This window comes from Tamandua tetradactyla, chromosome 15, assembly GCF_023851605.1.
Source record: "Tamandua tetradactyla isolate mTamTet1 chromosome 15, mTamTet1.pri, whole genome shotgun sequence".
NCBI classification, from domain to species: Eukaryota; Metazoa; Chordata; class Mammalia; order Pilosa; family Myrmecophagidae; genus Tamandua; species Tamandua tetradactyla.
Genome location: NC_135341.1, coordinates 42,331,625 through 42,403,713, shown reverse-complemented (window position 1 = coordinate 42,403,713; position 72,089 = coordinate 42,331,625). Strand labels below are relative to the sequence as shown.

The following is a 72,089-nucleotide window of genomic DNA, read 5'->3' as shown; positions in this document are numbered from 1 at the left end:
AAAAGAATTTAGTGAACGAAAAAAAACCCACAAACATATTTCATACACATGCAAAAAGGCAAACACAATGACAAAATATGTAGACTCAGGAAAGCATATAAAAAAGAGTAAAATCTATTAGTAGTATATATAAAGAAATCATTTTACTATCCTTGGTGGAGGGGCCTTACTTTTTCTTACCTTTTGAGGATGTTGACTAAACCAGAATGCCCAGATGTTCACTTCTTTTGTGTGTGTGTATGCTGTATGGTGGGGGTCATGCTTCATTCTTTTCCCATATGACTATCCCTTTATTGCAGCACCATTTGTTGAAAAAATTTCTGGGGGGTGAGGGAGAGTGCACAGGCCAGGAAACAAACTCTACTCTCCCTTTGAGAAAAAGTTTTTGGCCTACTACTGGGCCTTAGTAAAGACTGAAGGCTTAACCATGGGCCACCAAGTTACCATGAGACCTGAGTTGTCTATCATGAGTTGGGTCTTGTCTGACCCACCAATCCAAAAAGTTGGCATATGCAGCAGCACTCCATCATAAAATAGAAATGGCATTGTTCTAGATTGCTAGCTGCTGGAATGCAACACACCAGAAACGGATTGGCTTTTAATAAAAGGGTATTTATTTTGTTAATTCTTCAGAGGAGAGGCAGACAACTTTGAGGTTCTTTCTTACATGGGAGGGCACAGGATGGTCTCTGCTGGCCTTCTCTCCAGGCCTCTGGGTACCAACAACTTTCCCCAGGGTGACTTCTTTCTGCATCTCAGCCTGGGCTGAGCTACGAGTGCTGAGATGAGGTATGCTGAGCTGCTTTGGCTGTGCTATGTTGCACTCTCTCATTTAAGCACCAGCCAATTAAGTCAAACGTCATTCATTGCAGTAGGCCTGCCTCCTAGCTGACTGCAGATGTAATTAGCAACAGATGAGGTTCACGCACCACTGGCTCATGTCCACAGCAACATAACTATGTGCCTTCACCTCGCCAAGCTGACAACTGAATCTAACTGCCACAGGTATATACAAAATAGGGCCAGAGCAGGTCCTGAAGGCACAAGTAAGTTACATGAGGAAGTGGCCCAAATGCCTATGGTCTCTACTCCTGCCATATTGCCTTCTCTTTCCCAGACCAGAGCTATGGCCTCTTGGGGAGTTCCTTACAGTGAATTGACCGAGGAAGAGAAAACTTGGGCCTGGTTTACAGATGGTTTGGCATGATATGCAGGTACCACCTGAAATTGGACAACTGCAGCACTACAATCCCTTTCTGGGGTGTCCCTGAATGACAGTGGTGAGGGGAAATGCTCCCAGTGGGCAGAACTTCAAGCAGTGAACCTGGTTGCTCATTTTGCTTGGAAGGAGAACTGGCCAGAGGTGCGTTTGCATACTGACTCATGGGCTGTTGGTGATGTTTTGGCTGGATGGTCAGGGGCTTGGAAAGACCATAATTGGAAAATTGGTGACAAAGAGGTTTGGGAAAGAGGTATGTGGATAGAGCTTTCTGAGTGGGCTAAAACATGAAGATATTTGTGTCCCATGTGAATGCACACCAGAGGGTGACTTTAGCAGAGGAAGGTTTTAATAATCAAGTGAATAAGATGACTGGTTCTGTGGAGATGGATACCAGTCAGTCTCTTTCCCCAGCAACTCCTGTCATTGCCCAATGGGCTCATAAAGAAAGTGGCCATGGTGATAGGGATGGAGGTTATGCATGGGCTCAGCAACATGGACTTCCACTCACCAAGGCTGACCTGGCTACAGCCACTGCTGAGTGCCCAATCTGCCAGCAGCAAAGACCCACACTCAGCCCCTGATATGGCACCATTCCCCCAAGGTGACCTGCCAGCTACATGGTGGCAGGTTGATTACATTGGACCACTTCCTTCATGGAAGGGGAAGTGATTTGTTCTAACTGGAATAGACACATACTCTGGATATGGGTTTGCTTCCCCTGCACACAATGCTTCTGCCAAAACTACCATCCATGGACTTACAGAATGAGCACTTAATTCACTCACACACCTCAGAACAGCCAAGATGATAGAAATAATGAAAAAATACTGGTGGGTACATTTTTATATATCACTCACCTGGCCCATGCTTTTTGTCAAACATGTCAACAATACAACCCAGGAAATCCATTAAAGTTTCCTATGGGATTTTCCTTTACCTCCTGGGCCAATGCTATTCTGGTAAATGGACTTTATCTGGCTTCCCCTTCTCATGGATAAAAATATTTACTAGTAATGGCTTGTTTGTTCTTTCACTGGGTAGACAAGCTACTCCACTTCTAGACAAGTGACTGCCTCTTTCATAGCAAAGACACTGTTTTAAAACATAACAAAATATACAGCTTGGGGCACTCCACCAACCTTCTCAGTGCTTAAGACACTGATTTTGCAGGACAAATAATTAAAGAAATATACAAAGTCTTCCCTATATACTGGTGACTGATTGCCCATATCATCCCAATCTTTTACGTGGGGGATAGGACCAATGGGAAAAATCAAACAATTAGCTAAACAATTAGTGACTGTCTTGAATTACTCTGGCTTAAAAAACTTCCACTATTCCTGCTCAACCTCTACTCAACCCTCTTTGGAAAGATAAACTCACATCCTATGAAATTGTTACTGGAAGATGTTTACTACTTCCTCACATATCATTTACAAACCCTAATATCATCCAACAGGCCCTAATTAAATTTTGCAAGGCATTAATAAACTACTCTTAGCGCTTATGGTCACAGGTTGGTAGGGTTTGGAGGAGAACACTACGTGATTCCAACTAACCCCCAAAATCTGGAGCCTGGAGAGTTTGTATATTGGAAAAGACATCAATTAAAAATATCTTTGGCAATTACATCCTGACCAAAAGGGGGAAAAGAAGTGTAATTAATAAAGTATCAGTGGCAGAGAGAGTTCAAATAGAATCGAGAGGATACTCTTGAGGTTGCTCTTATGCAAACTTCATGTAGACCTTGCCACCTATCATAACCTGCCAACCCCCAACCGGGACCATTACAGCCAATCCTAAAAAACACTTAGGGCAATTTAGAAAATTCCACAAGGGTTCCAGGCACTAGAGTAACTTTCAGAAACCTACAATCTGGTCCAGATAAGTCCTGAAACCTAGTCCAGCCTCTCCAGAACATCAGATAGTTCCATTTTCCTACTTCATATTAGTGACAGACCCTTCCAATATCAAAAATTTAGAATATAGAAGATAGGATTTAACAATTGAATATAAATGCTGAATCATTAAATTGATGTCTCTTTTAGTCTTCAGTATTTTAGAACTGCTAGAAGTAAAAACCTAAAATTGTGAAATTGTAATCCATGTCAAAGTCTGAGATATGTTCTACAACTAATTGTGGTGCTGTGCTTGGAAATTTATAGCTTTTTTGTATATATGTTATTGTTTACCAAAAAAGAAGGAAAAAAGTCAACTGTGATGATAAAAAAAGTATTTAAGCCCTCTAGCCTCCTATATTCTGCAGCAGCTAGAAGGATAAATCTGAGACGAGTGTATGGTAGCCCATGACAAACTCTGGGATCTATCCTGTAACTACCTGTTGACGAGTACTCTGAAAACTACTGCTTTTTTATTTCTTTGCTTTGTATGTATGTTATACTACACAATAAAAAAAAGTTAAAATAAAGTCTTTGGAACCTCAATGGAAAGGACCTTATTAGGTCCTGCTCACCATCCAATGTGATGCTATACTTGCTGGTATGGGTCCTTGGATACATCTATCTCAACTTACACAAGTCCCACCAAACCACTGGAAAAGTAAAGCCACTGGTGACCTCAAACTCACCCAAAAAAGAGTTTCAGGTCATCCAGAAGTAGATGACAACAGATGTGGACAACTTTCCCCAAAAGCTACAGATCAAGAAATTGTTCTTTTGTTTGTTTGTTTTTTCTTTTTTCTCCATTCCTTCCCTTCTTGATCCTTTACCATTTACCATCCTTTATCCCTAGCCATACAAAGGACTGCCAACCTGAGCAATGTGTCAAACTAATTTAGACTCCACAGAGGATCCAGTTATTGACTGTGCCCATAGACATTCAGACCCAGATAAAGATAAAGGCATATTTCGCATAGACCAAGTATGGTACAGAAAGGACAGACACTGAATAGAAAAACATCAGAAATGGTCTCCCCTTTGAACTTATCTTACTTTTGAAGAAAATGCCCATAATGTAAATTTCCCAGGTTATAATGAATTTCTCTCACTGCATAAACAATGATAATGGCACCAGACCTTATCTAGGTAGTATCCTAGCCAACCTCTGCAATCCCACCCTTTGGTACTGAGACAGACTAGAACAGGGACCTAAGAGGACAGACGATACCATGAAGAAGCCCTTGAGCAAGGACAATTAATCAAGGTCATGAGGTCCTGTCCACACAGACACCCTGCCTGGGGGCTACATGATGGAGAAATCATAAAATGGCTGCCATGGCTGATGCAAGGCAACACAAAATGGCTGACCTTAAATCTGCCCTCCGCCCTAGCAACAACGGTGACCAATCCCAGAAATCTGCCCTCCACCCTAGCAACAACGGTGACCAATCCCAGCCTGACACGTGTCCCTGCATGCTCCCAGCCTATATAAGCCTGTGCACTTCCTCAGTAAAGCAGACGCCTTCCACTCTCCCCTGAAGGTTGTCTCCTGAGTCATGTGCTGTGTGCTCTGTGTCTGTGTGACTGACTCAGTACGGCCACTTACCCCCAGCCATCAGCTAACCAGCCATCAGCTACCCAACAGCTACACACCTATGTAAAACACCTGGCAGCAGCCAACCCACTCAAATGCACAATCTACCAAAAGGAGGATAGGAGGAGTCCTGTACAAGGAAGGGAGAGGGGAAGTAAGTAAAGCTAAGCAGTAAAATCAGATTGCCCCAACATTGGGGGCCTCTTGTCTCTATCTTCTTGCAGGAGTGCCTGCATGCTCTTTCTCTGCGTGTGTACTTAACACTTTTTTGCCTGCTTGCTCAATCTATGTTGTGCCCTTGAATTCTTTCTTGGGGTACAGCCAAGAATCTAGGAACTCAAATCTGGCAACATATTTTGACAAACCAGCTGGGAGACATTTCTCTCCAACTGGCTGGACTGGTAAGTCATGGCTATTGACTAGGAGGCTTGGCCGTGTGCTTTCACTTTTCTTCTTGCATGGCTTCCTCATGCAACTCTGTGTCTTCCTGAAAGGGTGGAATCATTTCCACTGTTCCCTCTAGGAATCTAGGGACTCTGATCTGCCACTCCCAGGACATAATCTCAGTCTACTCTGAGTTCTCTGGCTCCTTCCTCATAGATGGCAGGAGCTTGTCTCCACCCTGTGCAGATCCAAGGAGATTCAGAGTGGTGGGTGATTCTGTTCTTGAGACCTGACTGGGGACTCTTCCCAGTGTTATACAGGAGTCAAACAGGAGTCAAATCAAGTCCCCCCATTTCTCTCTCTCTCTGTTCTAGTTTGCTAGCTGCCAGAATGCTTTTTAAAGGGGGAATTTAATAAGTTGCTAGTTTACAGTTCTAAGGTTGAGAAAACATCCCAATTAAAACAAGTCTAAAGAAATGTTCAATCAAAGGCATCCAGGGAAAGACACCTTGGTTCAAAATGGTTAAGTTTAGGGTCTCTCTCTCAAGTGAGAAGGCACATGGCGAACACAGTCAGGGTTTCTCTCTTTCATTTGGAAAGGCACATGGTGAACATGGTGTCATTTGCTAGCTTCCTTTCATGAGGCTTCCTGGGAAATGTTTTCCTTCTTCATTTCCAAAGGTCGCTGGCTGGTGGGCTCTCTGCTTCTCGTGGCTATGTCCTTCTGCTCTCTCAGAATCTCCTGGCTTTCTTCCTTGTCATTCTCTTTTATAGGATTCCAGTAAACTAATGAAGACCCACCCAAATGGGCGGAGACACATCTCCACCTAATCCAGTTTAACAACCACTCTTGATTGACTTACATCTCCAGGGAGATGATCTAATTACAGTTTCAAACATATAGTACTGAATAGGGATTAGAAGAAATGGCTGCCTTTACAAAATGGGATTAGAATTAAAACATCGCTTTTCTAGGGTACACACACCCTTTCAAACTGGCACACTCTCTTTTTCTCTCTCTCTTCCTTTCTCTCTCTCTCTCTCTCTCTCTCTCTCTCTCTCTCTCTCTCTCTCTCTCTCTCTCTCTCTCTCTCTCTCTCTCTCTCTCTCTCTCTCTCTCTCTCTCTCTTTTTCTCACTTTCCTCAGCTCTCTGAGACTTACCACAATCTCTCTTTTTCATCCCCTCTGAGAACCACCTCTTGATCACTTTCACTGTTCCCTCTACCTTCTTGCTTGACTTCTGTATCTCTAGGAATCTGGGGACTCTGATTAAGCTTCCCCAGGATATAATCTCAGTCTACTCTGAGTTTCTTGGCTCCCTCCTCAGTGGTGGCAGTAGCCTGTCTCCACACCATGCAGATCCAAGGAGACTCAGAGCAGTAGGTGATGTTGCCCTTGAGACCTGACTGGGTACTTCTCCCCATGTCGTGCAGGAGTCCGATGGAAATCAAATCAAGTCCCCCATTTCTCTTTCTCTATCCTCGGTTCTCCAAGACTTCCCCACACTCTCTCCTTTCCTACCGTCTGGGGACCACCTCTTGTTCCTTGCTTGCCTAATAGCACTTCATTGCCCCACAGACCCTTCCTCCTGCTGGATCTGAACCTCTTTTCACCTCTTCAACAGAGTTCCTCTCACTTGCCTCCATGACAGTCTCCTTTCTCATGTCTGGCTTTCAATGCCTTCTGAGACATTCCATCTTTTGTAACATAGGATTCTGGGTTAAGGAGTCTTATACCAAATAAGGTGTTGTCTTTGACATTCTAAGGGAATTAACCTCTGGCTTATGTCCAGGGGAAGTGGTTACTTTCCAATGGGAGGGTCTCCCCTCTAGGCCTTGACCGTTTAGTCTCTTTTGAGACCCACTGCAGCTGAATATAAAGCTACCCTTCTTCTAGACCATGCTCACTATTTAATCCTCAGAAACAGGAAACTAGAGGACAAAGGTACTCCTGGGAGCATTGCCCTAGACTTCTCTCAGGAGTGTAGGTCTAGACTGAGGAGGAATGCCCTGGGGATACCCAGTGACAGCAACTTTACTCCCCAAGCTCCCAAGACATTGGGCTGGCAGAAAGGAAGGACTCCTCAAGAGCAGTGTCCTAGAATTCTTCCAGGCAAAGCCTGGGAACCATCCTCACCCCCCACCCACCCACCACCAACCTCCCAATCACCCCCACCCCCACCCACCACACACACACCAACACACACACCACACCACACCACACCACACACACACACACACAAACCAGAAACATAAGTCTAGACATCTCTCAGGAAAGGTGTCCCGGGGATGCCCAGTGACTTTACTCCCCATGTTCCCAAGACATTGGGCTGTCATAGGGGGAGTTGCACAGCAGCTCTGACACAACAGCTGTGCCAAGCAGTTACACTGGCACAAGTAAGGCTCCTCTATTTCCTTTTCCAGAAAAACATGGGAAATGCCAATAGTCAATATAAGCTAAAAGATGGGGAAGCATAGCCCTCCAATAGGGCTCTCGTTACCAAACCATCCTCCAGTTAGATTTGTTCTGTAAAAGACAGGGAAAGTGGTCCGAAATTCCCTATGTCCAGATTTTTATAACTCTCTATCAAGACAAGGACCTGAGAAAGACTTGTTACTGGTGTTAGGTCTGTGTCCTAATTTCCTTTAGAAGAGAAAATCTTTTTGATGATCCTCTTTTGTTCTAGTTTGTTAGCTGCTAAATGCAATATACCAGAAACAGAATGGCTTTTAAAAAGGAGAGTTTAACAAGTTGCTAGTTTACAGTTCTAAGGCCAAGATAATGTTCCAATTAAAACAAGTCTATAGAAATGTCCAATCTAAGGCATCCAGGTAAAGATACCTTGGTTCAAGAAGGCTGATGAAGTTTAGAGTTTCCCTCTAAAGTGGAAGGGTGCATGGTGAACACAGAGTTTCTCTCTCATCTGAAAAGGCACATGATGAACACTGTCAGGGTTCCTCTCTCATCTGGAAAGGCACGAGGTAAACACAGCATCATCTGCTAGATTTCTCCCCTGGCTTTCTGTTTCATGAAGCACCCTGAGAAACGTTTTCCTTTTTTATTTCCAAAGGTCGCTGGCTGGTAGACTCTGTTTCTCGTGGCTTGTCATTCTGCTCTCTCAGAATCTCTTGCTTTCTCCCTGTTTCCTCTTTTATAGAATTCCAGTAAACTAATCAAGACTCACCTGGAATGTCTCCACCTAATTCAGTTTAACAACTACTCTTGATTGAGTCATATCTCCAGGGAAATAATCTAGTTAAAGTTTCAAACATACAGTATTGAATAGGGATTAGAAAAAACGGCTGCCTTTACAAAATGGGATTAGGATTAAAACATGGCTTTTCTAGGGTACATACATCCTTTCAAACCAGCACACCTTTTAAGTCAATAGCGATCATACAGTTACCTGCTTGTTAAAAGGCATGAAAAACGTAGCACCAAGTCAGTTAATAATAATAAACTAAGGGAGACTTCCGGAGAAGATGGTGGCTTAGTAAAACGCGCGGGTCTTAGTTCTGCCTCCAGAAAAGCAACTAAAGAAACAGAAACAATACGAAACAGCTCCCGGAGTCACGACAGAGACCAAAAAGACAGCGTACCCCATTCTGGAACGGCTGAACGGGCAGGGAGAATCCGCTGCAGTGAGATACCCGAGGGGCGCACGTTTTCCCGGCCGGGGCGGCTGGCGACTGGGGTCCCCTCCACGCATGTGGCTCCCCGGTCTGACTGGGAACATTGGATAGCGGGGCCCTCCCGTCACGCTTGGCGTCTCGGGCCAGCTGGGCAATTTGGACCGGCACTCCCCCAAGCCACGGCCAGCGACCCCCGCCTCCATGCATGGTTTCCCGGGCCGACTGCCCCGCAGACAAACGACCGCCACGAGCGCCACCTACTGGGCAGGAAAAGAAAAACAGAGCCCAGAGATTCCACAGAAAAACCTTTCAACCAGCTGGGTCCCACACCCAGGGAAATCTGATCAAATGCCCAGACACCAGCAGAAAATAATGGATGACGCTCGGAAAATTGAAGATATGGCCCAGTCAAAGGAACAAACCAAAAGTTCAAATGAGATACAGGAGCTGAGACAACTAATGCTGAATATACGAACAGAAATGGAAAAACTCTTCAAAAACCAAATCAATAAATTGAGGGAGGACATGAAGAAGACATGGGCTGAACAAAAAGAAGAAATAGAAAATCTGAAAAAACAAATCACAGAACTTGTGGGAGTGAAGGACAAAGAAGAAAAAATGGAAAAAAACAATGGATACCTACAATGGTAGATCTAAAGAGACAGAAGCTACAATTAGTGAACTGGAGGATGGAACATCTGAATTCCAAAAAGAAACAGAAACTATAGGGAAAAGAATGGAAAAACTTGAGCAGGGAATCAGGGAACTGAATGACAATATGAAGCGCACAAATATACGTGTTGTGGGTGTCCCAGAAGGAGAAGAGAAGGGAAAAGGAGGAGAAAAACTAATGGAAGAAATTATCACTGAAAATTTCCCAACTCTTATGAAAGACCTAAAATTACAGATCCAAGAAGTGCAGCGCACCCCAAAGAGAATAGACCCAAATAGGCGTTCTCCAAGACACTTACTAGTTAGAATGTCAGAGGTCAAAGAGAAAGAGAGGATCTTGAAAGCAGCAAGAGAAAAACAATCTGTCACATACAAGGGAAACCCAATAAGACTATGTGTAGATTTCTCAGCAGAAACCATGGAAGCTAGAAGACAGTGGGATGATATATTTAAATTACTAAAAGAGAAAAACTGCCAACCAAGACTCCTATATCCAGCAAAATTGTCCTTCAAAAATGAAGGAGAAATTAAAACATTTATAGACAAAAAGTCACTGAGAGAATTTGTGACCAAGAGACCAGCTCTGCAAGAAATACTAAAGGGAGCACTAGAGTCAGATACGAAAAGACAGAAGAGAGAGGTATGGAGTAAAGTGTAGAAAGAAGGAAAATCAGATATGATATATATAATACAAAAGCCAAAATGGTAGAGGAAAATATTATCCAAACAGTAATAACACTAAAAGTTAATGGACTGAATTTCCCAATCAAAAGACATAGAATGGCATAATGGATTACGACCCAGCAATACCACTGCTAGGTATCTACTCAAAGGACTTAAGGGCAAAGACACAGATGGACATTTGCACACCAGTGTTTATAGCAGCATTATCTACAATTGCAAAGAGATGGAAACAGCCAAAATGTCCATCAACAGACGAGTGGCTAAACAAACTGTGGCGTATACCTACAATGGAATATTATGCAGCTTTAAGACAGACTAAATTTATGAAGCATGTAATAACATGGATGGACCTAGAGAACATTATGCTGAGTGAGTCTAGCCCAAAACTAAAGGACAAATACTGTATGGTCCCACTGATGTGAACCGACATTCGAGAATCAGCTTGGAATATATCATTGGTAACAGAGACCAGCAGGAGTTAGAAACAGGGTAAGATAATGGGTAATTGGAGCTGAAGGGATACAGACTGTGCAACAGGACTAGATACAAAAACTCAAAAATGGACAGCACAATAATACCTAAGTGTAATGTAACTAGGTTGGAACACTGAATGAAGCTGCACCTAAAATATGGTTTTTTGTTTGTTTGTTTGTATCTTTTGTTTTTGTTTTTTTCCTTTTTATATATATATATTTTATTAGTATTATTATTTTAATTCTCTTCTCTATATTAACATTCTATATCTTTTTCTGCTGTTTTGCTAGTTCTTTTCCTAAATCGATGCAAATGTACTAAGAAATGATGATCATACATCTATGTGATGATACTAAGAATTACTGAGTGCATGTGTAGAATGGAATGATTTCTAAATGTTGTGTTAATTTCTTTTCTTTTTTTGATTAATAAAAAAATTAAAAAATAATAATAATAATAATAATAAACTAAGGGAGATCACTTAGGAGAAAAAAAGAAAATCTGACCCTGTTCCAAGGGAGGTCAGTGGAAGCCGTAAAGAGGTATCTTAATGTAAGCCCAGATTCACAGGAAAGTTTATCTTGTTGGGCACTCATTTCATCAGTCTTCCCCTGATATTGGGAGAAAGTTGTAAAAGCTTACATGGGCCCACAAACATCTGCTAAATTCACCTGTTAGGAATTGCCTTTTCTGTTTTTATCAGGACAAAGCTGAGAAGGAAGAGAAGAAAAAGAGATCTAAGCAGAAAAATAGAGAACAGGCTCAATTTATTGCAGCTGCTGTTAAATGCCCCGTCCCCAGCATAAAGATACCCTCTCCCCCTACACAGGACATGACTCCCAGGGGTGTAAATATCCCTGGTAAAGTGGACAGAAATCCTGGGATGAGCCAGGACCCAGCATCAAGGGATAGAGAAAGCCTTCTTGACCAAAAGGGGGAAGAGAGAAATGAGACAAAATAAAGTTTCAGTGGCTGAGAGATTTTAAACAGAGTTGAGAGATTATCCTGGAGGTTATTCTTATGCATTATATAGATAGCCCTTTTTAGTGTATGGTATATTAGAGTGGCTAGAGGGAAGTACCTGAAACTGCTGAGCTGTGTTCCCATAACCTTGATTCTTGAAGATGACTGTATAATGATATAGCTTTTACAATGTGACTGTGTGATTGTGAAAAACCTTGTGTCTGATGCTCCTTTTATCTAGGGTATGGACAGATGAGTAAAAAATATGGATAAAAATAAACAAATAATAGTGAGGACAAAGGTTAAAATGAATTGGGTAGATGGAAATACTAGTGCTCAATGAGAGGAAGGGGTAAGGAGTATAGTATGTATGAGTTCTTTCTTTTTTCTTTTTCTTTTTTTTTTTTCCTGGAGTGATGCAAATGTTCTAAAATTGATCCTGGTGATGAATACACAACCATGTGATGACACTGTGAGCCACTGATTGTACACTATGTATGGAATGTTTGTGTGTGAAGCATGATCAATAAAAAAAAAATTAAAAAGTGCCCTGTCCCCTCGAGGTCACCTGAATCATGGCTCCAAGCCTTAAGGGCCTTGCTTCAACTGTGGGTCAGAGTCACTGGCAAAGAGAGTGCCAGAAACCCTTGACCTTGGGGCCCAAAAGGGCTTTGCCACAAGTGCCACCAGCACTGGCAATGGACCAGGAACTGCACCAAATTGCTATCGGACCAAGGTAGTAGATTTTCAGCTCAAAGTACTCAGTGACTAATTCCTGATACACCAGGGTTTTAAAGAGAGAGTTTATTGCCAGGCGTGAAGTAGATCAGATGGCCTATCAGCCTAAAAATCTGTCTCCCTGAACTGCAGTAATTCTGATAGCTTTATAGTATCAGAAGATGGGCAGGTTTTAGGATAATGATGGCTTCAGATGATGTAATTAGAGGCGATCTAGTTATTGAGCATGTGCAGATTGATTACATGTTTAGTCATAGAACATATGTAAGAAAATGGTGGTCTTAATATGATGATGGGTGTGATTTATTACTATTATGAGGTATAGGTCACTTATAGGTTAAAGTCTAAGCTACCATGCATATCAGGTGAGCCCATTCTGGTTAAATCCGTTTTTGGTTATTAAGATAGCTTTGGAATTGGGGTGGGTTAGTTCTGGGCTTACCCAACGCCCTTCATTAAAAAACATTAGGGACTGTCTTTAGTCATCACAAGACTCCAAAGTCAAAAAACCAGAAAAATGGGTACAAGTGAAGTTCAGCCACAAGGCTTTTACAATCACAAGGGCACAAGATAAAGGCTACACAATCATTATCAGAGATCAAGACAGCTGGATTACAGCTCAAAGATTGTAGGTGTTTCCTCTGTCTACACCAGTATACCAGAAAGTAAAGAGGACTATTGTTCTAGTTTGCTAGCTTCCGGAATGCAATATACCAGAAATGGAATGGCTTTTAAAAAGGGAAATTTAATAAGTTGCTAGTTTACAGTTCGAAGGCCGAGAAAATGTTCCAATTAAAACAAGTCTATAGAAATGTCCAATTTAAGGCATCCAGGGAAAAATACCTTGGTTCAAGGAGGCTAATGAAGTTTAGAGTTTCTCTTTCAAGTGGAAGGGCACATGGCGAACACAGTCAGAGTTTCTCTCTCATCTGGAAAGGCACATGGTGAACACGGTCAGGGTTCCTCTCTCATCTGGACGGGCAAATGGCAAACACGGCATCAGCTGCTAGCTTTTTCGCCTGGCTTCCTGTTTCATGAGGCTCCCCGGGAGGCATTTTCCTTCTTCATCTCCAAAGTCTGTTAGCTGGTGGGCTCTGCTTCTTGTGGCTATGTCATTCTGCTTTGCTCTCTGTGAATCTCTTTCATTCTTCAAAATGTTTCTTCTTTTATAGAACTTCAGAAACTTATCAAAACCCATCCAAATGGGTGGAGACATGTCGTCACCTAATCCAGTTTAACAACCACTCTTGATTAAATCACATCTCCAGGGAGATGATCTGATTACAATTTCAAACATACAGTTTTGAATAGGGATTATTCTGACTTTACAAAATGGGGTTTTGATTAAAACATGGCTTTTCTAGGGGACATACATCATTCCAAACCAGCACAACTATTAATATAATGATTCAGTAACCATAATCATCCCTTAAATCCTAACTTCTTGATTACACAGTCTCCTAAAGGGGGAGGGGAGTGGGAAAGCCCCTAGAGCCCTGTCCTCAGCAAGTAAGGAGAACTGAAGGTGCCTGAGGCTGCATATAGCTCTGCTGGCTTCACATGTGGCCATCACTTAGAGAAGCCTTGGGTGACACTCAACATGGCATATAAGATTATTATTTTTTTAATTAATACTAAAGTTACTTACTCTGTCCTGAACTGCCACTCTGGACCTACCTGCACTCTGACTTGCCTAGTTATAGAAATTGGCAGTAAAGCCAAGACTAGGATCTTCACTACCCTTCTCCTTTGTAGGCTTGAGGACATTTTAGCGTCCATTCAATTTCACATTGTCCCTAAATGCCCCACCTACCTTCTAAGGAGGGACCTTCTTCACTCCCCAGGGGCTACCTTAAGACTAGTAGACCTGGCTAGTGCTTAACCCCTAATTTGCCCCAGGAGCCCTACTGGGATTGAGGCCTCTTGACATTCCAGAGGAGATCCTTAAGCAAATAAACCCATCTGAATGGGATGAAGGCATCCTGGGGAGAGCCTGCCAAGTAGCCCATCTACATTCAGGTTCTCAGTCCTAGATCTTAAAAACCCATTATTGTCTATCCCTCTTCACCTTGACTCTCAATACATATTGCTTTTGAATGGCCCAAGACTTAAAGATAGGGTTCCTACCCAGCCCACTTAGACAGTACTGCCCCAAGGGTTTAAAAATAGTCCCATATCTTTAAGAATACCTTAGCAGCAGACCTTACAGACCTCCAGCTGCCTCAGAGCACAGTCTAGCAATATATAGATAACCTACTCACCTGCAGCTCCAGCAAGGAAGTGTCAAATCTCAACACTATCCAAGTTAAATTTTCTCTCAAAGAGGGAGTACTGAACCTTGGCCTCCGAGGCCCAGATTTCTCTCCAGATAGTCACCTATCTAGGATTCATCCTTATTCCTGGGAAAAGGGAATTCTCACCTGAAAGGATCCAAGCCTCTTAAGCATACTCCCTCCACAGACAAAAAAAACAGCTTCAGACCTTCCTTGTAATGGTGAGGCACTGCCGAATTTTGATCCCTAGATGTGGGAAGATTGCTTGACCCCTATACCAGTCAGGGGTTAGGCCTGATAACCCTCCCCTTAATTGGAAAGTGGAGCAAGAGACAGCTTTTAATGCCCTTAAACAGGCCCTTGCTTATTCCTGCCCTGAGACTTCCAAAACTTGACAAATCCTTTCCCCTTTGCGTTATGGAAAAGAAGGACATAGCCTTAGGATTATTTACCCAGAACTCACGGAATAAGCCTCAGCCTTTTTCTCTAAACAAGCAGATGCCACTGTCCAAGGATGGCCACCCTGCCTGAGAATAGTGGCTGTCACTGCCTTTCTAGTTAGAGAAGCCTCAAAGCTCATGTGGAGGCAACCTTTCACTGTCTTCGCCCCCAAGTGTGAAATATTCTAGAAGCCAGGGGCCATCAGTGGCTAAAACAAGAAGCCAACGAATGAGATAACAGGCTCTGCTCATAGACTCATCAGAAGTTATTTTAGAAACCTGCCAAACCCTCAATCCGGCCTCCCTGTTACCCACCAAAGCAAATGCTTCCCTCATCCACTCATGTCTAGGATCCCTTCCTCAGACATAGTCTAGCAAGCCAGACCTAAGAGACCAGTCCCTCGAAAACCCTGAAGAAGAATGGTTTAAATAAAGTAGCTTTATTGACCAGGGGACAAAAGAGCAGTGTATGAATCAGCCAAACTGGAGTAACTGAAGCCAAAGCCTTGCCCCCAGGGACTTCAGCTCAAAAAAGCAGAACGAATTGCCCTGGCCTAAACTCTAGAATCAGGAAAAGGGAAAAGGCTAAATCTCTATCCCAATTCTAAGTATGCCTTCCTAGTTCTGCATGCTCATGCAGCAGTGTGGGAAAAAACGAGGCTTTCTCACCAACGGAATTGCAATTAGACACTGTCAGAACACACTCAATCTCTTTAATGCCATGTTCTTACCAACAGAAGTAGTTGTAATTCATTGTCCTGGCCATCAAAGAGATAATATTCACATCTCTTGAGGGAATAAGTGGGCCGACATGGCAGCTAAGGCCATAGCCTGATCAATTAGCCTCTTCTAAGCCTCATTCCCACACCCCTTAACTTACCACATGCACCCTCTTATTTCCCACTTGAATAGGAAGGAGCTGCACAGGTAGGATTCACTCTTGGGCCTGAAGGATGGTATATGGAAGGGAATAAAGTGTACTTCCTGGGAGCTGTCCAGTGGAAAGTCATCTAAAGACTCCACCAGCCCACCCCCTTAGGACAGGACACACTAACTACCATAGCCAGGCAAATTTTTGAGGGTCAAGAGATAGGCAAGACCATTAAAAAGGTCACCTAAAGCTGCTCGCTATGCATGATTTATAATCCACACTGAGGCAAATTAAGAAGGACTCCTCCCTTGAATTCTCCTGTCCGGTTTAGAGGAGCATATCCAAGGGAAGACTGGCCACTCGGTTTCACACAAATACCTTCCCTCCAGGGATAAAATTATCTCCTAGTGCTTGTAGATACCTTTACCAGATGGGTGGAAGCTTTCCCTACTTGGAGTAAAAAAGGCCATAAAAGTGGTTAAAGTTTTGCTAAAGTAACTCATTCCTAGGTTTCGTTTGCCAAAATCACTCCAAAGTGATAATGGACCTGTCTTTACTCCCAAAATCACACAAGTTCTTTCACAAGCCCTGGGTATTGAATATCACTTACATAGCACATAGTGACCTCAATTCTCAGGGAGAGTAGAGTGAGTAAATGCCACCCTAAGCAAACCTTAGCAAAACTGTGCCAAGAGACTGCCACCTCAAGGCTGACTAACCTATCACTGTGAGTCACCCCCAAAGAGACTCTGTACTTAAATCCCTTAGAAATGATATACAGGAGGCCATTTCTCACCAGAGAATTTGTTCTAGATTCTGAAGTCCTTGAGATGACTACATATATTATTAATTTAGGAAAAACTCAACAGCTCATCCATGACTACAGGGAGAAAGTTCTCCTGCAGCCCACCAAGGACCTCTTCCAAACTAGATTGTAACCATGTCAAGAATATTTGTATGCCAGGAATGTTTGTATGCTTGTTTGTTGTTTACAATAAAAATATTAAAACAAAAACAAAAAAAAACTTGCCCCTGCAGATGTCCAGAGTTGCCTCTGGCCCAAATGTCATACACCTGTCAGCCGATAAGCAACTTCATTTTCATTTTGAAGAAATTGCCCTAAAAAGATGAATGCCATTCCAAAGAATGAACCCCTTACTTTCCCTCTGCTTTCTACCTCCTCTTCCCTCCATAATACTTGCCAATACCCACCCACTTAGTCACCTAGCACAGTCTATAGCCCACCTTCTTAAGCATAGCCAATGTTGGATATGCATCAATCAGGCTGAGAAATCAGTAGCATAGCCAGCAGTGACCACTACTGGACTTCAGCTTCTATATCTCTAACCCCTTTCATCTCCAAAGAAGAGTAGTCTAACAATTATCTGCTTCTCCTTCCTGCTGTCCTCCGGAATCTTGCAAATAACAACATCAAAATTTCCCATCCATGTATCAAACATTAGGGACACCGTGTCAAGCATTAGGGACATCCAAATCAACACATTAAGCCCTTGATCTTGAGGCTTGCTCTTGTGAAGCTTATGTATATAATGGAGAAGCTTAACCTACCTATAGGTACGCCTAAGAGTTACTTCCAGAGGACCTCTTTTGTTGCTCAGATGTGGCCTCTCTCACTAAGCCCAACTCTGCAAGTGAAATCAATGCCCTTCCTGCTATGTGGGACATGACATACAGGGGTGCAAGTCTGCCTGGTGGTGTGGGAGATGACTCCCAGGGATAAGCTTGGCCCTGGCACTATCAGATCAACAATGCCATCCTGATCAAAAGAGGGAAAAGAAGTGTAATAAATCATGTATGAGTGGCTGAGAGAGTTCAAATAGAGTTGAAAGACTACTCTGGAGGTCATTCTTATGCAAACTTCAGTTAGACATTGCTACCTATCATAGCTTGAAAACCCCAACCAAAGCCATTCCTGCCAAGCCTAAAGAACATTAGGGTGTTACCTATGATTCTACAAAGGTTCCATGCACTAGGGTAACTTTCCAGAAACCTACAAACTCCACATGGGTCCCTGGACCAGATAAGTCCTGAAATGCAGAGGGGCCAGCCTCTCCCAGAAAATCAACTGGTTCCATCCCCCAACCCATATTATCAATAGCCTCTTCCAATATGAAGAGATTGGAATGGGCATAGTCCAAATATCCCTAAAGAGTGGGAGAAAGATCAAAGGTGATGGTGGAGTTATACAGAGAAGGTAGGGTTTAACAAATGAGTATGATTGCTAAATCATTATATTGATATTGCTTTAGTCTCCAGTATCTTAGAGTAGCTAGAAGTGAAAACTTAAAATTGTGAAATTGCAACATACCAAATTCTGAAATCTTTTCTACAACTAATTGTTGCGATGTGCTTTGAAATTTGTTGCTTTTTAAAATATTTTTTCACAAAAAATAAAAAAGTCGATTGTGATGATAAATGCACAGCTATATGATGATATTGCTAATCACTGATTGTACACTTTGGATATATAATACATATCAATAAATTTTTTTTTAAAAAAAAGCCTTCCCATCCACATGTTGCTGTCTTAGGGTCTCTTTACTCTAAAGTCAATACCTGAGAATGTCACTTTTCCTTTTTCTATCCACTCTAACAATACCTTATCCTCATCCAAGTCCCTCAAGAGCTTAAACTACAGTTCTTGCAACCTCACTTTTTAGGTATCTCCCAAGACTCTGGCAACACATGCCCCGATTAAAAACAAATCATCTAGCACAGGGTTTTAAATTCCCATTACAAAAGAAAGACTACCCACCGTCATTTCAGTTCAACACCACCCAGGCCGAGCTCTTATTCTAAGCAATACCAACTAACCTCACAAACGCCAAAGATACCACAGGAACAAACTCACTCATCATGCACCCAATTCTATCAAAGTTGTCCCAGCACCACATAAAGTTCTATCCTTGAGGATGCTGCTTGGCCACAAAACCAATGGTTTTAAGTCCTAGATGTTAAAAATGCATTGTTGCCAAAACAAGCAAAAGGAAAGAAATGACAAAGATTAGAACAGAAACAAATGAAATTGAGAACATGAAAACAATTGAGAAAATCAATAAAACCAGAAGTTGGTTCTATGAGAAAATCAATAAGATTGATAGACCCTTAGCAAGACAGACAAAAAGAAGAAGAGAGAGGATGCAAATAAATAAGATGAGAAATGGAAGAGGAGACATAACCACTGACCCCACAGAAAAAAAAAGAAGTAATGACAGGATACTATGAACAACTTTATGCTAATAAATACAACAATGTAGATGAAATGGACAACTTCCTAGAAAAGCATGAACAACCAACTTTGACTTGAGAAAAAACAGATGACCTCAACAAACCAATCACAAGTAAAGAAATTGAATCAGTCATTAAGAAGCTCCCCAAAAAGAAAAGTCCAGGACCAGATGGCTTCACATGTGAATTCTACCAAACATTCCAGAAAGAATTAGTACCAATCTTGCTCAAACACTTCAAAAAAATTGAAGAGGAGGGAAAGCTACCTAATTCATTCTACAAAGCCAACATCACCCTCATACCAAAACCAGGCAAAGATATTACAAAAAAGAAAACTACAGACCAATCTCTCTAATGAATATAGATGCAAAAATCTTCAATAAAATTCTAGCAAATTGAATCCAGCAACACATTAAAAGACTTATACATCATGACCAAGTAGGATTCATCCCAGGTATGCAAGGATGGTTCAACACAAGAAAATCAATTAATGTAATACACCATATCAACAAATCAAAGCAGAAAAACCACATGATCATCTCGATTGATGCAGAGAAGGCATTTGACAAAATTCAACATCCTTTCCTGTTGAAAACACTTCAAAGGATAGGAATAGAAGGGAATTTCCTTAAAATGATAAAGAGAATGCATGAAAAACCCACAGCTAACATCATCGTCAATGGGGAAAAACTGAAAACTTTCTCCCTAAGATCAGGAACAAGAAAGGATGTCCACTATCACCACTGTTATTCAACATTGTGTTGGAAGTTCTAGCCAGAGCAAATAGACAAGAAAAAGAAATACAAGGCATCAAAATTGGAAAGGAAGAAGTAAAACTCTCATTGTTTGCAGATGATATGATACTATATGTCGAAACCCTGAAAAATCCACACCAAAACTACTAGAGCTAATAAATGAGTACAGCAAAGTGGCAGGGTACAAGATCAACACTCAAAAATCTGTAGAGTTTCTATACACTAGTAACGAACAATTTGAGGGGGAAAGCAAGAAAAGAATTCCATTTACAATTGCAAGTAAAAGAATAAAATACTTAGGAATAAATTTAACTAAAGAGACAAAAGATCTATACAAAGAAAATTACAAGAAACTGTTAAAGAAATCACAGAAGACCTAAATAGATGGAAGGGCATACCGTGTTCATGGATTGGAAGACTAAATATAGTTAAGATGTCAATTCTACCTAAATTTATTTACAGATTCAACGCAATACCAATCAAAATACCAACAACTTACTCTTCAGAAATAGAAGAACCAATAAGCAAATTTATCTGGAAGGGTAGGGTGCCCCGAATAGCTAAAAGTATCCTGAGGGTAAAAAATGAAGTCAGAGGTCTCACGCTGCCTGACTTTAAGGCATATTATGAAGCTACAGTGATCAAAACAGCATGGTACTGGCATAAAGATAGATATATTGACCAATGGAATTGAATAGCGTGTTCAGATATAGACCCTCTCATCTATGGACAATTGATCTTTGATAAGGCAGTCAACCCAACTCACCTGGGACAGAACAGTCTCTTCATAAATGGTGCCTAGAGAACTGGATATCCACATGCAAAAGAACAAAAGAGGACCCATATCTCACACCCTATACAAAAGTTAACCCAAAATGAATCAAAGACCTAAACATTAGGTCTAAGACCATAAAACAGAAGACAATGTAGGGAAATATCTTATAAATCTTATACTTGGAGGTGGTTTTATAGTCCTTATACCCAAAGTAAGAACACTGAAGAAAGAAAGAAAGAAATGGGAACTCCTCAAATTTAAACACTTTTGTGCATCAAAGAACTTCATCGAGGAAGTAAAAAGGATGGTCTACACAAAGGAAAACAATATTTGGAAATGAGATATCAGATAAAGGTCTAGTATCCAGAATTTATGAACAGATTGTTCAACTCAACAACAAAAAGACAGCCAACCCAATTACAAAATGGGAAAAAAACTTGAACAGACACTTCTCAGAAGAGGAAATACAAATGGCTAAAAGGCACATGAAGAAATGCTCAACTTCCCTGGCCATTAGAGAAATGCAAATCAAAACCACAATGAGATATCATCTCACACCCACCAGAATGGCCATCATCAACAAAACAGAAAATGACAAGTGCTGGAGAAGATGTGGAGAAAGGGCCACACTTATCCGCTGTTGGTGGGAATGCCAAATGGTACAACCGCTGTGGAAGGCAGTTTGGTGGTTCCTCAAAAAGCTGAATATAGAATTGCCATATGACCTGGCAATACCATTGCTAGGTATCTACTCAAAGGACATAAGAGCAAAGACAAAACAGACATTTGCACACCAATGTTTATAGCAGCATTTTTACAATTGCAAAGAGATGGAAACAGCTTACATGTCCATCAACAGAGAAGTGGCTAAACAAACTGTGGTATATACATACAATGGAATTTTATGCAGCTTTAAGACAGAATAAAGTTATGAAGTATGTAACAACATGGATGGACCTTGAGGACATTATGCTGAGTGAGATTAGCCAAAAACAAGAGGACAAATACTGTATGGTCTCACTGATATGAACTGATATTAGTGAATAAACTTGGAATATTTCGTTGGTAACAGAGGCCACCAGGAGATAGAAATAGGGTAAGATATTGGGTAATTGGAGCTGAAGGGATATAGACTGTGCAAAAGGACTGAATACAAAAACTCAAAAATGGACAGCACAATACTACCTAATTGTAATACAATTATGTTAAAACATTGAATGAACCTGAATATGAGAATGACAGAGGGAGGAGGGCTGGGGGCATAAATGAAATCAGAAAGAAAGATAGATGTTAAAGATTGAGATGGTATAATCTAGGAATACCTAGAGTGTATAATGATAGTGACTGAATGTACAAATTTTAAACGTTTTTCCATGAGGAAGAACAAAGGAATGTCATTATTGCAGGGTACTGAAAATAGATGGTAATTAATATTTTAAAATGTCACCCTATGTGTGAGACTAAAGCAAAAATGTTTATTTGGTACAAAATTTATATTTTGACTAGTCCATTCCCTAATATAACTTATGTAGATAGCTTGGTTGAACATCATAAGTGCATGGAACCTTGGGTAGGACATGAGATTTTGTTGGTTTGTCCAGAGTGATGTCCTGATGAATCCCAGAGTGATTCGATCAGTGAGTGGAAAAGTATTTGCAAACTCCCCTTGGGGGAACGGGGAGAACGGGGAGAAATTCAACTGCCCCAAGTTGAATTCTTGATATTCTCACAAGCAGTATGGACAACCAAAGCTATAGGCTGAGCCCCCAGTCTTGGGGTTTGTTCATATGAAACTTAACCCCACAAAGTATAGGTCAAGTCTACTTAAAATTTAGGCCTTAGAGTCACCCCCAAGAGAGCCTCTTTTGTTGCTCAGATGTGGCCTCTCTCTCCAGACAACAGAATAAGCAATCTCACCACCTTCCCCCTGTCTACATGGGACAGGACTCCCAGGGGTGTGGACCTTCCTGGCAACATGGGACAGAAATCCTAGAATGAGCTGAGGCTCAGCATCAAGGGATTGAGAAAAACCCTAGAATGAGCTGAGACTCAGCATCAAGGGATTGAGAAAACCTTCTTGACCAAAAGGGGGAAGAGTGAAATGAGACAAAGTGTCAATGGCTGAGAGATTCCAAACAGAGTCAAGAGGTTATCCTGGAGGTTATTCTTATGCATTAAGTAGATATCACCTTGCTATTCAAGATGTTATGGAGAAGCTGGAGGGAACTGCCTGAAAATGTAGAGCTGTGTTCCAGTAGCCACGTTTCTTCATGATGATTGAATAATGATATAGCTTTCACAATGTAACTGTGTGATTGTGAAAACCTTGTGTCTAATGCTTCTTTTATCTACCTCATCAACAGACGAGTAGAATATATGGAATAAAAATAAATAATAGGGGGAACAAATATTAAAATAAATTTAGTTTGAAATGCTAATGAAAGCGAGGGGTAATGTGTTTGGTATGTATAATCTTTGTTTTTTTCTGTTTTCGTTTTATTTCTTATTCTGTTGTCTTTATTTCTTTATCTGAATTGATGCAAAAGTTCTAAGAAATGATGAACATGCAACTAAGTGATGATATTGTGAATTACTGATTATATATGTTAAAGTCTTAGTTCTTTAGTTAAATTTTTTTTAATTAATAACTAAATTTTTTTTTAAATGCATTGTTGTGTATCCCTCCTTACCCTGACTCTCAATACCTATTTGCTTTTGAATGGCAGGGGCTTAAGGATAGGATTCCCACCTAGCCCACTTAGACATTGCTGCCCCAAGGTTTTAAAATAGTCCTATATATTTAAGAATGCCTTAGCAGCAGACCTTACTGATCTCCAGCTGCCTCAGAGCAGTCTTGTCTTTATCTTCTTGTGGGAGTGCCCGCATGCTCTTTCTCTGCATGTGTACTTAAATTTTCTACCTGCTTGCTCAGTCTATGCTGTGCCCTTGAATTCTTTCTCATGGCACAGCCAAGAACATAGCAACTCAAATACAGCAACAGTATGACCAGGAGGAAAGCAAATGTATCCTTTCTACAATGACATAAAAATCAAACAGGACTCTGATGATGTTCTTCACACCTAAGATTTTGAGCTAAACAGCCTTTTCTACCACTGGCAACTTTTCAGGGCTCTGGAACATGAGTGTCATCCTTATTTATAACTGACAATAACACTATCTATCTAGACGAATTCTCAGGCCTCACTTGGACATAAGTCCCTAACAGTATGTCCTTCATTTATAACCATCCCCACAGCCTATTATATCAACTATACTATAATGTCCATTGTTCATATTCCATTAGACCCCATATTTTTACAGACTTTCCCTGTAAAAATGCAAACTCCTCCATATCTGGAGGTCGAGAGAGGTATGAACAAAACCACTGGTTAATGGGTAGTACTTTAACCCTTAGTCGGGCCAGCCTGGGTTATTTCCATCTATCTGGAAAGAATGCATATATAACCTTACCATTAGCCTGGAGTGGGCTTGCACTGTAACAGCTTTACTGGCTAACCTAGAGAAAAGGGACCAATTAGAATTTTTTAAATGTAGCCAACCTGGGATCTTTTGTTTATCAAGTCAAAAACCATTATAGACCTAAGCAGGACACTATAGAATATAACCCATTAATTTAAATGCCTGGTATAAGCTGCAATTTCTGAGAAGTATATTTTAGTTTCATGGAATTCAACCTCTTGAAAAAGCCATCGAAAACACGTCAAGAATTAATGAGGGCATCTTTTAAAACACCACGAAGGAATTATAGAACTTACAACTCCCAATAAATAGCCTAGCAAATTTTGTCCTTCAAAACTGTAAGGTACTTGACATCTTCACAGCTCTGCAAGGAGGGACATGGGTCTCTCAGGGAGCAATGCTGCTTTCTTCTATAAAACAATTTTGTTCAATTACGAACAAAATATTTAGGGCATCAGAGTAAAGATTCATATACTTCAAGAACTAGGTACTCTCAGTGTTTGGAATTTATTTAGCTGCATGAATCCAGGATCTTGGGGAAACTGAATTAGGGGCATATTTCAAACACTGTCAATCCTTTCATTCCTTATAATTATCACAGTATCTTTAACTTATTTTATTTCCAGAGTAAGGGCTACATTTCAACAATCTCTCACTTCCAAAATTATCTTGGTAAATAAGGCTTTCGATCTTGAGTCCAGCACTTATGATACCTTACAGGACAAAACTCCAGATAACCACCTTCACTTACCCCCAAATACTATCGACCCAGAAAAATATTCCTCTTGTTTCTCTCAGAAATCTTACCACTGACCTTGATGGAATCCATTTTCCCAGTGTTGCCTCACTGGTTATAATTCTGCTAACATATTCCCTCCTCCATGGGACATGACACTGACCTTTCCAACTATGCAGACACCTAGGACATACTCCTAGCACTGGGGGATAAGCACAAAATCCATCCTCATCAACAATGCTTTCTATGAAAGACGTTGATAAAAGGGGGAAATGTTAAAGGAGCTTGTTCTAGTTTGCTAGCTTACTCTCCTGGCTTCTGGTTTCATGAAGCTCCCCGGGAGGCGTTTTCCTTCTTCATCTCCAATGGACTCTCCACTTCGTGGTGCTGCAGCATTCTCTGCTCTCTCTGAATCTCACTCTCCAAAATGTTTCCTCTTTTATAGGACTCCAATAAACCAATCAAGACCCACTCAAATGGGTGGAGACATGTCATCCCCTAATCCAGTTAAACAACCATTCTTGACTAAATCACATCAACCAGGGAGATGATCTCATAACAGTTTCAAATATACAGTATTGAATAGGGATTATTCTACCTTTATGAAATGGGATTTATATTAAAACATGGCTTTTCTTAGGGGGCATATATCCTTTCAAACAGCACAGAGCTCTAAATCGACCTTCGGGCCCTGGGTCAGAAAATGGCTCCAGGCAAAGAAGGCACACAAAGTGAACACCTCAGGCTGATGCTGATTCCTGGAATGAGCATCTTAGAAAACAAGACTTGCAGAAATAGGATAAGAAAAAGTGGCCTAAGCTCTAATCAATTAGTTTTGACAAGTTTCCTTATGCCTCCACGTTCAGATAAACCGCTAAATCACTTGCTTGACAAACGCCATTTCCTTATTATTTTTTTTTAATTTAACTATAAATTCCCAAAGCTTCCGAAATGCTTTGGAATACCTGCTTTTACTTGGTGTTGCCCTTTCACTTGGTGTTGCATGAATTGTTCTACTGTTACTAAAGCTCTCTTCTTTCTATTTGCAGAAGCAGTTCTGTTGGCACAGTCCTGTGCTACGCTCCACGTTTTTCAGGTGAAAAAATAAACACAGAGATTAGCATCTCTCCCAAGGTCACCCGGGAGGTAAGCGACAGAACTGGGTTGCCTGAACTTTAAATGGCCTGAAGGCGGGTGCGTGCCGCTTCAAGCCGCGGCCCACAGCCCTTCCTCAACTACTCTAACTTCCGGGCTCTGTCACGCCCAAAGCCAGCCTGCTCTCCCAGGGGGCGCGCGCCCACCTTTGCGACAGAGACTTCCGGAATCCTGGAGGGGCCGGAAGTGGGGGCTATATTCGCTTCCGGTTCGGCCATTCTTTTCACTTCTGCGGGCCGCGGCTGTATCTGAGTTCCGCGCTTAGGGGGTCGCTACTGTGGGTGCCTTGGTGAGCGGGAGGGGTCGGGAAGGAGGCGCGGCTGAGACCAGTATCGCCAGGCATGAGCCCCTGTGGCCTGGAGCCCACGTCGCCGAGGCCCTCCTGGACTACGTTTCGCCCCTGCGCCCGGCGGCGGCGTCCCTGATGTTCAGAAGCCGCCCAATGTAGAGTCGCTTCTTTGTCCCATTTTTCTGACCAGCCATACCTGGCACGAGCCGGGCACCCTCAGGTGCAGCGATGAAAGGGCAGACGTGGCCAGGTGAGCGGCCCCGCAAAAGCCTGGTTTAGCGCGAAATGTAGATGATATTTTTCTCCCAGCCTTGCGCTGGAGACAATACGAAGCTTCCGAACTGGGTCAGATAAAGTCTCTGAAGTGCGAAGTGTGACTTGGAAACGAAAGACCCAGATGAGCTGAGCTGCTGAGCATTCAGTAGAGAAAAGGAAGTAGGGAAATGGCATGAACATCCTAGATGTGTGGAAACTCACAATTAGTTTTTGGTCCATCTTTGTTTTCTTAAAGGAATTGAGGCCCAGAGAGAAGTAGTTTACCCAAGAGACCAGGATGCATGATGGGTTGGAAGCATAGCTCTGCAATTGGTTAGAATAATAAACATGAGCTAGAAACCAAATCAAAAAAATATTTACTCTCGGATTCATGTGACCGACTTTATGAATTGAATACAGAGAAAGCCTCAGAAATCCTTGAAAGTATTAACTAAATGAACAACATTCATTCATTCACTACATATAATATGCACTGTGGGTACAAAAATGAACAGAAGCCAGCTCTGCCCTTTTGGTCTTTCCAGAAAGTCAGGTAAACAACTTTGTAAACCACAAACAATTACAGTAAGGAAAGTACTCCAGCAGAGGTTTCAATGAAAAGGGCGCTTATGCCTGGAGAAATGAGGAAGGCTTTCTAGTGGAGCTGAGTTGAAATGAAAAAGGTTTGACATTTAGATTCTGGTTTGTTTTTTGTTTTTTTTTTCGTTTGGGAGCCATCCAGCAATTTGGAGTGTATGAGTAGTGAGTTGTGATTAACCAGTTAGAATCCAGTGTTATAGTGAAAGGTACAGAGAGGAAGCTTACCATCTTTCTGCGTGTGACAATCAGGAAGGCATTTAAAAGGAAATGGCATTGGTTCTGGGTCTTGACAGTTAAGTAGGAGCCTGTCAAAAGTTGAAAGAAAGAAGAAAAATCCAAACAGGGAAAGGGTATATGTGGCTTCCAGCTCTGTCTCCAGAACTTTAGTCTCTTAACTATACTATGCATTCTTGTCAGCAGGAGTTTTGCGCGTACACATAGGTTTATTTATAAATTAAAGATAAGTGATATACAAATGTCAATGCACACTATAAAACAAATGCTAAATAGGAATTTAAAAGGTGGCAAGGAAAAAATTCAAACATATTTTCTTTACCATTTGGATCATCTTGTACATCCCATATTGGAGATCACTGCTGTCTTTTTTTTTGCCTGGGTATTTGGGCAGAATAGTAGGGCCTGTGACTGAAACAGTTATCTTAGGCCAGTCTGTGAAGGAGTGTGAATGTGAGGCATAAACATTTAGGTTTTATCCTGTAGGTAATGGAAGCCCTGAATGTTTAGAAAAGGAAGCAACAGGGAGAGATGTTTGGAGAATGCCCTGGTGGCGCTCCTCTTTTTTTTTTTTCTTTTTTCTGAAGCTTTGCTTTTTAACTCTGGATGATCTGTCATTATCCTGGGGCTGAACACAGAGGGGACTCTGATTTCTTTCTTGATGTTTCTTAGGTGATGCCTCTGCCACCTCCTTCTCCCCAAACCGAATAAACAGCTTCTGAGACTGAATTACAGACCAGCATTTTAATTGGATGAACTGCAGCTGGGACAAGCTTCTCATTAGGGTTGCAATGGCCACTGAAGATCGGGGAACTTTAGGCCTCACCCCCAGGGGCCCTGTTTTCCGGAAGCAGGAGGGGCGTCTGACTATGAAACAGGAGCCCGGGAGCCAGACCTGGGGACAGGGCTGCAGTCTCCAGAAGAGCCACCTTCCTGTTTGTGAAATCTTCCGGCTGCACTTCAGGCAGTTATGTTACCATGAGATGTCTGGGCCTCAGGAGACTCTGAGCCGGCTTCGGGAGCTCTGTCACTGGTGGCTGATGCCCGAGGTCCACACCAAAGAGCAGATCCTGGAGCTCCTGGTGCTGGAGCAGTTCCTGAGTATCCTGCCTGGGGAGCTCCGGGCTTGGGTACAGCTGCATCACCCTGAGAGTGGTGAGGAAGCAGTGGCTGTGGTGGAAGATTTCCAGAGACATCTTAGTGGATCAGGAGAGGTGAGCAATAGAGTCTAGAATGGCATCTGTGACCATTTCCAGTGCTTGCGTTAAACTGGGTTTTAGACAGTCTCCATTCCCCAGGCTCCAGGTCAATTTACCCATACAATTCCTATGCCAGGTGCATGGGTAGAGGGGAAATAGTTCTGTGCTCCAATCCATAAGCAAAAAATGCAAACCCCAGCCAAGCTATGTGAATAACTTTATAAAATACTGTGCCATGCACATAGCACTCCAGGCAGACAAGGGGTCTGTATACTGATTAAAATGGGAAATGAAGGGATGGGTGGACCTTTGGGTATGCTATAAAATGGGCCCTCATTTTAGAAGTTTCCGTTTCTTACTTCCTTAGATTTCTCAGAATCAGTTAGTTCTCTTCCTGTCTCTTAGGTTCCTTAGAGGTGATGCTTCTGGGTCTCACAGTCATTTGTTCCTTTTGTTAACTCTCCAGGCCCAAATGGGGACTTTTGCCTCTTTAATTCTAATTTTAGTTTTCCCTGTTCCCTGGGGTTTTTTAAGTTTAAAGCTAAGGTAAAAGCTTAGAGGGAAAAAATGGAGGTAGATGAAATGGGAAGCCTGGTTTCTAGGATCACAGCACTGACTAGCTCTATGACCATGTATATTAGTCAGGGTCCAACCAGAGAAGCAGAACCAGTAGGAAATATTTATTTATATATGTCTAGGAATTGGCTTACATGGTTGTGGGGGGCTGGCTGGGAAAAACTGAAATTTGTAGGGGAGGTCAGCAGGTTAGGCAAACTGGAAATTTGAGTATGGGCTGAAGCTGCTCTCCAAAAGTGAATTTCTTTATGGAATCTTCAGCTCTGCTTTTAAGGCCTTCAACTGATTGATTGAATCAGACACACCCAGATTATCTAAGATAATCTCGGTTACTTCAAGTCAGTTGATTATGGATTTTAATCCACAAAAATACCTTCAAAGCAACACCTAGATTAATGTTTGATTAGTGCCAATCTGACATATCAAAAATCATCATACCAGGCCACGGTGGCTCAGCAGGCAAGAATGCTTGCCTGCCATGCCAGAGGACCCAGGTTCGATTCCCGGTACCTGCCCATGTAAAAAAAACCAAAAAAAGAAACAAACCATCATACCATGGATAAATTGCTTCCTTGTAACGAGTATCAAATTGTTTCCCTTTTACCTGAACTAGGTGTACTCAGGTTCCCTTTGTTTTTACCCATTTGTGATTTATCAGGGAAAACTAGTGTGTGAAATTCCTCAAGTACCAAGCATATCATCTTATTCAGCACTTTAAATAATATATTTGTGTCTAGGGAATCAGTTCCAATTGATTGGGATCCTGGGGCTAGACCTTTTTTCCAATTACCTGCCCATTTGGCATTATCAAATCCATTATCAACCATCATTTTCTTTGTGTGAACAAGTGAACAAACATGAATAAATCAACTAATGCAAGGGTCTAGAGAGAAGCTGGGCTCAACTAGCTTCTTTGCCATTTGCCAATGGGCAAAAGTATTTATAGTGCCATTTAATGAGGAGTGTGAAAGGTTAATTTCCCTATTTCCTACCTTGTTTTGCATAAGCAGAAGAAAATACTCCCTCTTTCATCCAGGGAGGCTCAGAAAGGTGACTGAATCACAAACTCAAATGACTAATAGTCAGCGAGCAAGGTAGCTTAGCACTCGGGTCACTAGCCTAGGAATGGAGTCTTTGAACTCAATTTCTATCTCTGCCCCTACTGCCAGAGTATAAGTTTCCCAGCATTAGGACGTGAAGACATGTCTCTACCGACAAGGGCTCAGAAAATGTTTATAGAATGGCTAAATGAATCAACAAGCTTTTCCATGGCACTTATCCAGGAGGAGATCAGGGAGGAATAGGGCATGTCAGATTCGTCTGTTCAGCAGGAATGTGCCACTTTATTGCTGCAGATGGAGCATGTGTATGTGTGCACAGCGGGGCTGGGAGAGGATTTTAGAGTAATCTCTACTGAGGACCCCACTCTGTGTGAGATCTTCAGATACAAATTTGCTTAAGAAGAATCATTTAGAAAAAGGGAGCCAAGAACGATTAGAATACCCTCCAGGCCCTTAGCCACAGAAGAGACCAGATACACTGAAGTTGCAGAATTGTGCAACTTACAGAATGCTTTTATGTATTGTATCTTATTTCAGCTCCTGGCAGACTTACATGGTAGGCAAAGTAGTAATCATTATCTCCATTTGACAAGTGAGGAGAGCACAGAGAAGTTACCTGGCTCATCTAAGATCACACAGCTAGCAAATGTTCTCTTTCCTTTGTCCATCAGGCTTATTCAAAGTGTGGTGGTTGCTGACTACCACCAAGGGTAGGGTCCAGGATTTTGTGGCTACCTAGGTTCTAAGCCACTTGTTGGTCCTTAGCATTTTGCCTTGGAATACTATTTTAAAATGAGAATGGGATTTTCATGCCTGTGAGGAAAGAAAATATGAATCTGGGTCCCAGATAATGAACAGGAACTGTACCAGGATTTACTTATTTTAGAATCAAAGTTGTGTTATCATGATGCAGCTGAATTCTGCCTTCTGCCAATATCCACAAATACTCTGTGGAAGAGCTGTGACTCCCATTTATAGGAACTGCTCGGTGGAGATCCTGGGAACCACAGATCCCACGAAGCCTCTGGGTCCTACCACTCAGACTGGTGAGATAAATACTAAAGGAAGAGGGTCCCTAAATATCTCAGTAGATGTAAACCTAATAGGGCAGATCTCGTGTGACTTATTGAAAGAGAAGTTTTCACCTTACGCTGTGCTGTGTACATGACAGTGAGCGAGCTTCTAAATGTTTATTGAGATACCATTTTAGGTGTTCTGCTCCAAATGTTGGCAGAAATAGTGATGAGATTGTCAGAAGCTGGTTTGGTGACAACAAGCAAAGGTTGGTGATAAAAGGTCTATGTCTTGAGGTATTCTTTAGGGCTCTAAAGATAGGTATTGTATGATTTTAAATTTTTCAGATAAATTATTGAGGGAAGGTATAGTACATACTGAAAACTGGGTTTGCAGATAACACTAAAAACTTACCAGAATACCAAAAGAAAGTCAGTCAGCACATATTAATTGAACACCAGGCATTGGTTAGGCTAGGCAGTTTATTGATAGTGATCAAGACAAAGTTGTTACCTTCAAAAGCTTATTTTCCAGTCCAGAGATGGACAATAAACATAAGTAAAATAATTTAAAAATTAACATTTGCTAAACAGAAATATGATCGGGTAATTTTTTTTATTAATTAAAAAAAATTTAACAACAAACGAACTAAAACATAAACATATGATAATCGGGTAATTTGAGAAAAATCGACTTGCCTTGCTTTGCCAGCATGGTCAGAAAAGGCTTTTCTGAAGAGGAGACTCTTGTTGAGAGAAATTGGAAAAGCTCTCTTGAGGTTTGTCAGCCACTATGCTGGGGTATTGCTTTAGCCATGAGCTTCAGTAGCATTATTTGCATATACGGGCATGCACACCTACCATTTTCTTATTTCCTCAGTGTATCTGTATGGTCTCTTCTGTGGGCTAAGGGCCTGGAGAGTATACTAATTGCTTTCGTGGCTCTCTTTTTCTAAATGGTTTTTTATAAGCAAATTTGTATCTGAAGATCTGACACAGAGTGGAAATGTTTATAAAGTCTGGTCCTTAAGCCCCTACCAAGACAGGCAGCAGAGGGATGGTATCTTATGTTGCCAGGCTTCTATGACAAATACCACATAACAGGTTAGCATAAATAACAGGAATTTGTTGTATCAAGGTTTCATAGGTAGAAGGCATGCTTCTTCCTGTGGTCAGTAGTGTCTGGTTCCCTTGGGTTCCTTGTCTTGCATCCATGCTTTATGTCCCACGGCAGTGTCTTTTTTCTCTTACAGGTTCATGTTGACTTTCTTGCTTCTGGCTTCTCCCCATGGCTTTCTCTCACTCTGGCTGATATGTAGTCATTTAGGTTCAGTACCTTCAGGGATACTCTCTTGAACCGAATTGCATTTCTTTGTCTCTAGGTTTCAGCCACAGCACAGGAACAGGAAACACATTTGGAAGAGACCACAACTCTGGATTCAACAGAGAAGTCACCTCCTACCTCACCCCTCAGTGGAGGCTTAGCCCCTGGAGTCCATCTGGAGCTTTCCCATGACCCAGTGGTGCACCACCTCCCCAATGGGCACTTTGGTACTCACCTTCCCAGATCTGGCCTCAAATCATGCCTCCCTTATCTCTCTGGAGTCTTCTTTCCTTCATCTCCCTACCCCCCGTTCCACTGGATTCTTTCACTGTCCTCTCTCTGTCCTCCTACCCTGGTGGCCTTGTCTGTGCCTTTTGCTTATTTTCCAGACACCCATGCATTTCGTGAGTTTCTGTTGAGCACATGACAGGCATTGTAGATAATATAGGGAGCCAAAGAAATACAGTACACTGTCAAAGAGCTTGTTTTCTAGTTGGCAGGGTCTAATGAATTGGCAACTTCATGAGCTACAGATGCGCGATATCAGTTCAGTGGCTTTTGATCTAGTCACAAATGAGCAATGTTGGCATTGTAAAAGGCAAGTGAGGTCTTTGTGGGCTGGAGCAAGTAGGGGATGCTTCATGGAAGAGGCAGCAGTGGGATTGGACAGTGAAGAGTAGGGAAGGATTTTTAAAGGAAGAGAAAAGTGATGTGTGCCAGGAACAGAATATAAGCAAAGACTCTAAGCCAAAGATTCCCTGAGCTCCCATTAAAGTGGGTTCAGGGAGGGCTATGGATTTAGGAGGCTGGGGCCTGCTTACACAGGGCCTTGGGGGTGAGACTTAGAAGATTTTAGGCAGCAATGAATGATGTGTTGAACAGTATTTCAGGAGGATTCCTCTGGCCTAGGTGAACCCTGTAGATTGAAAGGGAAGAACACTCCTATTGGGGAACCTGGGTAAGAAGCTAGTGCAGCATAATAGATGTAAGCCAATTACTGCATGAACGGGGTGAGTGAAATGGAATGAGTTATTTGTGAGAGACACATTATGAAAGAAGAATCCATGGGACTTGGGTTTAAAGAAGGGAAAGAGGGAATTAGAGGCCAGTATCTGGAATCATTGGCAGAACTTGGTAGGTCATGAAAGGAAGATGATAAGAATATACATTTTAGATACTGAGTTTAAGGTATTATGGGAAGCCCAAGTGAAATGTCTGCTAGGCAATTTGGAAGTACATGATAAAGGTCTGGGAAAGAGATGAGAACTGTGAGGACAGCATTAAAGCACTGAGAGTTAGTAAGATCTCTGACAGAGATAAAAGGGAAGCACTGAGGCCTGAGCTTTGAGGAAGAGAAACCAGGCAATGACGGGCCCAAAATACATGTGAAATCAGGTTTGGCTGGTGCTAGAGAAACTATGGGAATAATATGGGCAGAAATATAGCTTCCTTCAGAGAAGTTGAAGAGAGAGGACTAAGAGGAGCAACTAGTTCTGTTTTGCTAGGGAGAACAGTTTTTTTTTTCCTTTTTAAAAAAAATTTGTTAATAAAAGCAATCAACATACAACATAAACATTCTTAACGTATGAACATTCCATACTTGGTGTGCAGTCACTGGCTCGCGATATCGTCACATAGTTGTATATTCATCACTATGATCATTTCTCAGAACATTTACATCACCCCAGAAAACAAAATAAAAGAAAACCTCATACATACCATACCCCTTACCCCTCCCTCTCGTTGACTACTAGTATTTCCCTCTACCCAATTTATTTTAACATTTGTTCCCCTATTATTTATTTATTTTAACCCATATTTTTTACTCATCTGACCATACCATAGATAAAAGGATCATCATAACAAGGTTTTCTCAATCACACAGTCACTTTGTGAAAGCTGTATCATTATACAATCATCTTAAAGAAACATGGCTACTGGAACACAGCTCTACAATTTCAGGTTCTTCCCTCTAGCCTCTCTAATATACTTTAAACTAAAAAGGGGTTATCTATATCATGCATAAGAATAACTTCCAGGATAACCTCTTGACTCTATTTGAAATCTCTCAGCCACTGACACTTTATTTTGTCTCATTTCTCTCTTCTCCCTTTCAAGGGTTTTCTCAATCCCTTGATGCTGAGTCCCAGCTCATTCTAGGATTTCTTTCCCACATTGCCAGGGTGGGTTATGCCCCTGGGAGTCATGTCCCACATAGGAGGAGGGCAATGAGTTTGCTTGCCGTTTTGGCTGAGAGATAGGCCAATTCTGAGCAACAAAAGAGGTTCTCTGGGGGTGACTCTTAAGCCTAATTTTAAGTAAGCTTAGCCTGTCCTTTGTGGGGATACGTTTCATATGAACAGATCCCGAGATTGAGGGTTCAGTCTATTGATTTTGTTGTCCTCACTGCTTGCAAGAATATCTGGCCTTCTCCAAATAGAGAAATTGAATTTTCCCTCTTTCTCATCATTCCCCCAAGGGGACTTTACAAATACGTTTTTATTCACTGTTCAAATCAGTCTGGGATTTATCGGGGCATCATTATGGACAAACCTACAAAATCTCATGCCCTACTCAAGGTTCTATGTACTATGGTGTTCAATTAAACTGTCCATATAAGTTATATTAGGAGATGCACTAGTCAAAATATAAATTTTATACCAAATAAACATTTTTTGCTCTAGTCTCACACATAAGTTAAAATTTTAAAATATGAATTACCATCTATGGAAAACAACATTTTTCCTCCAAGGAAAAGTTACAGTATATTTAGGATAATGCCTTGCCTTTATGGAAAAGGGCTAAGAGTCAGTGTTTGGGAGCTGCCTGAGTTCTCTTAAATCCACTTACTGGATGTACAGATACACATCTTTTGGAGCCCAGAGCAGGGCTAGTCCCATTCATAGCTTTCTTTCCTTCCTCAGCTCGACTTGCTTCCCCAGTTCCTGCCCTTCCCCAAGTGGGAAGCTCAGGAGACCAGGCAGCAGCAACTGTGCTTCGGATGACCAGTCCCCAGGTGAGTTTGGTTCTTTCGGTCTTTCCTGAATTTCCATTTCTATGGCCCAGGAATGGCTAGAATTTTATCTCCAGGCCTCTACCCCATTATGAGATTCCCCCCATGGTTTCCCTGCCTAATTGCTTCATGTGGGTCTGGGTCCCTTCTCTTAAATTTATGGACCATATCTTACCCTGGACTTGTCTATTTAGATCTATCTTCCCAGCTTCTCTTCTTTCCCTACCCTCTTTACCCACCAGGAGCCTGTACCCTGTGCTCTTTGTACCATTGATGACTTTGCCCTTCATGGTGGGAAGGTTCCTGAGCAATAGAAGCTTGTCATTTCAGGAATCTGCAGGGTATAAGGACCTGACTGTGGACTATACTCAGAAGAAGTGGAAAGGTCCAGCACTCAGTCAGAGAGTCCTACATCGGAGCATGATGTTGGAAAAGTATCACAGGACGAGCTCATTGGGTAATGATTCTGTTCCCAGTAACTTGGAGTCCACATTCTTTACATTGTCTTTACTATGCATTTTTAAGCTTTTTATTATGAAGATTTTCAAACATTAACAGAAGTAGAGAAAATAGTATAATGGATCTCTACCCATCACCAAGCTTTTAACAATTATAACATTATTTTTGCATCATTATTACTGATTAATATTTTCAGTTATAAGTAATAGGGAATTGCTCAAGTTATGGTAATGGCCTATGTGTTATAAGATACAAAGGTAATACGAACTTAGAACAAACTTATCATTTAGTCTAGTCTATGGGAAATAGGGTGTTCTAGTTTGCTAGCTTCTGGAATGCAATATACCAGAAACAAAATGGCTTTTAAAAGGAGGAATTTAATAAGTTGCTAGTTTACAGTTCTAAGGCTGAGAAAATGCCCCAATTAAAACGAGTCTATAGAAATGTCCAATTAAAGGCATCCAGGGAAAGATACCTTGGTTCGAGAAGGCTGATGAAGTTCAGGGTTTCTTTCTCAAGTGAAAAGGCACATAGCAAACACAGTCAGGGCTTCTCTCTCAGCTGGAAGGGCACATGGCGAACATGGTATCATCTGCTAGCTTTCTCTCCTGGCTTCCGGTTTCATGAAGCTCCCCAGGAGGCGTTTTCCTTCTTCATCTCCAGAGCACTGTCTAGTGGATTCTCTGCTTCATGGTACTGCAGCATTCTCTGCTCTCTCCAAATCTCCTTCATTCTCCAAAATGTTCCCTCTTTTATAGGACTCCAGAAACTAATCAAGACCCACCCAATGGGTGGAGACACATTTCCCCAGTCCAGCTTAACAGCCACTTTTGATTAGGTTACATCTCCAGGGAGATGATCTAATTACAGATTCAAACATACAGTATTGAATAGGGATTATTATGAAATGGGATTTAGATTCAAACATGGCTTTTCTAGGGGACATACATCCTTTCAAACCAGCACGTAGGGCCTGTTGTAGAGGCTGAGCCTTGACCCAGGGCAGCCCCAACAGCAAAAGCAGCTGAATCTGTATGTCAGCGTTCCACTATGAACTTAACCCAGCTGCTTCTTCATATCTGTTTTCTTCTAGTTCTCCTGCTGCTGCCCAGTTTCTTTACTGGATGTTGTTTCCCTCACAGGTCCTTCTTAGTTACAGTTTCTGTTCCCTCATAATTTCTGCTTGCTGTGATTCCTAATGGGTTGACTTCTTTTTGTGCATCTTTTCAGCTTCAGCTCCTGCTCTTAATTGCCTTATCTTTTCTCTACTTTCAGTTCGGAACTTCCTAAGAGAAGGATTCCAATTGGCTCAGCCACTAAATCATTATTGGCTTTAGCCCCAGGTCATAGCAAAGACTGCAAAGACTAACGATTAACCTATAGATAAACTACACTTGGACCTGGTGGCTGTCCCTGGTCCAAGCACCTACAGTTCATAATGGGATGAGCAGGGTCACTTGGCACTAAGCTTCCGTTTCGGCAAAGACTGGAGCAGGACAGCTTCCTGGAAGGGGCTGCTTGAAAGGCATGTTCTGTATTGACAAGTCTAATACAAGAGTAGTCAGCTCTGGAGAAGGTAGGCTTAGGAGTCAGAGAAGCAGACACCTTTAGCTTCTTATGAACTAAAATGGCATGATGGTTTATGGCCCTGTTTAAGACATGATTGAGAGGAACTAACATCTTCATGTTTAGCTATGACCATGTTTACTCTGCTTTTTCCCAGCTTTTCTATTTAGTCTCCGGAATTCAAAAGCAAATATTTAAGTATTCAGTTTCCTTATCATTACAGAAACTTAAGATCCCAAAGGCATATTTTTATTTATATTTCAAGTCATTGATGTCTTAATTTTTCTATGAGTCCGGTACTTGCTCCTATGCATCCAGTTTTCCAGGAACCAGCGGAGTTCCCACTTTTAGAGCTCTGCTCTCCCCTTCAACATTATTCTCCTCCATTTGGAATATCTTGTTTTCTGAACCATAGCTTCTCCAAATGTTGTCACTGTCCTGTCATACCAGAATAACTGTTTTTTTTTCCTAATCATACCCTTGTAATTTTCCCCTCAGCTCACTCCCATCTTTGCCTTCATTTTTTTCTCATATTTAAGTTGAGGGGTTTGTCATCCTTCTCTCTCCCTAACATCTTTTCTGAGAACCACGGACCTATACAATGTCATAGTTGGAAAAGACCTCAGAGTTTGTTGTTTTTAGGAGACATAATGTTTAAGTGACTTCTGTAAGATCACATCATGCTTTATCATCTGGTCTCTTGCCTTGCCCTTTCAATGTGGCTGTGGTGGCTCAACATCTGTCCCCGATATCTTTTCTCCAACCCTCTTCCACTGATCATCATCCTTCTCTTTGTTTTGTTGTCTGTGAGGGAAAAAATGAGTTATTTCCCATTTCCTCTCCTATTTACAGTGTGTCACCTCATTCCTTACCCATAATGTGAGGTTTATTTTCAGGTACATAGGTATATTGATGATTCTGTTACCTCAGTAGGATAAGAAATGTGTAAAAGTTGTTTCCTTCTTTCTTCTGGCAGAAAAGAAAGAGAACAGGACAGAAAGTCCAGAGTTGACCCCAAAGCAGAAAATTCCTAAAGGATCTGAGAAATCTGATTGGGCATCAGGAGGACTCTATGGGATGGTTCCTGAGGGACTGGAGACTGGAGATGCCCATGAAGATACTTTTGAGAAGCCAGAAGAGCAACCATCAGATGAGGGGAACAGACTGGAAAGTAATTTCTTGGAAATATCAGGTGAGGATAAAAAACCTATAAGAGACAAATGTGAGGACGATAAGGAACATTCTAATCTGTCCTGCAGTTCTGCTGAACATCAGGGAGTCCTGAAGGGACAGAAATTCTATCAATGTGTTGAATGTGGCAGAGCTTTCAATCGAAGCTCACATCTCGTTGGCCATCAGCGAATCCATTCTGGCGAGAAGCCTTATGAATGTAATGAGTGTGGTAAGACATTCAGGCAGACCTCTCAGCTTGTTGTTCATCTCAGAATCCACACAGGAGAGAAGCCCTATGAATGCAGTGAATGTGGAAAGACCTATCGGCACAGTTCTCATCTCATTCAACACCAGAGGCTTCATAATGGAGAGAAACCTTATAAATGTAATGAATGTACAAAAGCTTTCACTCAGAGTTCCCAGCTCATTGACCACCAAAGAACCCATACTGGGGAGAAACCTTTTGAATGCAGTGAATGTGGGGAGGCCTTTATTCGGAGTAAAAGTCTTGTTCGACATCAGGTACTTCACACTGGTGAGAAACCTTTCAAGTGTAATGAGTGCGGAAAAGCTTTCTGTTCCAATAGAAATCTTATTGACCATCAGAGAATTCACACAGGGGAGAAGCCTTATGAATGTAACAAATGTGGTAAGGCCTTTAGTCGAAGCAAATGTCTTATTCGACATCAGAGCCTCCACAGTGGGGAAAAGCCATACAAGTGTAGTGAGTGTGGGAAAGCCTTCAATCAGAACTCCCAACTAGTTGACCATGGGCGAATTCATACTGGAGAAAAACCTTTTGAATGTAGTGAGTGTGGTAAGGCATTCAGTCTGAGTAAATGTCTCATTCGGCATCAGAGACTTCACACAGGTGAAAAGCCCTATAAATGTAATGAGTGTGGTAAGTCCTTTAACCAAAACTCACACCTCATTATACATCAGAGAATTCACACTGGTGAGAAACCCTATGAATGTAATGAGTGCGGGAAGGTCTTCAGTTATAGCTCCAGCCTTATGGTGCATCAGAGAACCCATACTGGGGAGAAACCCTACAAATGCAATGATTGTGGGAAAGCCTTTGGTGACAGCTCTCAGCTTATTGTGCACCAGAGAGTTCACACTGGAGAGAAACCCTATGAATGTAGCGAGTGTGGGAAAGCCTTCAGTCAGCGTTCCACTTTTAATCACCACCAGCGAACTCACGCTGGAGAGAAGCACTCAGGTCTGGCTGGGTCAGTTTCCTAAAGTGTGATTCTGTAAGGCAGAGAGCAAGGGACTTTGATATGAACCTCCTCTTGGAACAACTAATCACAGTGGACCATTCCATTCCCTAAATGTTTTCCATTGGGTCACTAAGGTGGGAGAGTGGGAATAACTTAATGTGATCCTTCTCTACTATTAGGAAAGTAAGGATCACACCTTTCATTTATATGTAAGTTTCTTCTTTACAAAAAAAAAAAAAAAAAAAACCTTTAAAAATCTGCTTAATTTCATAATTATGCATCCCGTAATCAGATTGTGCTTCTCAAGGACAGATACCATAGCTTCTTTATTCTATTGCAGCTTCTCCATTTTGCCGTTTACATAAAATCATTCTCCAAGATTGACTCTTTCCTGTGTCTTAGCTATGGCTCTTTCTGTCTACTTTTTAAACTTCTAATCTAAACACTCATCACTTGTTTCCTGACCTAGAAAACCTTTTCTTTGTGTTTGCTAATCTGTATTCCTCACAGCCTAAGATCCAGCTCATCACTGATTTTCTTCTTATTCTAGTTAAACTATTGATTTGATCTCAGTGCTTTGAATTAACTGGTGCTGCAATGTGCAACTATTGTTAAATTGCCTTGTAAATTATTACCAACTTGACATATGTGTGTATGCTTTTATACCTCCTTGAGGTCAGGTATGGTATTTGTTTTAGTGTATAGATAACAGTTTATGCATAGTATTTGTTAAATAAATAAATTTTTTTACTCAACTCTCAATTGAACCATTGTTAAAGTAGGCATGATATCCCCCGCCCACCCTGAAATGCCTGAAGATAGAAGTATCATTTCATGATAGGATAGCAAATACAAAGATCTCATTGATGTCTTCTACATGTACTCCTAGAAGTCTCACTGTTGTTGCTCGAGCTTCAAAGAGCTAATGGATTTGTGCATGAGTGAGTGTACACATATATCTAAATATTAGAATGGACACTCATCCCACTCATGTGTATTTTGCTCTGCACAGACTCCAGTTCTAAGCTTGCCAACTGTACCCTGCTTCCTAAATCATAGGTTAAGATCAGAGTCAAAGTTTATACAAAGAAGACTTGACTTTTGTGGCCCATGATAAAGATGATTGAAAATCCCAGCTAAAAGTATTCTTGGATGATTGGAATTCACAGTGATGAGGTTTGTAGATGATAATAGAGTCAAACTAATCTGTTTTGCTTATCAACTAGTCCTGTCTATCTACAGCTGCCATCTTAATATCAAGGTGAGAGTTGTACCCTTAATTATCATGATTACCTCCAGGCCATTTTTCATTACCCAAACAAATAAGGAACAGGAAATCTTTCCAGAGGATTTCTTCTCTTTCTGTAGTCATATATTGGACATGAGGTTGAACAGCTCTTCCCTTCCACCCTTGCAGAGGGCTCCAGTCTTGGGAGACATTTACCTCTGATGTCCAGTCCCTTTCTTCCCATCCCTTAAACTTACTCTTAACAGGACAATAGTATGACAGAGGTGGAGGGAAGAAGCTAGAGGGGCAATGTTAAGTATGTAACGTCAAGGGGAGAGATTTTGTGAACTGCAGTTAACGTCTCAGAAACAGTGGAGAAGAAATGGAAGAGAGTTGAAGCATGGGAAAGTAAGATGTGATTTTCAGGAAGATATCCTAGATAAGATTAGAAAGAATGTTTATTGGTGGCCTAAAAAAATTATTGAACCAAGGTCACAACTGGAAATTTGCCCTATATGAATGCATATTTTTAAATAAAATTCTGTTTTCAGCTATGGTTTTTAATGTTTCCACTTTGCTTTAGAAGATGTGCAGATAGGTTTCTTTTTTTTTCAATTTATTTTTTTAATTGTTTTACTTCGGGGGTTCTCAGCTCCCTAGAAGAGCTCAACCCAATGTGGGCACATGTATCCAGTCCTCCACTTTGAGTTGGATATTACTAGTAGTGTATTCAGTAGAAACCCCCTGCCTGTTGGATGCTACAACTTTACTTATGGTTCTTGTCTGCTCATCTTCTACTATACTAAGACTTCTGGAGTGTGGGAGCCAGCGCTATTTGTGACTATAGTGCCCACCACCATCAGTTTGTGGTGTAGGTGCTCAGTGAAATTGAATGCCCTGATTTTCAGGAAAAGCACTTCATCTTTTGCATGGGGGTAAAAAGGTTGCATTTGAAAGCCACTTCAGTTTCTATTGGTTATTTTAGTTTTAATAATTTTTTTACTTTGATTTTTTTTAGTTTTGTTTCCTAGCTTTTCTAGTCATACAAAACTGATGATTTGTTTTTCTCTTAATTTTCAATCTGTATGTCACTTATGCATTAGCAAGGACTTCAAAAAATGTTGAACTAGTGGATGACAGGCATTCCATGTCTTGTTCTAAGTTTAAGAAGAAATGTTTTTAGTGCTTTGCAGTTCATATGTTGTTACCCTTGTTGGGTTCTGATAAATATTCTATCATGTTTAGGAAGTTCATTTATATTCCTATTTTTAGAAAGGGCAGTCTGGTGTGCTGATAAAGAGCACATATTTTGTAGCCAGCACTCTGGATTCAAATCTTGGCTCCACCACTCTCTTAGATTTGTGACCCTGGGTGAGTCACTTAGCTTCCTGTGTCTCAGTTCTTCCATCTATAAAATGGAGCTACTTCATAGGGTTATTGTGGAGGATTAAGTTAGTTAATATGTTTAAGTCGCTTAAAACAGTGCCTGGCACATTGTGCATACTATAGCAATTATCGTTGTATTTGTGCATACTATAGCAATTATCGTTGTATTAGAATTTTTTAGTAGGAATGGTTGCTAAATTCTACCAAGGTTATTTATTTATTTTTTTTTAATATTCTTTTTTTTTTTATTAATTAAAAAAAGAATTAACAAAACAATTAGAAATCATTCCAATCTACATGTACAATCAGTAATTCTTAATAACATCACATAGTTGCATATTCATCATTTCTTAGTACATTTGCATCGATTTAGAAAAAGAAATAAAAAGACAACAGAATAAGAATTAAAACAATAATAGAAAGAAAAAAAAACAAAAAAAACAAAAACAAAAAACCTATACCTCACATGCAGCTTCATTCAGTGTTTTAACATAATTGCATTACAATTGGGTAGTATTGTGCTGTCCATTTCTGAGTTTTTATATCCAGTCCCGTTGTACAGTCTGTATCCCTTCATCTCCAATTATCCCTTCTCTCTTTTTTTTTTTTTTAATTAACGGAAAAAAAGAAATTAACCCAACATTTAGAGATCATACCATTCTACACATGCAATCATTAATTCTTAACATCATCACATAGATGCATGATCATCATTTCTTAGTACATTTGCATTGGTTTAGAAGAACTAGCAACATAACCGAAAAAGATATAGAATGTTAATATAGAGAAAAAAATAAAAGTAATAATAGTAAAATCAAAACAAAACAAAACAAAACAAAACAAAAACCTATAGCTCAGATGCAGCTTCATTCAGTGTTTTAACATGATTACTTTACAATTAGGTATTATTGTGCTGTCCATTTTTGAGTTTTTGTATCTAGTCCTGTTGCACAGTCTGTATCCCTTCAGCTTCAATTACCCATTGTCTTACCCTGTTTCTAACTCCTGCTGAACTCTGTTACCAATGACATATTTCAAGTTTATTCTCGAATGTCCGTTCACATCAGTGGGACCATACAGTATTTGTCCTTTAGTTTTTGGCTGGATTCACTCAGCATAATATTCTCTAGGTCCATCCATGTTATTACATGGTTCATAAGTTTATCTTGTCTTAAAGCTGCATAATATTCCATCGTATGTATATACCACAGTTTGTTTAGCCACTCTTCTGTTGATGGAGATTTTGGCTGTTTCCATCTCTTTGCAATTGTAAATAATGCTGCTATAAACATTGGTGTGCAAATGTCCGTTTGTGTCTTTGCCCTTAAGTCCTTTGAGTAGATACCTAGCAATGGTATCCAAGGTTATTTTTAATATTGATATTCTTTTGTTTTGTATCCTTTATTCATTTTTTTTTCCTGTGTGCATCCTTTATTCTTTATTGTCAGTTCGTTTTGTTGGAGCAATTGAAATTTCCATGCATTCTTAGAATAAAATCAGTGTTTGTGCTGAAGTTTTTTTTTTTTTTTTTTTTAAGTACAGAACTAGATTCAATTTGCTAAGGTTTTTGCTGGCTCTACAAAATGAACGTAGAAGGTTTTTCTTTCTTTTTATTACTGAAGAAGAGTTTGCATAATAGAAGAATTATTCCTTATTTAGGTTAGCTACAAATATAGTGGCCTGACCCTTTTTCTGGAGGGGATGGAGGACAATATCTTTAGCAGCCTTTCCGTTTCTTTAGTGGTTGCACTTCTCATGTTTTCTACCTCTACTTGTGTCTATCTTGATAATGTATATCTGGAAATCATTTTTATTAGGCTATCAAACATGTAAGCATCAAGTTAAATCTAGTATTCTATAAAATTCTTTTACTTTCTTCTGCGTACTCTCTTTTTTAATACATGATTTACATTTTGGTTTCCTTTCAATTTTTTTTTCTGGTAGGATTGCCAAGGTTACGTTATTTTGTTTCTCTTTTGAACTCCATTTTTTCTTAACTATACTTTTTCATATGTTCTTCAGCTGCCTCAAATCCCAGTGGTTTTTGTTTCATTTTTTTTTCATTGTTAAATAATGAAGGATTTCCATTTCTGATATTTGTCCCAAAATGGGGAAAGTAGATTTTCCTGGGATCATATATATATACATAGTACTGCATATGTAGTACTGCAGAGATACAGTAACCAGATATATACTGAGTCGATCTTGATCCAAAGAAAGCTATAGAAGATATTAGGGGAAATTGAAATATGGAGTGGATATATTATCTAAAAGGTCTATTTGATGATGATGTTATTAGTATTTTGGTTATGTAGAAGAATGTGCATGTTGCAGTATTTAGAGTTGACAGGTTATGATGCCTACAGTGTATTTTCAAATGGCTCAGAAAGAAAATGTAGATGTGTGTGAGGAAAGAGAGAAAGCTGATATGGTAATCTATTAGCAGCTGTTGAATCTAGCTGGAGAATATATGAATGAAGATTTCAAAATATAGTTTAGGGGGTGCATGGGTGTTTCAGTGGTAGAACGTCACCTTCCGTGCGGGAGACCCGGGTTTAATTCCTGGACCATGCAGCCGCCCGCCCCCCCCCCCCAAATATATATATACACATATAGTTTAAAAAAGATAAAAAGGAATTATAGGTAGTACATTATAATTCAACACCCTTTGGAAGAAGTGCAATACAGTACAGAAAAGAGCATGGTAATGGTAATCAGAAGACCCAGATCCAGGTCTCAGGGTGTCCACTACTAGCTGTGCAACCAGAAACAAATTTCAAATTTCATATCTCCAGGCTTTAGTTTCCTTGTCTAGAGGATAAGGACTAATATATGTCATAAAATTATTCTGAGGCTTAAATTAGTTCATGTGAATGAACGCCCTTTATAACTTAAGAAGTAATATCTATTATAGTAATGTCCCATTCACTTTTTAAAACTTATTTTATTGTATAGTATAACATAATACAAAGCAAAGAAATTAAAAAGCAATAGTTTTCAAAGCACTTTTCAAAAAGTGGTTACAGGATAGATCCCAGAGTTTGTCATGGGCTACCATACGATCCTCTCGTATTTTTCCTTCTAGCTACTCCAGAATATAGGAGGTTAGAGGGCTTAAATACTTTTTTATCATCACAATCGACTCTTTTTTTCCGTCTTTTCTGTGAACAATAGCATATATACCAAAAAAGCTATAAATTTCCAAGCACAGCACCGCAATTAGTTGATATTTCAGTCTTTGACATGGGTTACAATTTCACAATTTTAGGTTTTTACTTCTAGTTTCTCTAAAATACTGGAGACTAAAAAGATATCAATTTAATGATTGAGCATTCATATTCAGTTGTTAAGTCCTGTCTTCTATGTATGATTCCACCATCACCTTTGATCTTTCCATATCTCTCATTGGGGTTGTTTGGGCTATGGCAGTTCTAAATTTTTGCTATTAGAAGGGTCTGTCACTAATATGAGGTAGGAAGATGGAACTATCTGATGTTCTGGAGAGGTTGGATAGGTTTCAGGATTTATCTGGACCAGGGGCCCATCTGCAGGTTGTGGGTTTCTGGAAAGTTACTCTAGTGTCTGGAACCCTTGTGGAATCTTACATATTGCCTTAGGTGTTCTTTAGGATCGGCTGGAATGGTCCTGGTTGGGGGTTGGCAGGTCTGTATGAAGGTCTACGTGAAGCTTGCATAAGGGCAACCTCCAGAGTAGCCTCTCAACTCTATTTGAACTCTCTTTGCCACTGATACTTTATTAGTTACACTTCCTTTCCCCCTTTTGGTCAGGATGTAATTGTTGATCCCACAGTGCCAGGTCTGGATTCATCCCTGGGAGTCCCTCCCCATGTCACCAGGAGACTTTCACCCCTGGATGTCATGTCCCCTGTAGTGGGTAGGGCAATGATTTCACTTGCTGAGTTGGGCTTAGAGAGACTGAGGCCACATCTGAGCAACAACAGAGGTGTTCCAGAAGTAACTCTTAGGCATGCGTATAGGTAGTCTATGCTTCTCTGCTACCTACATAAGCTTCACAGGAGCAAGCCTCATGATCGAGGGCATGGCCTATTGATTTGGATGTCCCTAAGGTTTGACACAGTATCAGGGGATTCCCTAATGGTAAGTTTTAATAGTTCCATATTCTTTCTCTCCTCCCTCACGGGACTTTGCCAATACTTTTTGATTATCTGCTTAATATACTCTAGGATGTTTCCAGGCACTACAATAATCCATGCAGGATTGAAGGACCTCTTTCCTATTCTGTGCTTCCTGTGTTTCACTTGTTCAAATGAGCTATACAGATAAGTTGAATTAAATTATGCACTACAGAAAATTTCAGTTCCAAATCAAATAAACCTTTCTTCCATACAAAGAGTATGTGTGGTTCTAAAATATAGACATTGTCTTCCTTACCCCTGTGTTCTGAATTACTTTAACCCCAACCTGTTTGGCTTCATTCTTATCTCTAAATATCAGGTTTTATATATATATAAAACAGCCTCTCAGAATCCAGAAGTAATAATCACCACTCTGGACTTAATGTGTCTGTTCTAAAAGCTTACAATCTAGGCCTCTGTTTTCTTATAAGCATTTTTAAAAGTGACCATACCATTATTTTTTCCCATTCACTTTTGTATTTGTGTTTTTTTTTAATCTTTTTTGTTGTTGTTGTTCCATTCACTTTCATACATTTTAAGTGTCTTTGGATCCTTTCTTTTTCCTGAGAAACATATATCCTCAAATAGATTGTGAACTCCCAAAGGGAAGTACTGTATTTCTACCTTTTTTATCAATAAAGTAAAACCCACCAAATGGATATTGATTTCATTTACCCAAATGTGAGTCTGAACTTCTTTGTCTGGCATGAAGACACTAAGTGTCATAATAAAGATAGAAATTGCTGTTTATTTAAACAATTGTGATGTAAAATGCTGATACCCTGGTTTCTAAACGGGGACAGTCTGGACTGAATACAGATTTTCTAGGAAAAGAAATATGCTTGTGGATAAGGGCAACAGTTCAGATGAGGTGAGGGCCTAGAAATTGCATTTTTAACATGCATCTAAGTGATTCTTATGCCCTTTAAAATTTGAAGACCACTGGACTAGAATATTGAGTAGTCATTACTCCTGGGACCAAATGTGGGCCAGGAGCTTTGAGTCAGAATTAATGACACCACCCTTCAAAAAGAAGATGAAGTGAAAAGCAAAACCAAGTTCAAGGTTATTACAGCTGTCCTAATGTACATGGATAGTCTTCTTAAGTGATTCCTGATGTAGTGGCTACAGTGCTGTGTTCCATCACAAAGGGTCCCAAGTTCTACTTCCAGCTTCCATTAGACTTGTGTAGGCCTAATAACTCTAAATCTCTTTTGTTTTGGTCTCATCTATAAAATGTGGCAAAGGTGTTGTGCCCCCTACGAGTTGATGGATAAGAAAATTAAGTATGCATTACATATTTGTTGATTGATGAAGTACTTCAGAAGCTTAATCCTCAGATGACTTCTTTATAATTATTCCCTACAGTCTCTCATCTTGCCCTGTGCAGAGACAACTCCAGAATTTATATCTTTAGCCTTGACTTCTTTACTGAACTCGAGTCTCCTATCACTACGGCGTATATGACATTTCCTCTTGGATATCTAATCAGTATCTTAAATGTAACATGTCCAAAACAAAACTATTGATTCTTCCCCCTAAACCAGTTCCTCCTTCATGCTACTCCATTTCCAAAAAGGCATTCTTTTTCTAGTTGCACAGATAAAAAATTGTGGAGTCATCCTTCACCCACATAAAATTCATTAGCAAATCATGCTGGCACTGTCAAAATATATGCAGAATCATATCTTACCACCCCCATCACTTCTAAACTAACCCAAGCCACCATGACTTCTCACCTGGAATACAAAAAATAGACTCAACATAGCTCCCTACTTACTTACTCACCTTCAGACTATTCTCAACAGAGCAGCCAGAGCAAACTTTAAGATGTAAGTCATGGAGTCAAACAGAAACAGGTTCTTGGCTCCTTTCGTGTCTGATAGCTAATAATCTTTGAACATGTGATGGGAAAAAAAGACATGTCATTGCTCTGTCCCAAAATCCTCCACCAGCTTCCTGTTACTCAGGCCAAAATTCCAAACCCTTATCATAGTCTACTAGCTCCTAAATGTGCCCACCCACCTCCTGATTCAAGGCCTCTACACTTGCTTTTCTATCAGGAAAACTTCCCTCCAGATATCCTCGTGTCTCGATTGCTCATTTCTTGTTGCTGCCTTCCCTGTCATCTATAAAATAGTCCTATCCCTATCTCTCTTTCCTCTACCTATACGTTCAATGTGTTTTTGTCCATCTTCCTGACTAGATTGTGAACCTCATGGGATGAGGAATTAATTTTCTTGCGGCATATAGTAGGGACTCAATAAACAGCTTGTGTGTACTGTGGGTAAACGGAAGCCGATCCTGTCTGAGCACCGCAAGATCTGCTTCAGAGAGTCTTCTTTTAAGAGGTGGCCTGGTCGCCCAGTTGATTGGTTCGTCTTTCCGACCAAACCTCGTCCCATTCCCAGGCTCATTCCAGCGCCCTCCTGCGCATTGGCTGATCTCTACAAATCCTTCCATCCTCCTAGCCAATGGTAGAAGAAAAGCTGGGCTGGAGGCGGGGCCAGAGAGCCCACGGATCCGGCCGGGCTCTGTGGGGGCGGGAGGACTCCAGGCTTGGGAAGCAAGATACGGAAACGTACCGAATCCTAGAAGGGCTGGAGGTTAGGGTGGGCGCTAGTGGGGTGTCGGTGACGTTATTCCGTCTCCGCTTTGTTTCAAGAAGTGGGTCCGGCGCTTTCGGTGAGGGGTGCGGGACAGCCTGGCGTGGTGAGGGTGAGGCTGTGTTCTGGAAACGAGTGGGGGGCACAGGCCCAAAATCAGGCCACTCCGACGGCCGCTAGCTGCTAAGACGAGGACGCGGCCGCCCCATGGGTCGTTATGGACTGCTCCTCCCCTCCCTGCTCTGCCCCATTGCCTGGGGTCTCGCGCCCCACTTCGCGTAGCTCTTCTCTCGGACCGGGCTGGTGGTGGTGACAGGACTTTGTCATCCCGGCCCCTAACCCTGGCACTCGGTCTCAGAGAGCCGGGGGTCTCAGGGTGAAAGAGTTGTCCCCCTTCCCCCGCCCCCCAGCCCCGGTCTTCCCCAGGAAATAGCAGCCTCCACAAGCCCTTACTCAGATTCCCAGTACAACTCCCACTCTGCTACCAGTGAGGAAATTGGGACCCAGAAAGGGGGACAGAGTCTTGCTCAAAGTTACTCATTCTTTTATTTTTTAACGAATATTATTGAGCACTAGCCCAATAGTGTGCTAGGTCTTGGAGTTAACAGCTCTATGCAAAGTAGAGCTATATTCTGGTAGGGAAGAAATGAAACAGATTAGAAGTTAGAAGCAGAGCTTGGGGGGCTGGGGAGCACAAAACAGATTTTGATGCCTAATAATCCTGAGAAATGGGAGATCTGAAAAAAAAATCTTATTTCTTCTCTTTGAAGTTTTGTTTGTTACACACAATAGCTTCAGCAAAGTTGCCCTTTCTGCAGACTTTCTGAGGAAAATTACATTGTGGAGAATTTACCAGTTGGAATTCATTTTGCAATTAGAGGAGAAGATCAAGGCTTTTATATATCAACACAAAGGGGGAAAAGGAGCAGCTGGCTGTGTTGTGATGGAATGAGCATTTTCTTCAGACACAGAAGGCTTGTCACTCACTAACTATATGATCTTGGGCAGTTAATCTCTAGGAGTCTCATTTCCTTATCTTTAAAATGGCAATGAACATCCTTACTGCCTGCGGTTCTATCGAAACGGAAGTTGCCCAGGGAATGGGACATTACTCTGTGTCTACTTGGAGTTGAGCTCTCAGAGGGCTTGGTCATTTCTATCTGTTTGCAGTGATTCCAGACCCCAGTAGAAAACTTCTTCTCTGAACCCAACGAGGAAAAGCAAGATCTGTGTGGGGCAGAGCCTTTGGAATAGGGGCTATTGTGCACAGGAGCAAGGGTAAGTCATTCCCTTGTCTCCTGGGAGAGTGAGATCTATACTGTGAAGTTAGTCTAGGGACAGGAATCCTGCCTGCTAGAGTAAATGGGGACCAGGGCTGAAAGAGAACATTTCTACATGGCAATTTATTGATCAGGAGAAGCAGTAAGTGGTGGGGGGGTGGATTCTGGATGTTAAGGAGTGGAATTTTGGGGTGGGAGGAAGGGCGATACAGTAAACTCACATTTGAGAGTCAGGAGACTTGGGCTTGAGTTCCAGTTCTGCCTCCAAGTCCCATTTTCCCCATCTCTGTATTTGAAATAAGACTAGGTGATCTAGGAGGTTACATTCAGCTCTGATATTCTGAATGTCTCCGATAGTGGGGCACTTAGGGAACTTAGGCCTTGGATGGCCCTGTTGAAAGAGAATTGCCAAGATTACAAATACTTTTATGATATTTATCAGACACTCTGAAGCACAAAAGGGATGAACAGATAGAGAAAGAATTGTGGTATTGTTCATCCCCATGTGCACTCCAGTATCCTGAATTCGTTTAATTCAACATTTCGTATCAAACAATATTTATTGAGCACTCTCTGTGCCAGGCATTGTTTAACGTCCACAGGCAAACATCATAGGCCCTGTTCTCTGGGAACTTCCAGCTTAGTGTGTACATATGAGGAGGAAGGATACAAATGCACACAAAATAATTCTAATATATCAGGCACACTCTGGTTTGTATTACAGGATTTTTATGTATTTTGGAAGTACAGAGGTTTTTATATGCTCAAATCTATCCATTTTTCCTTTATGCTGTCAGCCTTTGTTTTATTCTTAGAGCTTAGACCTTTCTCTCCCTAAGATCAAGCAGTCCCTTGAGATTTTCCTCTATGGTTGTTATTAATTTATTTTTGTCTCCGCTAATTTTTACATTTCACATCTCTGTCTCTCTGGAATGTGTTTTCAGGTATTGCCTCTTATTCCTCACTCCACTGCTGCTAATCAGTAACCAAGGATCACGTGACCATTGCTCAGCGGAACCTGAATCCACAGATAATCGTGGTGAACTAATGGAACATGGTGTCCTGGGTAAAACCTCTCCCTCTCTCTCCTTCCCTGGGAATAGCACTCCACCCTTTGGGGTTTCCTCAGAGGCTCAAATGGATGGTGGTCCTAGGATCAGAAGACTCACCCACCAACTCTCATGGTTTGCAGGTCAGAGAGCTGTGGACCTCATTGGTCCTCATCCCTTCCCCAGCCATTGAAGAGTGTGCTTATGCACAATTGCCTGGGCACCCTTAGTGTCCTCCTGGCCCCTGAGTCTCATCTTTGCCTCGTCCTACTTCTCCAGCCAAGAGCCCGCCTTCCTATTGCCTGGGAATTCTTCCAGGATTTCTGAGGGAATTTCCTATCCATTTGGGCAGAGGATAAACTGTAAGATTTCTTTTTGACCAAACTCCCCTCAAGCTTCCAATCCCACATCTCCTGACAAGTCTTGTCCCCTCCTCAGGCTCCCCAGAACCACTTAGGCCTTCCATACTTAATATCCCTAGGCATTTCCCATTCTTCTAGCTTCTAATCCACATTCCTATCTTAATAAGTTTATACATTTTATGACTTCCTCTATCCCCTGTCTTATCATTCCTGGCATATTCCACCCATGTCTAACTTGTTTTCCCATGTCTCCATCTTAATGATGCTACCATTCTGGATATCCAGACTTGGGCCTGATGACCTTGGATTCTTTCCTTCAGTCATACTCTTTATCTAATCCTGGAACTCTCCTGGAACTAGTTAGATTTTTTTGTTCTCTGTCCTAAGTCTTACTTGTTCTCTCATTCATGTCTTCACTCATTCAACTAACATTTATTGGCAGCTTCAAGTGCTAAGCCCTCTAATACTGCATTCTTAAATTGTTTTCCAACTCATTTCCTTCCTTCATTCCTTTTTTCCATCTGGACTAATCTTCTGAAAGTATTCTTTTCCTAATTTCACTTTTGGGTAAGTAATAGAAAATGTATTGTTCAAATTTGGGTTCTTTTGTGAATTAAGGGGGGCACTATTAATAATGGTTCTAAAATAACAGATATAAACCAGCAACATTCTGGAAATACCAAGATATATTATCACTCGGTTCCTAGTTCCTAGGTGACATCTCTTAGATTCTTTCTTTTTTATGTCTCATAATTTACTCCCCATGGGATATCCCAGCTGCCTCTCTTCTCCGTTGTCCATTTCGTGAAGCTGAGAGAAACAGGAATGTGTAAGGGTGGGAAGGAAATATTAGGACTGGGGAAAATGAATGGCACTGCTTGAAAAACTATATTCTTTTTTTTTTTTTCCTTCCTTTCTTGTTGTAAGAAACCCACAAGAGAAGTTGTGGGTTTACAGAACAATCATGAATAAAGTACAGGATTCCCATATACCACCCCACCACCAACACCTTGCTTTGGTGTGGAACATTTGTATAAAATATTTCGGTTTGCTAAAGTTGCCAGAATGTACTATACCAGAAATATTTTAGCTTTTATAAATGGAATTTATTAAGTTACAAGTTACAATTCTAAAGCCATTAAAATGTCAAAATTAAGGCACCAACAAGAGCATACCTTCACTTGAGAAAGGCCAGTCAAGTCTGGAATTTCTCTGTCACATGGGAAGGCACAAGCTGTCCTTCTTTCTGGGCTTCTGGTTTCAAATGGCTTTCTCAGTATCTCCAAGCATCTGTGTCTCTTGGTTTCATCTCTCTGCCCTCTGTATGTACTCTGAGTTCTCTCTCCTAAGGAGCCCCAGGAAAGGATTAATACCTACCTTGAATGGGCAGGGGTCACCTCTCCAAGGAAACAACCTAATCAAAAGGTCCCACCCACAATAGGTCTGCAGCCACAAGATTGAATTAGAAGAACATGGTTTTTCAGGCCAGCACAGCACATTTTTAAGTACTGTTAATTAAAGTCCCTGGTTTAACTTGTGGTTCGCTGTCTATGTAGTATAGTTCCTTGAATTTTTTAAAAAGTTTTTTATTCTATTACCATATATACAGTCTAATATTTCCCTTTTTAATCATATTCAGGTATATATTTCAGTGCTGTTCATTGCGTTCATAATGTTGTACTACCATCACCACCATCCATTACCAAAACATTTCCATCACTCCAAATAGCAGCCGTCTATATTTTAAGCCTTAACTTCCCATTCCCTATTCCCACCCCATCCCCTGTTAAACTGTACTCTAGATTCTGATTCTTTGGATTTGCTTATTCTAATTGTTTCAAAAGCAGTGAGATCGTATAATATTTGTCCTTTTATGTCTGGCTTATTTTACTCAACATGATGTCTTTAGGGTCCATCCATGATGGCACATATATCAGGACTTCATTGCTTTTTATGGCTGAATGACATCCCGTTGTGTGTATACACCACACATTTTATTTCTCCATTCATCAGGTGATAGACACTTAGATTGCATCCATCTTTTAGCAATTCTGAACAATGCTGCTATGAACATCTGTGTGAAAATATTTAAGCCCCTGCTTTCAGTTCTTTTGGGTATATAACTAGTAGTAAGATTGCTGCTCATATGATACATCTATATTTAACTTCCGGAGGAACCACCAAATTTTCTTCCACGGGGCTACTTTTTGCATTGCCATCAGCAATAAATGAGTGTTCCTATTTCTCCTCATCTTTCCAACACTTGTTATTTTCTTTTTTTTTTTCAATAGCGGCCATTCTAATGGGTATGAAATGGTATTTCGTTGTGTTTTTGATTTATGTTTCCCCTTTGGCTGATGATAATGAGCATCTTTACATGTGCTTGTTGTTCACTTATGTATCTTCTTTGGAGAAATGTCTGTTCAGGTCTATGGTCCATTTTTAAATTGGGTTGTTTGTCTTTTTTGTTGATAATTGAATGATTCCTTTATATATTCTGGATATTTATCCTTTATAGGATATGTTGCTTCCAAATATTTTCTCCCATTGTGTAGATTAGTCATTTTACTCTCATGATAAAGTCCTTTGAGAAACAAGTTTGTAGTTTTGATGAGGTCCAATTTATATTTTATTTTGTTGCTTATATTGTGGGTGTAAAATGTAAGAAATGATTGCCTAACACAAGGTCTTGAAGATGCTTCCCTATGTTTTCTTACAGGAGTTTGAGAGTTCTAGTTCTTATATTAAGGTCTCAGATCCATTTTGAGTTGAATTTTGTATATGGTGTTAGGTAGTGGGGTCCTCCTTATTATTTATTTATTTATTTATTTATTGCAAATGGAGATCCATTTGCAAAAAATTTGTTGAAGACACTATTCTTTCCCAGTCTTTGCCAAAACTCAGTTGTTCATAAATGTGAGGGTTGGTTTCTGAGCTCTGAGTTCTTTTCCATTAGTCTATATGTCTGTCTGTGTGCCAGAACTATGCTTTTTGATTACCAGGGGCTGTAATAAGTTTTAAAATTGGAAAGGATGAGACTTCCAACTTTATCCTTCTCTTGCAAGATGGCTTTAGCTATTCAGGATCACTGACCCTTCCATATGAATTTGATAATTGGCTTTTCCATTTCTGCAAAGAAGGTTGTTGGAATTTTGATTGGGATTGCATTGAGTCTATAAATTACTTTGAGTAGTATTGACATCTTAATAATATTTAGTCCTCGAATCCATGAACCTGGAATATCCTTCCATTTATTTAGGTCTTTAATTTCTTTTAGAAATGCTTTGTAGTTTTCTGAATACAGGTCCTTATGTCCTTGGTTAAATTTATTCCTAGATATTTGATTCTTTTAGTTCCTATTATAAATGGAATTATTTTCTTGATTTCTTCTTCTAATTGTTCATTGCTTGTGTATAAACAAAACACTGATTTTGGGGTGTTCATCTTGTACCCTGTAACTCTGATGAATTCATTTATTAGCTCTAGGCACTCTGTTATTGAATTTTCAGAATTCTGTTTATAGAATCATATCATCTGCAAATAGGGAAAGTTTTATATCTTCCTTTCCAATTTGGATGCTTTTTATTTCTTTTTCTTGCCAAACTGATTTGTCAAGAACTTCAAGTACAATGTTGAAAACAGTGGTGACAGTGGCCATCCTTGTCTTGTTCCTGATCTTAGAGGGAGATTTCAGTCTTTCACCATTAACTTATATTAACATTAAGGATGTTAGCTATGGGCTTTTCATATATGCCTTTTATCATGTTGAGCAAGTTTTCTTCTATTCCTTGTGTTCTAAGTGTTTTTATTGAGAAATGGTGGTGCATTTTGGCAAACACCTTTTCTGTGTCAATTGAGATGATCATGTGGTTGTTTTCCTTCATTCTGTTAATGTGGTTAATTATATTAATTCATTTTCTTATGTTGAACCAGTCTTGCATACCTGGGATGCAAGATACTGGTCTGTAGTTTTCTTGTGATATCTTTATCTGGCTGTGACATGAGGGTGATGTTGTCCTTGTAGAATGAGTTAGGGAGTCTCTCCTCTTCAATTTTTGGTAAAGTTTGAGCAGGATTGGCGTTAAATCTTCTTGGAATGTTTGGTAGAATTCACCTGCGAAACCATCTAGTACTGGGCTTTTTGTCGTTGGAAGGTTTTTGATTACTCATTCTATCTCTTTATTAGTAGTTGGTTTTATTGAGATCTATTTCTCCTTGAGTCAGTGTAAGTACTTTGTGTATTTTTAAAAATTTGTCCATTTCATCTAGGTTATCTAATTTATTGGCATACAGTTGTTGGTAGTATCCACCTAGAGTTCTTTCTATTTCAGTAGAATCTGTACTAATGTCCCCTCTTTTCATTTCTGATTTTTATTATTTGTATATCCTCTCTCTTTTTTTCTTTGTCAGTCTAGGTAAAGGTTCATTGGTTTCGTTGATCTTTTCAAAGAACCAACAATTCCTTCTGTTGTTTTGTCTTTGTTAGGTTTCTATTTCCTTTATCTCTGCTTTAATCTTTGTTATTTCCTTCCTCTGCTTGCTTTGAATCTAGTTTGCTTTTCTTTTAATAGTTCTTTCAGTTTTGAGGTTGGGTCTCTGTTTTGGAGTCTTCTTTTTCAATATAAGCATTTAAAGCTATAAATTTCCCTCTCAGCACTGCCTCCACTGCATCACATAAGTTTTGGTATGTTGTATTTTCATTTTCATCCACCTCAAGATATTTCCTAATTTTATTTCTGATTTCCTGTTTACCCATTGGTTGTTTAAGAGTATGTTGTTTAATTTCCACTTGTGTGTGAATTTTCCATTTCCTCCTCTATTTTTAATTTCTACCTTCATTCTGTTGTGGTTGGAAAATATACATTGTATGATTTCAATATTTTTTAATTTAATGAGACTTGCTTTGTGACCCAGCAGATATTCTACCCAGGAGAAAGATCCATGTGCACTCAAGAAGAATGTGTATTCTGTTTTCATTGGGTGTAGTGCTCTATATATGTCTGTTAGGTCTAGTTGGTTTAGTATATCATTCAAGTCCTGTTCTTCCTGTCAGAGCTTCTGACTAGTTGTTCTATCTACTATTGAGAGCGAGGTGTTAAAGTCTCCTGCTACTAATGTAGAACATCAGTTTCTCTCTTCAAATCTGTGAATATTTGCTTCATATATTTTGGGACTCTGCTTTTAGGTACATGAATGTATGTATTTATTAGTTGCTACATCTTCTGGCTGAATCGTCCTCTTTATCAGTATGTAATGATCATCTTTGTTCCTCATGACTGTTTTTCACATTAAGTTTGTTTTATCTGATTGTAGTTTAGCTACCCCAACTCTCTTTGGTTACTACTTGGCATGGTATATATTTTTCTAGCCTTTCATTGTCAACTTATTTGTATCTTTGGCTTTAAGGTGAGTCTCTTACAGTCAGCATATGGTTGGGTCTTGCGTTTTTGTCAATTCTGCCAATCTCTGCCATATGACTGGAGAGTTTAATCCATTTACATTTAAAGTCACTACTGATAGTCAGTTTGCTGTTTAGCCTTTGTAAGTCTCATACTTCTTTTATCTTCCCCTCTGTTAAGACCTACTTTTATATTTGTATGAATTTTTGTGTTTTACTATATTGTATGTGTTCTAGTCTGCCAAATCTGCCAGAATGCAGCACACCAGAGGTGGATTGACTTTTAATAAAAGGGGATTTATTTAGTTAAAAACATGTAGTTCTTTAGAGGAAAGACAGCTAGCTTTCATTTAAGGTTCTTTCTTACACAGAAAGGCACAGGGCAATCTCTGCTGGTCTCTCCAGGCTTTTGGGTTCCAACAGCTTTCCCTGGGGTGACTTCTTTCTGCATCTCCAAAGGTTTGAACTGAGCTGCAAGTGCTGAGGTGAGGTATGCTGAGCTGCTTGGGCTGTGCTGCATTCAGCTCTTTTAAGCTTACCATGAATTAAGCTAAACATCACTCATTGTGGAAGGCACTCCCCTTAGAGACTGCAGATGTAATCAGCCATAGATGAGTTTCACAAGCTAATGATTCAAATCCACAGCCACAAAACTAGGCATCATCACCTGGCCAAGTTGACACCTGAGTCTAACTACCACAGTGTGCCTTTTCATTTCTATCTGCATAAATTTTACATCTGTTTCTTTGTGGTTACCATAGTGTTAAAATTTAACATACTATATATATAACAATTATATTTGGTTTGATACCAACTTCACTAGCATGCACATATACTTTTTCTATACCCCTCTGCCTCTCCACCACCATTTTTTTAATACTCATTACCCCTTTGTCTTGATATATTATATGTTCAAAAACCTAGATTTTTATTATTACTTTTCATACGTTAGCTTTTTAGCACCTGTAGTAAGTAAGAAGTGGAGTTAGATACCAAATAATACAATACAATAATACTGACACTTATAATTACCCAAATGGTTACCTTTATCTCAGGGTTTTATTTCTTTATGCTGCTTTGAACCATTGTCTAGTGTATTTCATTTACTTCTGAAGAACTTCTTTTAGCATTGCTTGTATGTCAGGTCTAGTGGTGATATACTCCCTCAGCTTTTGTATATCTGAGAATGTCTTAATCTCTCCCTCATTTTTGAAAGAAAGTCTCACCAGATATAAAATTCTTGGCTAGGACGTGTTTTCCTTCAGCACTTTAAGTATTTCAACCCACTGCTTTCATACTTCCATGGTTTCTGATGAGAAATCAACAATCAGTCTTATTGAGATTGCCTTGTATGTAATGTGTTGCTTTTCTCTTGCAGCTTTGAGAACTTTCTCCTTGTCTTTTGCATTTGATAAGGATGTGTCTTTCTTCATATTTATCCATCTGGTGTTCTCTGAAGTTCTTGGATGTGCATATTCATGTCTTTTGCCAAGTTTGGGAAGTTCTCTGTCATTATTTCTTTGACTATTTTTTCTGCCCCTTTTCTTTCTCTCCTTCTGGGACTCCCATAAGGTGTATGTTGGTATGCTTGATGATGTCCCTTAGTTGTCTTGGGCTGTTTTTGCTTTTAATATTTCTTTTTTCTTTCTGCTCCTCAGCCTGACTCATATCAAGTGTCTTGTCTTCAAGTTCACTGATTCTTCTGCTAACTCCACTCTGCTCTTGAAACCCTCCTGGGCATTTTTTCATTTCAGTTATTGTGATCTTCAACTCCACTATTTCTGTTTGGTTCCATTTTAAAATTTCTATTACTTTTACTTAGACTCCCATATTGTTCATTGTTTTTATGTTATCCTGTAGTTCTTTATCTGTACTTTACTTCATCTCCATAAGCATTTTTTTAAATTTGAAGTCCTTGTATTTCATCCAAACTTGTTTTGTTTTTCAATTTTAAAGAAATTGTGGTACAATATACATGACATAAAATCTGCCTTCAGTGACTTAGTGTATTCACATGATCACCAATATATAGTTCCAGAACTTTTGAATTACCCTAAAGGAAACCCCATAATCATTATACAGTCACTCCTCATTTTGACTTGTTTTTAAAACAGGGGTTTACAGGTGAGGATTTGGGAAAATGAGTCATAGATAATCCGCTCAAACTGGTGGGTTCTTTCCAGCTCTCTTCTATGCTGGTGTTCTGGCCCAGACAGAGTCCATGCAGAACATAGGCTAGGGCTGCTGTGAGACTGAAAAACACACCAGGCGCCAAAGCAGACATGGGTTTATTGGGACTTATGAACAGGAGTATTTCTCTGGTGGTGGCCATTTGGAAGTTTAACATCCCACAAGGGATGGGTGGAGTACGAGGAGTAATAGATGATTTTAGAGCAAAGACATTCCATTTAGTATAAGGACATTGGGTCTCTAGTATAATCATTAAAGAGGCTTAAAATCTGATGTTTTACAAAGATTTGAGACTAAGATACAATCAATGTCATTTTTACAACAGTGGTTACATTCTTCCCTCTTTGGGGAGATTGTTTACTTTATAGACCTTTGTCCTTGACTAAAGAAGGTTTGTCACAGGCCCTTTAGGAAAGAGCCTGGGCCCTGGGCTGCCGCAGCTAGTTACCTCAGCTAAGTCCCTCAGATAGTTTTCTGTCCCTAATGGGTATATGGTCACTTGTCTTTGGGCTGTGATTCATTCATAGGTTACTGTCCCAACGAAGGTGACTGCAAATATTCTTAGCACTCCTTGCAGTAATAATTCAACCCCAAACTCTTAATATATGTACATCTTGAAAAAGTATTTTTTCTGGGATTGTGACCCAATCCCTTAAAAGCATGTACAGAGAAAAAAAGTTCACATTCTTTGGCCCCTAGCTGGTTCCATGGTTAAAACTTACCCTTTTGCATTTCAGCCTAAGCTGCCTTGTATAAGATCCAAGCAACATATATTTATACTTTTCTGTTTTCCAAAAGGAGCAGCTCTTTACTGACTTTTTATTATTATTTTCATTGATATATATTCACATACCATGTAATCATCCTCCCTAAGCACTTTTAAGATGATTTTTTAAAAGGCTTTGTTCAGCATGTCCACATTCTCATCTTCATTGGTTTTTTTTCTGGATTTTTATCCTCTTCCTGTGATGGGCCATCATTTCATGTTTTGTGTTTATCTTGTTCTCTTTTTTTACACAGTGTGCATTTTAGTATTTTGTGGTGTTAATTTTAGGGCTTACTCCCTGGGAGTAATGCTTGTTTCCTAGTTTTGTAACCAGCTAGTGATAAGACAGAGATTTTCTTGAGCTTCAGCCTTCCTATCAGTAAGGTCCGCCCAAGGTGAATGCATTGTCTAGGCTTTTCCCTGTCTTACTGCACCTCTGTTTTGTCCTGGGCTTTAGCTTATTACTTATTTTGGAGATCCCTCATTTATAGGAGTTTCGTTGTCCCTCTGTTTCTGAGGGGATAAACCTCTTCCTCCTGGATATCTGAAGCCAGAATTCCTTTGTCCCAGATGTCTGCCTCTGTGGTTTTTTTAATTTCTTTCATTATCTCACAGTGCTTTTGCGTGGAGGGCCAATTCCAGGAGGAAGACCACAGCAGGGAGGACTTCCCCAATTTGGTCTTTCCCAGTCAAAACTGTGCTAGGGACCCACAAAGGGGGTACAGATAGGCTCCAAAGTACCCTGTGGAGAGGGGTCGGGAAGGATGCCAAAAGCCTGTGTGATGGTTCCCAAAGCTGAGCTTTCCTGGCCTGCCTAGCAGATGCAGCCCTTCATTTAGCTTCCCTCAGTGACCCTGCAGAAACTCTGCATCTTTAAATTTCCACCACCTCTTCTGGTGAGGGTGAAATAATAGTAGGTTGAAACAGTAGCTGGCCTCAGGCCAAGACCCAGCAATCTGAATTTGCTAATCAAAAGTCATGATCATAAATTAGCTGTGCACACCTCTGTTCTTGGGGAACAGGATTGTTATGCCCCTTTCTACCAGCAGCAGCTAACCAGAGACTGGACTCCACAGTGGTTTGCTGTGAGAGTGAAGGCTGGGTGTCAGTAGCCACCATAGGGCATATGGAAAGAGCAATTTACAGTCCTTTACCATAATTTATCAACCTCTTCCTCCCACTCTTCCCTAGATGTTGTACAGTGTTCTTCTGGCCTCTGGAGTTGCAAAATAGTTGTTTCAGACAGTTTCTGCCTGTTTAATAGTTGTTTTATTGGACGGACTGGGTCCGCCATCTTCTTGGAAGTCTTGAAAAACTTATTCTTGACACATAAGAAAGAGAAGAAAAGTAACAAGAGACGAGGATAGCAAGGTGGAAAAGAGAAAATAAAATGAAGAAAAATAATTAAGGGTAGATTTCACTCTTTGTTTAGAACTTGTTTTCCTTTGACCATAAAATCATATCCACATTTTTTTTTTTTGCACAGGCAGACACCAGGAAACGAATATATCCACGTTTTTTGTCTTATAATTTCCAACTTTCTGTCATCTGATTCACTCCAAGCAACTTGATTCTTTGATTCCTTCATCTGTTTATCCAGCAAAAAGGTTTTTTGAGTGCTTACTATGCATCTCCATTGTTCTAAGTACTAGGAATACAATGGACTACAAAACAGATCAAAACCCTTGCCCTAATGAATCTTACATTATAGTGTAATCACCTATTTAATTTTTAGTACACCAATCCTGTACCACCTTCTCTTTGAGAAAACAATTCCTGCTTATCTTCTAGGGCTCAGTTTAAGTTCAGCCTTTTTAAGAATCTTCCCCCAACCATTCCAAGGCTCAGTAATTGTTCCTTCCCATGGCCCCCTTCATCTCCTAATTGCGTACTTTGTAATTTGCTCTCTTATTTTTTTGCCATTCTACTCAATTGTAAGCTCCTTCAAATTGGGTATAAATTTCACACTCCCAAAAAAATTACCCAATTTACACCCAAACAGTGATATGTACAGGGTGGGATGTTCAACAATTACTAGTTTAAGAAATGTATGAAAGAAAGAGAACATTTCAAAGAAGATTAGCAATGGAAAATAAATTGAGAAAGAACCATCGACTTTCTTATAGAGAGAACTTTGGAGGTGATTTTATTTGCTATCCCATTCTGCTCTGCAGTTGCCTGCTTGTCACTGATTTTCCTCCACCTGCTTCATCCTGTCATATTAGGAGAGGTAGCAGCAGCTGGATGTTAGTGTACTCGGTATCCTGGCAAGAATACAGTCTCCCCCACCAGTCTCTCCAGTCTTCATATCTTAGGCATGAGCCTGTTTGTGCACATGTGTATGGAATCAGTGGCTCCTGTACTACTAAGATGTGAATTCTGATCTCCTCTTCCCATATCTGTTTTCTTCTCACTAGTCTTGAGCGCCCAGTATTGGGTATGTCCCTTCTCCAGAGAGTGTGACTCAGTTTATCAGAAAGCTATGACACAATGGAAACTGGCTGAACTTTTGAAAAGCAAATTGCAAAACAATTTCATTCCTTCTAACCTAGTAACCCACTCATGGAAATTTTATCCTGGAAATATATTTAAATAGGAAGAAAACATTATAAAGTGGTCATGATAGCATTATTGATATTGGTTACACCTTCAGGAAAACTACCAGAATGGTAACTAAATTATAATGGATCCCAAGCGGTGATGTTTTATGTAGCCATAAAATGACCATGTGAAGATTAAATAGCAGTATGGACAAATATGAAAAATTAAGTGGAAGAAGTAGGATACAAAATTATATCTATAATTCTCACAAGCAGTGGGGACAACCAAAGCAATATACTGAGTCCCCAATCTTGGGGTTTTGTTCATATGAAACTTAACCCACAAAGGATAGGTCAAGCCTACATAAAATTAGGCCTAAGAGTCACCCCCAAGAGAACCTCTTTTGTTGCTCAGATGTGCGTCTCTCTCCAGGCAACACAACAACCAAACTCACCGCCCTCTCCTTGTCATGGGAGTAGGACATGACTCCCAGGGGTGTGGACCTACCTGGCAATGTGGGACAGAAATCCTAGAATGAGCTGGGACTCAGCATCAAGGGATTGAGAAAACCTTCTCGATCAAAAAAGGGGAAGAGCAAAATGAGACAAGATAAAGTATCAATGGCTGAGAGATTCCAAACAGAGTTGAGAGGTTATCCTGGAGGTTATTCTTACGTATTAAATAGATATCACCTTGTTAGTCAAGATGTAATGGAGAAGCTGGGGAGAACTGCCTGAAAATGTAGAGCTGGGTTCCAGTAGCCATATTTCTTGAAGATGATTATATAATGATATAGCTTTCACAATGTGACTGTGTGATTGTGAAAACCTTGTGTCTCGTGCTCCTTTTATCTACCTTATCAGCAGACAAGTAAAACATACAGAATAAAAATAAATAATAGGGGGAAGAAATGTTCAAATAAATTTAGTAGCTTGAAATGCTAGTGATCAATGAAAGGGAGGAGTAAGGGGTATGGTATGTATGATTTTTTTTCTGTTTTCCTTTTATTTCTTTTTCTGAATTGATGCAAATGTTCTAAGAAATGATCATGAGGATGATATGCAATTATGTGATGATATTGTGAATTACTGATTATATATGTAGAACAGAATGATATATGTTAAGAATGTTTGTTATATATTTTTTAAATTTAATTTAAAAATTATATCTACAGCATGTTTATAGCTGTGTAACAATATGCATATGGACAAATCTGAAAAGGAACATAGTAAAAGGAAAGCTAGCCTGTGTTAGTATCATGAAGTCATCTTTCAGTTTTCTTTTGCAACCCAACCCCCTCTAGATTTGAGGTCTTCAGAAGCTATCTATAGTTTCATGTTGAACCAGTTGAGAAATGCCTGCTCATTTCCTGATATTTGTTTTTATGTATCAAAACCTCTTGGTTGTGCTATCCCCTACCCTCACCCTTTGCCATCCTTAGATACTTTACTTATTATATAAGGTGAAGTTCTGTCAGAGTTACCCCTAACATGTTTTAACTAATCATCCTCCCCACCTAAGTTTCTCACATTCACCCAGTAGACATGGTCTGTTAGAGTGATAGCTTGGAGAGAAGCAAACAGACAAAATTAGCACATGGGCTGGATCCAGATACAGATAAGCCCTATGGAGTAAGTATTAATGTGACTAGCTCCAATACTGAAAGAATTATGTTATTCCTTATCCAGACAGGACTTAATGATAGGGATATAGACCTTAATTTAGAGTAAAATGAAATCTTAGTCATACTCTTGACAGAATCCCAATTACTGTTCTATAAAACAGTCCTTGAGCTCCTATTTGTGCCAGCCATTATTTCACCACTACCAGGGGAATACATCAGCATGGACTAAAAGCCACATTGATCTGAAGATGAGTCATTTGAGCTATTGATGTAAGGATCTTTCAGTTCAGTTTTGATAAGGACCGGAATTTTGTTGCAATTACATTAGGATTTAGATGGTTCTAGATCTGAGAGTGGATGATAAGGCAGGAGGAAACCAGAGTGAATTATATACTATTTATTGCTAATTATGATTCTGGGCCTGTTCGGCTCCTCTTAGCCACTGGCTTTCAATAAGCCTTCACTTTGACTTCTCTGCCTATGTCCTGCCTTATTTCTCTCACCTTCTTTGATCAGTTCCTCCTTCCTTTGAACACTTACCCAACATGTGGTCTACAACATCTTGTTGTCCTTAGATAGTTTTCCTTCTGCCAGTACAGAGAACAGGTGACATACACAATTTCTGTTTCTCATCCCAGGTGGTGAAATGGGGACTGGTGAGGTGTTGATTCCAGAGCATCATTTCTGAAAAATCAGTATCTCATTGTCTTTTAAGAGGACTCCACAGAGGTGCTGACAAGGAACTCAAAATCTAAATACCTTCTGAAGGGTAAGAAGACTGGAAAGGCCACTGAGATGCTCCAAGCAAGAGAAAATGAGGAGAAAGATAAGAAACTTCAAATATATGACAGTTAAAAACAATAAAACATTCACAGAAGTGAGTAACCAGGAATGTGAAAAAGATTCTGACCCCTCAACAAATGAAAGAATTCAGGCTGAAAAGAAACAGTATGTCTGTAAGGAGTGTGGGAAAGCTTTTAGTCAAAGTGCAAACCTTACGGTACATGAGAGAATCCACACAGGAGAGAAACCTTATAAGTGTAAGGAGTGTGGAAAAGCCTTCAGTCATAGCTCCAACCTTGTTGTTCATCAGAGAATCCACACTGGACTGAAACCCTACAAATGCAATGCATGTGGGAAATCTTTCAGTGGTAAGTCACACCTCATTCGACACCAGGGAATCCACAGTGGGGAGAAAACTTACGAATGTAAGGAGTGTGGGAAAGCCTTCAGTAGGAGTTCAGGTCTTATTTCACATCACAGAGTTCACACTGGGGAAAAACCCTATACTTGTATTGAATGTGGGAAAGCCTTTAGCCGTAGTTCAAACCTTACTCAACACCAGAGAATGCACAAAGGAAAAAAAGTTTACAAATGTAAGGAGTGTGGGAAAACGTGTAGTTCTAATACAAAGATTATGGACCATCAGAGAATTCACACTGGGGAGAAGCCTTATGAATGTGATGAGTGTGGAAAAGCTTTCATCTTGAGGAAGATGCTTAATGAACATCAGAGACTTCATCGTAGAGAGAAACCTTACAAGTGTAATGAGTGTGGGAAAGCTTTTACTTCTAATAGAAACCTTGTTGATCATCAGAGAGTTCACACTGGAGAGAAACCCTATAAGTGTAATGAATGTGGGAAAACCTTCAGGCAGACTTCTCAAGTTATTCTACATTTGAGAACCCACACTAAGGAAAAACCCTATAAATGTAGTGAGTGTGGGAAAGCTTATCGTTATAGCTCACAGCTTATTCAACACCAGAGAAAACATAATGAAGAGAAAGAGGCCTCATGAATAACATATTGTTGGTAGTAAGGTTACTTGCTACCTTTCTGAAAAGTAATTTGATAGTGTATCAATCTCAGATCTATTTCTAAGAATCCATACTGAAAATGTAGTCAGAAGTATAGAAAGATTAACAAAACAGATAATCATATCAATATCATATAAAATTGAGAAAAGAAAACTAAATTCTCAACAGTACAGAGTTAAAATGAATGACAGTCATATGATGGTTTTGCAGCCATTATAAAAATTTTAAAAGAATATCTAATGCCATGGGAAAATGATTTGGATGAAATGAAAGATAAAAGAAAGAAGAAACAATGAATTAAAAAAGTATTTATACATAGGGAAAAAAATGGGTAGGAAATAGACCAAACCAAAATGTTAGCAATGATTATCTTTGGGTGATAGAATTGTGGGTGGTATCTATTTTCTTCTTTATACTTTTCTATGTTTTTTAGATTTTGTGTAAGAATGAACTACTTTTATATTCAGGAAAAAAGTACAGTATTTTTTCAGTGCAATGAGCACATTCTGATTTTCAGTCAGCACTGTTATGAAAGAGGCATAGAGAATCTAAACTCTTGGGATTGCACCTAATGCTGGCACTTAGTGGTAGTGGACCATGGGCAAGTCATCTCCTTTTAAAGCCTATTTTCTGTTAGTAAAATAGTAATAACACCAGTCCTTTATCTTTTGTAATTTTGAGATAAGATGACTTTCTAGTTGTCAACAAAATGTATAATCCACATACTTAAATCACCGTTGGGTTAAACAAACACCAAAAATATGTACTTCATCTTCCTCTTCCATAGTTTTGGAAGGCTCTACAGATGAAAGCAGACCACCTAGGCTCAACCTTTTCGAAATATGTTTAGAAAACCAGAAAAAAAGTGCTCTTGAGAAACTGAAACAATTGCAGGTTCAAAAACTTTTAAGAAATATAGTTACCATAATATAAAACTACTGGAAGATTCTGCCTTCACATGTTATGTGTAGCTTAGTGACTAACAGCATTGACTTTGGGTCAGATCTCATTTACTCCTTACAACATTTGTACAAGAAAATTGAATTTCAGCAAGTTGGGTGACTAACTTTTGATGATTGGTGCCAGGATTTGGACTCAGCTCTGACTTCAAAATCTATCCTTTCTTCATAACATCGTGCCTCCTCCCACCATAGTGGTTGTGTATGTGATTCGTAGAGATTCAGGTCCTCTTGAGTAGTGACCTCCATGGAGGGTTCTTTGTCTGTGGCTTCATTAGGAAGTTGCTGTCAGTGTTCTCTGAGTTAGATTTATAGTCTGTCTCATCCGTTTGTAATTTAGTTTTAAGGTTTATATAGTTCTTTCTTGCTGTGCCTTGAAAGAAAGAGGTAGAAAGTGTAAAGGTTGTGTATTTATGTGAAAAGAGATTGTTTGGTTTTGTTCTATTTAACCAAGAAATCAGGACTTAAGTGATGACTGATTACTGAATCATTATATAAATATTCCTTTTTGCTTTCTGGTATATTGGGAGTAGACAGAGGGAAATACCTGAAATCTCTAAATTGTAATCCATCTGCCTTGATCTCTGATAATGATTGTATAACCTTTATCTTCTGCCCCTGTGACTGTAAAAACCTTGTGATTAACCTTCATTTGTACCCAGTTACCCAGTTTTTCAGCTTTTTTAGAGTTTTGTAATCACTAAAGACAGCCCCTAATGTTTGTTAATGAAGGGTCATGGGCCCACCCAGAGCTAACTCACCCCAAGTCCAAAGTTATCTTGATAACTGAGACTGGATCTAACAAAAGTGGGCCCACCTGACATGCACAGTAGCTCAGACTTTAACCTTTAAGTCACCCATACCTCACTCCACCATTTTCTTCCATAGGTTCTGTGACTAAGCATGTAATCAATCTGCATATACTCAATAATTAGATCCCCCCTGATTACATCATCTGGGGCCACTGTTCTCATTATCCCAAACCTGCCCGTCTTTTTCTCTAATAAAACTATCAGAATTACAACTATTCCAGCAGACAGATTTTGAGCCAGTAGGCCATCTGCTCTCACCTAGTAGTAAACTCTTTCTTTCTTTGAAACCCTAGTGTCTCAGGAATTGGTTATTGAGCGTGTCAGGCAAAAGAATCCACAGCCTTTGTCCAGTAACATATTTTGAGAGGATAGTGGGTAACAGAATCTTGTGACATAATAGTCCCTCTTTGCATGGTTATTCAAAGCAGGATTTGGAGGTCCTCAAACAGATTTGTTGCATTCAAGGAATAGGTCTGTTGTACTGTCTGTCATCCTGGGGTAGGGACTTCTCCAGATGTCTGGGTGGACACACAGGTAGGGTAAGCCACCTGTGGTAGTGGGTAAACAGCACTGTGGCAGTAAGGTGCTTCCATCATTTTCCCTCATCACATGTCTTTTCAAAATGAATCAAGGTGTTTATAAGTAGTGATCCATACATTTTATCATGCCAGCCATTCTTACCTACGGACTACCAGTATGAAAACTCCCCATAACCAATGTCTGGCCCTATCAGAACTATCTTAAGAAAACAGGCAATTAGCTGCCTAAGTAGCAAGCAGTCAGAAGATGTTTTCTTTTTTCTTTTTTTTTAGCTTTTATTATTGCTAGGCAGAGTTGTTGGTGTTTTTTGTAGCATTGACCCGATACTCTCTTTACCAAACATCTTTTCATCACTTTGTCTATCTGAAATTTCTTCCTTCAGATAGACTTTCTTTTTCATCTTAGAAGATGTATGATCCTCAAGAATAAATACCTTCTGAGAAGGATACCATGTGATCTCAAACCCAGATATCTGAATACAATCACAGTTTAAGCATCCAGCTCATAACATCCTTTCAAGCTCCTTCATTGTACCCTGTGGAATTCAGGGTCTTTCTCTTTGAATGTGTTTTCTTTACCTTCTTGTTCTAATGGAAATTGATGGCTCTCTAAAGACAGTGCTTCTTCTGCAGTCCCGCAATTGTTAGTCTTTGTCTCCCTCAACTCATGTGTCCCTTTCTATACTGCCATTTTTTTCTCTGTTCTTCATCAAAAACCTAGCTTTTTTGAAATGTACATCACTAGACTTCTATTATGCAATCCTCATTCTTGTCATACCCTGGCCTACTGTGCACTCTCATTTAAGTTTTTAGTACTCTGAATATTCCTGAGGAACCTGAAGAGGCAATATTTTTAGCCATTGGCATTCTGATTTTGTAGAATTGCTCTCTATATAATAAAAATATGTATGTCTCTTTTTAGTTGAGAGAAAAATATGAAATAAAATTTGATTTGGTATAGTTTTGATTAAAGGGAAATATATAAGACAGAGAATCCTGCATAGAGAGGAAAATGTCTCACAGAACTTAGCGATTTTTTGCCTAGATGCTGTGTCCTGTGTTAGGTCTTACTTGAAACTGAGAAGAAAGTTGAAACCAAAACAAGCTTTAAGTACTGAGTTAATACAGTCAGATTCAACTCTCATAAGACTAAAATTTAATTTTGGCTCTGTCTCCCCAGTGACAGGCTTCACCTTTTGATTTTCTCCATTCAGTAGAAAGAGAAAATAATGCATATATTGTCAGATTGTTTTTAGTAATTACATGGTTCTAAATCACCTCTGATGTTATAAAATGGCTCATAAATCTGGTTTTACAAGAAAGAAAACGTGGTAATTGCTCCAATAAATATCTATTATTATTTACTGAGGTTATAAATAACATCTTTTTTTTTCCTTTTTCTTTTCTTTGTTCAGTGTGGGAAGAAAACAGTTCAATCTGCTTTTCTTTAAGCAGCTGACTTTTTTGGAATGAAGTGATTCTGGCTTGTTCCTGATTCAAACAACATGAAGCTTGTTACTTTCACACTGTTGTAATACCTAAATGAGAGTTCTATAGCCATTAGAAATGTCCTTCTGTTATTTTGTCCAAGGACTTATACAGCCAGTTACAGTTCTACCCTCTCTTTCTGGCCTTAACTGTGTTTCAAATCTGTACTAAAACATACACCTCAGTTACAATCAGCTGTATAAAGTCAGCCATGTGTCCCGAAGTCAGTTGCAGCTCCCGAAGATGCGTTTGTGGAAGCAAAAAGGAGATAGCAGACTCCTTTCTGGGCAACATAGATACAGGACTGACTAGTTCCTACTGATCATTTCAAAACCAGATGGTACAGTTTGACTAAATTATAGGTATGTAAACTATATATAACCAACCTCTAAAACTATCTTAGACCAGTGGACACCAAGTCCGGAGATCACAAAGGGAAGTTTATCCCTACAGATAAATGTCCCAGGCCTACCAAATCAGCATCTCTGGAGTTGGGCCTATGAATATATATAAAATAAAATGTTTTAAAAGAAGATGTGGGAAAACTTTCCATAGGCACCTTGATTCATTGCATGCCTAATTTTTATGACTTCCTACTTTTCCTCAGAAGAAACTGTAAATCACCAAATTATTGAGACATATACCAAAGTCTGTATAATCATATGACAAAATGCTGTCCCATCTACTATGTGGGCTTAACCATGGAATTGAGCAGAAATTCATGTTTCAAACAGAATAGAGCAACATAGCAAACTAATCGTAAAGAACTTTAGCTTAAAAACACCTAGAAATACAAGATAAAACATAAATATCCTTTTAAATAACATTTATAGAAATGAAATAAATCCTCAGAATGAAAAGTGTAGAGGAAATAGAAGCTAGAAAGGTAAGTGGGTAATGATGCTTTGTATGCCATCAGTAACCAAAGGGACTTGGGTTTTATCAGCCATGCAAGGGCAGGATTTGAGTCCTTGGGTTTGTAAGCAGTGGAAAATTGGAACTGAAATCTCCACAGGAAGCCCAGATACTGAAAGGTCTACATCCTCAGTGAGAGCATGGATTAGGAAAAAAATGTCAGCCAGTAGCAAGGGAAGACTGCAAGGATGCTTGTGGGATTTAAACTGGATTTTAAGTGGAAAACAAAAATCTCCCTAGCAATTTGTAGCATGAGCCAAGTTTCATGGTAGTTTGGGTTTCAAATTTGGGAAACACCAAACCAAGAAAGTAATTTAAAAAATTAGAGTATGCACATTTTTAAGTATGCATGGAATGTTATAAAAAATTAACAATATTTTTAAATTATCTAATTGTGGTAAGTTGAGCTTCCTGAAAGATGTAAACTCAGAATAGCATGCCAAAAAATTTACTGGGGAGTGTTAATGGGATTAATTCTTGGAAAGTGAGAGAGGGAAGCAGGATTGGAAATTGAAGAAGTTAGCTGTATTGCAGTCACAACAATGGCTTCAGCTGACCAAGTAGGATAGCCTTTCAAAATTGTACTAACTTGAGATGAGGGGTCTTGGCCCTTATACCTCTTTACACCTCTGCAATTGAGGTAGACTTCAACTGAAGATGGCTCCTAGAGAGGGCTTGTGGTTAAGGGCTTTCACCAAGGGTGGGGATAGGGGATCCTTAAGGGGAATCTGGACAGTGCAGCACAATGTCCTCTACACTGATCATGATTCAGTTCAGATAGAAAGCAAAATTAATAAAATCACCTATATTTAGAAATTAATGCATTTCTAGATAACTCATGAGTTAAGGAAAACAATTAAAATGAGAAAATACTCAGATATGAGTAAAACTGAAGGAGGGACTCCCATTTCTGGCCATCAGAGTTGCACTTCCACCAAAACAAACAAAAGAGCAGACCACATATATGAAAAAATGGTTTTTAAGACATCGGA

At 40.0% G+C, this 72,089-nt stretch overlaps 2 protein-coding genes across 14 annotated transcripts; both read left to right on the top strand.

Annotated features, from left to right (window-relative positions):
- Window positions 1-26,197: 26,197 nt before the first annotated feature.
- Window positions 26,198-42,507, top strand: ZKSCAN7 (zinc finger with KRAB and SCAN domains 7). The gene is made up of 6 exons (XM_077129595.1): window positions 26,198-26,535; window positions 28,047-28,588; window positions 32,606-32,774; window positions 35,472-35,563; window positions 35,891-36,017; window positions 38,562-42,507. Exons 2-6 carry the CDS (start codon window positions 28,127-28,129, stop codon window positions 40,001-40,003), a joined length of 2,292 nt encoding a protein of 763 aa, XP_076985710.1. The 5' UTR covers window positions 26,198-26,535; window positions 28,047-28,126; the 3' UTR covers window positions 40,004-42,507.
- A 5,441-nt stretch (window positions 42,508-47,948) lies between these two features.
- On the top strand, window positions 47,949-71,766 carry ZNF660 (zinc finger protein 660). 13 transcript variants are annotated; one of them, XM_077129605.1, is made up of 5 exons: window positions 49,251-49,469; window positions 50,528-50,635; window positions 51,582-51,703; window positions 51,830-52,048; window positions 65,206-66,538. In XM_077129605.1, exon 5 carries the CDS (start codon window positions 65,382-65,384, stop codon window positions 66,363-66,365), a length of 984 nt encoding a protein of 327 aa, XP_076985720.1. In that variant the 5' UTR covers window positions 49,251-49,469; window positions 50,528-50,635; window positions 51,582-51,703; window positions 51,830-52,048; window positions 65,206-65,381; the 3' UTR covers window positions 66,366-66,538. The 13 variants fall into 13 exon arrangements, 11 of the variants coding, with proteins under 11 accessions (XP_076985726.1, XP_076985725.1, XP_076985724.1 ...); XM_077129611.1 differs by lacking the exons at window positions 49,251-49,469; window positions 51,830-52,048 and adding an exon at window positions 47,949-48,037; XM_077129610.1 differs by lacking the exons at window positions 49,251-49,469; window positions 51,830-52,048 and adding an exon at window positions 49,094-49,228.
- Window positions 71,767-72,089: the final 323 nt, after the last annotated feature.

Excerpts from the sequence above, each read along its gene's own strand:
- ZKSCAN7 (XM_077129595.1), top strand. The coding sequence starts at position 28,127 with ATGAACTGCAGCTGGGACAAGCTTCTCATTAGGGTTGCAATGGCCACT. Across the intron at positions 32,775-35,471 it reads CCTCCCCAATGGGCACTTTG|CTCGACTTGCTTCCCCAGTT; the intron begins GTACTCACCTTC and ends TTCCTTCCTCAG. Across the intron at positions 36,018-38,561 it reads TCACAGGACGAGCTCATTGG|AAAAGAAAGAGAACAGGACA; the intron begins GTAATGATTCTG and ends TTCTTCTGGCAG.
- ZNF660 (XM_077129611.1), top strand. The coding sequence starts at position 65,382 with ATGAGGAGAAAGATAAGAAACTTCAAATATATGACAGTTAAAAACAAT.